Source organism: Camelina sativa, chromosome 1 (assembly GCF_000633955.1).
Source record: "Camelina sativa cultivar DH55 chromosome 1, Cs, whole genome shotgun sequence".
NCBI classification, from domain to species: domain Eukaryota; kingdom Viridiplantae; phylum Streptophyta; class Magnoliopsida; order Brassicales; family Brassicaceae; genus Camelina; species Camelina sativa.
Genome location: NC_025685.1, coordinates 11,901,166 through 11,956,218, shown reverse-complemented (window position 1 = coordinate 11,956,218; position 55,053 = coordinate 11,901,166). Strand labels below are relative to the sequence as shown.

Here is a 55,053-nt window from a genome sequence, read left to right as displayed (position 1 = left end):
GGTAACAACTTGAGTTCATAGAATAGGTCAAGCTCATGAAAACTATTTACATTTACAAGTCATAGGCTAGTATATATCAAGAGATTTGGATTTGGAGTAGTAATTTCCATAGTAGTATAGTACTAGTATTAGTATGTGAAGATAATTTATTTCAATCTATTGAGTTCGGATTTGAACATCTGTTTTTCTTGCATAAACTATTACGCCAATATCATAGTTGTAGTATTACTTTTAGAAAATTTGTTTGCCAATTTTGTATTTAAATATTGTTCCCTCTGCTGGAGAAAGAAAACCATTTTGACATGTAACACATGTAAGTGTATTACTATTTACCGTATTGGAATAATATTTTAAAGTATATAAGCTAGCTATAGTTGAGAATTGAGATATTAAGTAACGTTATCGTGTAAACAATTTTTTAATTCTTAAAAATGTTTGAAAAAATGATATATTTTTTTTTGTAAAGCTATAACACCCGCAAACCTTTTTTTTGGTATTTCGGTTTGATCGGTTCGATTTTAATCGTTCGGTTTGCGTGGTTGGTTTAGAGTTTAAAAGGGGAACTCGACATTTCTCTTCCCTTTAGCCATTTTTGACAGAGAGAGAAGAAGGAGAAAATGTTTTTGAGTGATATTTGTGAGTTTTGTTGGCTGTTCTTGAGAGATCTAAGGCTAGGAAAGTGTTAGAAGCTTGCTAGGAGGGTTGGATTCGTTGCTGTGGTTCAGAAACTTCCTGCAAAAGATGAGTGCATGACAATGGCTGATCTAAGCATGTGATTCCTTGTTCTTGCTTGTTTGTTGTTTTTTTGTATGTTTTTTTCTTGCTGGGATTAGATGTTACAGGTTCCTACAGACGTTTATGGTATGGGTTTTGAGTATTGGGTGATTTGGAGGAGGTTGGGAGCAAGATTCGACTCTCGGCTTTGAGCGGATCGCGGTTGGAGAGGGAGTGTCGATCGACACCAGCAAAGCGGCATCGATCGACACTGTGGGGTAGTGTCGATCGACATCAAGGCCAGTATCGGTCGACATTTGGCTGGTGTCGGTCGACACCTCCCTTCCAGCGAGATGATGTTTGTTTTCCTGGTTTTTATGTTTGTTTGTGTTGATTGTTTGGACATTGGAATTACAGTTGCTTGTCTGTATAGTCCAGTAGATGGGAGGATTGTCTCACTGAGTGAATACTCATAGATCTCAATTTTTGTTTGTGGTGCAGGCACTACAAGAAAACATGTCATAGCCGACTACATTTTACGACTATTATTCAGTCGCTAAATTTAGCGACTATTTGGTTACTCCGTTACGACTATTTTACGACTAAATAAAAACGATCGTACAGTAGTCGCTAAATTGCGACCAAATTCAGTAGTCGTCAATATAGTCGCCATTTAACGACTACGTTACGACTAATATATAGAATTATAAATGCAGTCGTAACCTTGTCGTTATATAGTCCCTCAGTTACGACTATCTAGGTAGACGCATACAAGTCACCAAATTAGGCGACTATATTACGACAATATCGGCGGGTCGTACAGGTTGTCGCGTAGTAGTCGTTATTTAGCGACTATTATGCGACACTTTCGGTGGGTCGTAACGTAGTCGTATAATAGTCGTAAAATATCGGTATTATAATTCACGTTTTTTCGTTTGGGGGGGGTTAGTTCGAATAAATTTTCTAGCTCAATGGAATTGCAAGGCAAGCTTGCTTCTTCTTTTTAACGTTTTTATATATTTATAAATATGAAGGGAGATGAATATAGCTTATTTAAATATAGTTAATGATTATTTTGGGACATACATTATTTTTGGCCTTTGATTATTTCAGAACTAAAGAATATGATTAACTTGGAAGTTTTGAGTCTTGCTCATAATCATTTAGACGGACCTCTCCCAATAGAAGGTACCCCTATGTATATTATTTTTTAATGTCGATAATATATATATGTGTAACTCATATTTGTGTTGATATTCCTAAACAGCCTCCCAGGCGCATCAAGTTTGCTATATTCCCTATCCATACACAAAGAAGCCAAGGAAGGAATGGCTCAATGTTTTAAACAGCATGTTACGACTACGTTACGACTACAAGCAAAATTACTGTATATCATGATTAGTCGTAAATTCGTCGTAACCGAGTCTTCAAATGTTACGACTACACTACGACTCCTTTACAACTGCCTATATAACTGCTGGTTAATCGTAACTCTGTCGTAATTATTTACGACTCTGTTACGACTATGTTTACGACTACGGAATTTGGTCGTACAGTAGTCGTTAAATAACGACTATTTTTACGACTAATTCTTTTACCGACTAAGGATTTACGACTACACGTTTTAGCCGTAACTGAGTCGTAAACAGCAAATTAGCGACTACTTAACGACTCTTACTGTAGTCGGGAATGGGCTGTTTTCTTGTAATGAGGCAAAATGTGATCGTGAAATCAAGGCGATGAAGAGGAGGATGTTCTAGGGACTCGATTGGTTGTTGTCCAGCATTGCTAGGTTGCTAGAGTTGAGTCATTAGAACATAGTTAGGATTGCTGGTTTTATGTTTCCCTATTGGTTATTGGAATTGATATACTTGATTATTGGTTATTAATTATTGGATAATTTATTGGTTAATGATATTGGTATTATTTCCGCTGTTTGGTTTAATTGTGGTTAGAAGACTAGTGTGTATGGACTATTAGTTGTAGAGTATTTATTTATATTATTTATTATTATTATTATTATTATTTAATTAAAAAAATAAACGGATCCATTAATCAAAAACACAAAACGTTCAGGCGCCAACGTACATGCTAACCGTTTACGATGACATTAATCAAGAATGAAATGCTTATTAGTTATTATATCCTAATATTGTTATTTTATGTAAAAGTAAAGTAAAGAAGACTTGCGACATGTACATCGCCAGTTAATAAAACCAGAGTGGAAAATTCCTACAAAATTTTGAGAAATCATTTGTTGTAACCATCTCAAATAAATAAAGATACAATTGAAAATCAGCCAATAATATATAGCTCAATAATATATAGCTCAATAGAGTAACTGGGTAGCTGCAAGAAGAAAAGTAAGGATAGTGGTCTTTCTTTTTGCTAGCCGCAGGCGAGAAGACAAGAGAGTAAATAAAATTTCTAATTTGGGGATCATTTTTCTAATTTGCAGCCATTTAGGAATTGTTCTCCAAAAAAATTATTAAAATCTTCAATCTTTTAGAATGATCAATATATACAACTACATCGGTAAACAATGTCATTTTATAGAATCTTCGAATAGCAGGCGATCAAAGTAAAACCTAATATGTTTTTGGCGGTGTAAACCATCACCTTGAACTAGGTAAGGTTCACTAATCAAGCATTTAAAATACTTGGTATTACTATGTCAGCAAGTCAAAAACATCTAGACATGATCTGCATGAAAATAGATTCACATGTAAGCCAACCACTTAATTTGGTCACATTCGCGCTAAAAACACGCAATTCATAACATTTAATCTCTTAAGAGGACAACACCTAAACTTGTTTTCTAAATGAGTTAGGTAAAACCGTTAGAAATACCTCTATGTCAAAGTAAAAGTAAAAGTAAGTATGTAAAAGTAAAAGCAAATTGAAAAATATAATTGGTTTAGTATGTTCATAAAGTCATTTTGTAGGTAGTATCAAAAAACATATTTTAATAGTAAAAATATGTTTAGGGTGTAAAAACACATTTTTAGTGATAAAAAGTATTGTAAAATTTTACATGGATATAAAGAAGATATGGTTTGACCGATGATATTTATGTAAAACATTTCGTAAAAAAAAATGTGAAACCATATTTTAGGTGGAGATTGTGAAATCAGGTTTTTGAGATTTGGCAATAATAATAATAATAATAATAATAATAATAATAATAATAATAATAATAATAATAATAATAATAATGGTTAATATATTTGCAAAATTTTTGGTGATAAATAATTTAACTGTAGTAGATTATTTTACTAATTGATACAATAAATTTAAAATACTATAGATACAAATTAATGTATTAGGGAAAAAACAAATAAATTATTTTCCTTGTAAAGAAAAATTTCTCTATTTACTTATAGGTTTTATAACAAAAAAAAAAGAGTTTAATACATATTTTGTTATATTTAATTTAATTAATTAATTAATTTATTTATTTTTTATTAAAAAATCATCATATTGAACCGATCCTAAATAGAGAGTAAACCGACATTGATTTAAACCAGTAAAAAGTTAAAAACCATATAATCACGATTAAACCGTATTTTAATCGAGTTCTCAGTTATTTCTTTCTTAATACCCAATCATCTCCCAAAGTCGAAATCGTAAACCCCAATTATCTATCAAAATCACAATCGGAAAGCCTAATCATCATCATCTCTCCCAAAACGACGAGTTCTCGATCTTCTTACCATGGTGGAGGCAATCAATTTACAAGAACAAGAAGGGTTACCCAACAATCTTACTAATATACATATACTAGAAAAATCCACGGAGGGGTGTTTGGGTTTCACTCAATTAACCACTCTCTACGACGGCGTTGGATTGCTTGCGCAATCGGAGTTGAGGTTGGGTCCTCAACCTCAAGAAGATGGTTTGACTACATCAACGATCCGGATTACGTTCCAGTGAGTAGGTTGAGGTTGAATTTTCTTTTAGCAGTTCAAGATTCATAGACGTTCTGATTTGTTTGATATTTTTTTTAGGGTAATGGATATCAGGCCGTGCTGAACAATTTTGAGGATGCTATTGATAAAGCGATATCAACAGCTTTGAAAGAGAGCAAGCTAGCTCCTAGTGGCTGTTAAACATTCTACATGAATCAAGAGACGATTGGTTAAGTTCACTATGAGAAATATGTACATTATTAGTGCAGAAAAATGCTACCATACACTAGATTTTAATTCGAGGTACAACGTGGCTCAATTTTTTTTATATAATAAAATTTTCACTTCTTTTTTTTGTTATATTTAGTTAATTATTATTTGGATTGTTCATTGGTAGTAGAAATAATAAAATACATAATAAGTATATTATAAGATATTATCTGATTAAGACACAATTTTGCTAATGATTAAGTTGTTTTAAAGAATTTAGTTAAATTACCTTGATTTGATATGTCTAATATTCTAATATTTGTAGTGTTGACCAAATAATTAAATGAGAATTTAACCTATATTTTAACATCAAATTAATAATATTTTCAATTTATACTAATATTAATTCAAACTCATCAAGTCTTATAACCCGTCATGCTATATAACCATATTATATAGTATTTTAAATGATTTATAAGCAATGATTGTAAGATTTTAATTGATATAGGAAAATAGCAATGAAGTAGAGAGATATTCTAAGGATAATAACCGATTCAAGATATCAGTTTAGGTATATGATGTTAAATGTAAAGATTATATAAGTATAAACAAAAATTGATTTAGGAAAATAGAAATTAATTTAGAAGAGAGATTTTAGGAATCAAATTGGTGTAACGATTTATAGACATATTAATTGAGTACTCGATTTTGAATTGCCATATTTTAGTTTTTTTTTTGTTCAATTTTGTAGGGATTAACTTTGTAAATAAGTATAACTAAAATAGTATAACACAAAATGTACTTTAAAATGTTAATATAGATATTTCATAGCGTTATCGTAAATGTTGTGATATCGATAGCCATGGTAGATAGCCCACATACCATAGCGTTTTTGACATGTTTTGATAGATTCCCACGTACGATAGTATTTTTATATTATAACATAAATGAAAATGCTATAATACATTTTTTGTAACACAAAATTAGTGCTATTTTTGCTATATAAATTTTATAATTTGTATATATGAATCCTGTTTTGCAGAAATTATTTAATTGGATATAATATGTATATATAATTTTATATATATCATAAAATCATCTACATACATCCCCTATATACAAAAATATTTGAGAATTGTACAAAATAATACAAAAACAAAAACAAGAGTCAATGTATTATTTATGTCAGCCTGAAGAGATTTCATGAAATCATTCTCCAACTTGAGTCGAAGATCATCGCAAAATTTGCCACTAAAGAATCACATAATAAACAGAGACCCAACAAATAAAAAAAATTCAAAAACTTAAACCATGAATGAAACTGTTAAATGATTAAGGATGCAAATAAACAAAGCATACATATATACGTACTTGGAATTAACTGTGAAAGCAGCAGGAAATGGCTTACGAAGAATCTCCATAAACAAATCCCACTCATCTGCTTTCACTATCCTTTGCTCCTTACACAACACAACAAGAAATAACAGTACACAATGTTGTTTAGAAGCAAGATTTATATCCTAGCATAAGGACAGTCACAAGTTCAACGTGGTTCCAACAAACTACATTTTTTCCTGGCAATGACGGTGAACACAAATAACTCGCATACCTCATTAAGGCGTGGAAGTATGCGCATCACCTCAGGCCCTCTACTATCAACACGGATGTTGGATCCAACAACATTAGATCTTTTCATCTCAAAGAAACTACCACTGTCAGATCCAAAAGCTGTAGACTGATCTTGAATGTAACGCTCCCGAACTGCCCTATGGTCAGACGAGCCAACAAACAGCCACGGTTTGCTACGTCCCGGAGATTTTAAACATTTGTTACCGACCCTACAAATCATCACATAGTCTTTCCCTGTGTTTTGTCCTCACTCTCATAGTTCCGACAATCACTTTGCGGAAGGTCACCCATCCTAAGACTACTCCAGCTTAAGCACGCTTAACTTTGGAGTTTTCTCAGGACCCTTGACCGAAAAGATAAGTGCACTTTGGTGACATAGGTAGCCAAATAAATTTTTTACCTATCCGCAAGTCTCTGAAACCGGATTGTCCCAATTCACCCCCACTAACAGATTGCAACGTCCTCTTTGCGCCCCAAAACCGTCACCCCAACCTTACCACAAAACCGTCTATGCCAGACAATAATACAAACACTTGATTAAATCACAAACCAAACGTTAATATCACAAACCCACCGTTGGATATGAACCTTATATAGCACCACGAAGCTACCTACCAAATTTCACCCAAATCAGACTCCGTTTCATCCTCCAAACGTTGCCCCGAAGTAGCCATCTCGAATTAGTCCTTGATGTGTGTTTGTAGGTGTTGGTATCGACCGACACCACAATGGTGTCGAACGACACTAACCCAAAAATCACGAACAGAGCCTCCGTTCAAGCTCTCTTTCGCAACAAACCGCTAAACCTTCACAATCATCGATTCCTTAATCAAATAAACACCAAACAACATGACTTACCTGGATAATAGCTAGGAGAGAGCCTCCTTATCTCTCTCAATCCACCACCAAGTAATCACATCCTTCTCCACACACATATAGATGATAGATCTCCCTTCTCCTTCTCTTAACCCTCCTCAAGGCTCTCTTTTCATTCAACATCAATGATACTAGGATTTTTGTATGTCCTAGAAGGTTCAATTAACCTTACGTAGTTGTAGTACTTAAGGTGTCAATCCAAATGGGATGTTGCTAGCAATCAAGATGCAATCAAGATATCACAAGTCAAGTAAATTCAAAGAGAGTGTTTATGTCTAACAATCCTAGAATGATGAAAGTACAAAAAGGAAATGGACTATAGAACTAGAAATGAAAATGCATGACAAGAAGCGAACATGAATAAGTAAAAAACGAAACGATTCTAAGCATGAACGAAATAGCAAGAATCAAAACAGTCTCAGGAATGCAATATCAATCAGAAATATAGAAGTCCTAAGGATGGAAATAATTGATATCGGCGGATTCTCCTAGTATATAGAGTGTTTAACATGCCACAAACAAACTAGNCCAACAAACAGCCACGGTTTGCTACGTCCCGGAGATTTTAAACATTTGTTACCGACCCTACAAATCATCACATAGTCTTTCCCTGTGTTTTGTCCTCACTCTCATAGTTCCGACAATCACTTTGCGGAAGGTCACCCATCCTAAGACTACTCCAGCTTAAGCACGCTTAACTTTGGAGTTTTCTCAGGACCCTTGACCGAAAAGATAAGTGCACTTTGGTGACATAGGTAGCCAAATAAATTTTTTACCTATCCGCAAGTCTCTGAAACCGGATTGTCCCAATTCACCCCCACTAACAGATTGCAACGTCCTCTTTGCGCCCCAAAACCGTCACCCCAACCTTACCACAAAACCGTCTATGCCAGACAATAATACAAACACTTGATTAAATCACAAACCAAACGTTAATATCACAAACCCACCGTTGGATATGAACCTTATATAGCACCACGAAGCTACCTACCAAATTTCACCCAAATCAGACTCCGTTTCATCCTCCAAACGTTGCCCCGAAGTAGCCATCTCGAATTAGTCCTTGATGTGTGTTTGTAGGTGTTGGTATCGACCGACACCACAATGGTGTCGAACGACACTAACCCAAAAATCACGAACAGAGCCTCCGTTCAAGCTCTCTTTCGCAACAAACCGCTAAACCTTCACAATCATCGATTCCTTAATCAAATAAACACCAAACAACATGACTTACCTGGATAATAGCTAGGAGAGAGCCTCCTTATCTCTCTCAATCCACCACCAAGTAATCACATCCTTCTCCACACACATATAGATGATAGATCTCCCTTCTCCTTCTCTTAACCCTCCTCAAGGCTCTCTTTTCATTCAACATCAATGATACTAGGATTTTTGTATGTCCTAGAAGGTTCAATTAACCTTACGTAGTTGTAGTACTTAAGGTGTCAATCCAAATGGGATGTTGCTAGCAATCAAGATGCAATCAAGATATCACAAGTCAAGTAAATTCAAAGAGAGTGTTTATGTCTAACAATCCTAGAATGATGAAAGTACAAAAAGGAAATGGACTATAGAACTAGAAATGAAAATGCATGACAAGAAGCGAACATGAATAAGTAAAAAACGAAACGATTCTAAGCATGAACGAAATAGCAAGAATCAAAACAGTCTCAGGAATGCAATATCAATCAGAAATATAGAAGTCCTAAGGATGGAAATAATTGATATCGGCGGATTCTCCTAGTATATAGAGTGTTTAACATGCCACAAACAAACTAGCCCTAGACAATGAACATCACGACTTAGCTAATCCAATCTCTTGACAGAAGCTACTCAGACTCAAACACTTCCAAACCTAGCTCTCGCTAAAGAAACATGGTTGAGCAGGCATGACGAACCATTTCATTCACGTCAACAAACACCCTAGACAACTAATCTCTTAGGCTAGGAATGTAAGTCTCTGGCACTAGTTGGTCAGACATTTCATCAAACACCTTTTTTGGTGTGGAAATGTTTAAAACCTAGTTCCAATTGATCATAGGGAATCTAGTGTTTATAACTCTAGTTCAGACTGGAATCATACAAATCTAACTTAAACACCCTACACACTAAGATCTCCACCTAATCTATCCCATCCTCAAGAACTATCACACTACTCGGATCTAGAAATCATCATCAATGATACAAAATCAGAAAGCATTGAATTAAGCATCATGAGATAGATAAAAATGAGATGAACAACTTTGTATAAAAAATCCAATGCAAAAACTCAATAAAATCAAAGCTATCTGGATTACAAGATCAGAGAATGTTTTAGGTGGCTAGTAAACCTTAAGAAAAAGCGAGATGTCTCGGGTAAAGGCTTAACAAAATGTATTTATAGTAAAACATGGAAAGCCCTAAAACATAAAACGACAAGATAGGAGGTCGGTTCAGAAACTCTTCTTGGACGCGTCTTCAGAACAAAACCAGGACATCGGTTTAATAGCGTCTATCGAGTCGTGTCATGAGAGTGTCGATCGAGTCGGGTCTAGGATGTTTGATCGAATGGCGGCTTGAGAACATCGATCGAGTGGCAGCTTGAAATGTGTCATCTGGGAGCTGCTGATCGAGTCGCGTCTTGAGGGTCCTCAGTAGGCTCAAGAGCCCTCCTGAGACGTCTTGGTCGAGTCGCTGCTAACATGTCTGATCGAGTGGGAGCTCTCCTTTGCGTGCGGGTCGAGTCGGAATTCAGAGCGTACATGCATCCATTAAAACGGTTTAACTTTTGAACCACGTCTCCGATGGGCTTGAAATCAATGGCATTGGAAAGATGACTCAATTCTCTACAACTTTGATGAAGACGTCAAGAGCTTAATCCCAAATTAAAATTTTCACTCGACTCGATCAAAGACGTAGAAGGTTGGATCAAGGACAAAGAGACTAAAAACAACACCAAACAATGAGTTAAAACAACAAAATGAATGACAAATGTATGATGAAAGAGTGTAAAATATATACATATCAATCAAACTCACCGTTTCTACTTCTCTCTAGAAGCGACGACAACTCTCCCCCCCATTAAGAAAAGAGGCTGTCGAGCCTTTAAAAGACTTAGGGTTTTCTCTCCAAATCCAAACCAAGTTAAATCGAACAATTTCAAAACAAACCGAACGACCCTAATTTAGTGGTGTCAACCGATACACTCCTTGTTGTCGATCGACACCAATCCTAAATTTGGGTTCGAGTTGGTACAGAACTTTTGATTCGGGGAGATATAAGTTGAGAGACATTGTTTTAGGGACATATGAGATGAGGTCAAAGTTCTGGCTGCAACTGAAAAGATATGATAGTTTTGGTGGGGATATATAATGTTTTCCCCAGTTCTCAGACTTGTTTGATTGGGCTGATGTGAGGGAAGTGAGAGAAAAAAATTGTAGATCAAATATGATTGAGGTGGCGAAGGAATTAATTACACGACGGCTTTAAGAGTTCTTCTTGGCGGTAACACGTTCAACTGCCGGACTCACCACCGTCCGGTAGCTAATGTCAACTTACCCTTTGTCCATGACAGAATAATCGCTGGTCAGGCAATTTCTGCTCCGGGTAATAAAGTAAAAGAAGCAAATGAAAACCGAAGGTTCGTACATATGTCAAAAGAGAATTGAATCTGAATGAGAAAAAGGCTTTTCTCAAGAGCTTTTGATTATTGTATTGGTATTAAAAGTCTCCCCAATGTGGTGATGAATAAAAACTTGATTTTCGTAGCACAAGTACCTTTTATTTTAGAACTTTTTAATTCCTATAATTTTTTTAATAATATTTATTTTCGTAATGTCAAAATATTATCAATATGTTTGACATATGTTGCGATTACAGGAATTACTAACTTTCAAAACTAAACTTTGTATAATAAAGTTTTTAAGAAAAATTTACCTTCCCATTCAAATATACTAAGACTCAGACCTCCCACGATATCGCGAAGGAAGTATTTTAGAAAAAGTTAATAAATTTGAAATTTTAAATTATACAATATGAAATCATTTGAATGTAATAGAATAGTTTGAATATATAAACATTCAACAGAAGTTACTAAAAGCACAACCATCCAAATGAAAACTTAGAAACAAAATATATTATGTAGAATAGACGTAAATTTGCAAAAAAACATTTTCTAAAGATATATAATGACAAAGTGACAAAGTGATATATAATGATATATTATAAATATATAAGATATTTTATGAAGAATTATGGTAAATAGATACAATTAAAAAAAATCATAATGACAAAGTGATCTTAACTGAGAATATTTGAACTAATGGTTGTAATGAGTAAATGTAATTTTTATCAAATAATTATAATTAAAATGTATTTAATAACAGTGAAACTATATCAAAGAAATATTGAAATTAAAATACAAAACTTTCAAAAACATGGTAAAATAAAATTTAAATAGTTAAATAGTTATTAACGATAAGTTATGATAATTAGACGCAACTGTAAATTTTATAGTAAGTTTTATTAAATTTCTATATTGCTATAATCATTTCTAAAATTTTAGTTAGATTATTGTATAACATTTAATATCTAATATTAAATGTTATATTATAGAAAGTTGCAACAAACTATGATTTGTTATTTATTGATGAAGATACAATAATATAGAAAGTTGAAAAACATGACTATTTAAATAGACACACCTATTAGAACGAAAAAATGTGATGATGAAATATGAATAAAATATAGTGCAAAAAGACACAATTCTATAATGAACAGATACAACTGTTTGAGTTAAAAAAAAACAAATACATTTTTTTTCACCAAAAAATACTAACAAAGTTGCAACTGTTGTTCTCATGTATTCAAATTGTTATTATTACTTTTAAATATTAAATACTAAAATATTGTTTTAATGAAAAGTTACGACAAATAGATGCAACTATAAATTCAAGTTGTATTAAATTTCTATATTGCTATAATCATTTCTAAAATTCTATTTTGCTATTAGATATTAATATTCAATTATCTAGATTCAACATAAAATGAAAATTTTGTTTCAACGAACTTGTTGGTTACTGATGAAAAGACAAATATAAAGAGAGTTCAGAAGACATGTCTATTTAAATAGACACACGCCAATGACGTCCTACACCTCTTAGAATGAAAGTTGTGATAAAAAAAATATCAATAAAATATAGTGAAAAGATACAACTCTATAATAAACATATACAACTGCTTGAATTTTTTAAAAAGCATATAAAAAAAATATTACGTAAAGGTACTACAAAAAATCACAATTGTCTGCACTTTATTGTACCTAATAATCCATATAAACTGCTTTTAAATAGAAGACATCTTTATTACCATATTCAAAAGATCAAATTCAAAAACTCACTATATACATCTAACTGTTGGAAAAAAACTTTAACAATTTTTATTAAATTTTTATATTTAAAATAAACTAAAAGTTGTAAATTAGATTCATCATTCCAAAAATCTTTTGTTAAATCAAGAATTGGAGGATTTTCTTTACTTTTAAAAGAATGAATGCTACAAAATAATATAGAAAGCCGTAAAAACTGTTGAGATTGAAAATTTATATTGTTTTGTGTCATTGCATGAAAATGAAAACAGTTCAAACAAACAAATATATATAGATTTCAAAAGATATGAATGTCCCAATAAACACAACTCTACAGTGAACAGTTGTAACTTTTCATAAATAATAGTTTTAATGAACCATCACGACTTTTCGGAAAATATCCAAAAGGTACGAAAACACAACTGTTGGTCGCATTTATTCAGATTGTTATTATATATAGATTTCCAATCAAACAAAGTTAAAAACAATGTTTTTGAATAAAATATTTAAATATGAAGCGATCTTTGATTAAATAGAAGTGAGTACAAAATTTAGAATTAATAAGTAAAAGTATATTTTCCTTAATCCTTTTTTTCTATTTTTTTTAATAATTAATCACTTAAAATTAAAAATCAGTAAATAATATTATAATTTCGAATTTTATGAAATATATATATGTATATATATATATATATAATCTCCTTATCATTATTTTAAAAAACTTTGTTTTCTAAATTCTGAAATTTTTTATAATTATATTTTTACTTTATTAATATTTTTAAAACAAATATTTTTTTTGTTGTAATCAAAATTTTCCTATTAAATATTTACACATGTCAAAATCTCAAATTGATAACTTGACACATGTCAAAATCTTATTAATGACTAACTTTCAAAACCCAACTTTATAGAATAAGATATATACAACTATTAAGACATTGAGAATTGTTCTTAAACCAATTCAAATATCGAGATATTATGAACCATATAGATATGTAAGTTGCAACATATTTTGAATTAAAATCAGAACTACAAATAAATTGATTTCTCATATTTGTTTATTCAATCATTTTATAAGTATTATGCATAAATACTAAATATTTGTGTACTTATTCTTGACATGATTTCATAATATATAATAAAAACATATATATATATATATATATATGTTCTTTGATTGGTGTTCTTCCAATTCATCTCATGATTTGAAACCGGTAAACATCTAACAATCGTTTTTTTGAGATTTTAATAGATCTCTTTATATTTTTCTTCAATTTGTTACCCAAATAACCTCCTCTAAAATGGATTAAACATGAATGTTTATATATACTTCCTCTAATAGATAATATTGTTGGAGAATATAAAAATCTATTTAAATAATTCATTTGATATCTATATATTATTTTCTATGATGTATAAAAATATTATATCACGAAATAGTTAATTATAGAAATAAATAATTATTGTGACAAATGTTATGATGTCTGATTAAATTTACAAAAAAAATAAGTTGAGGATAATGATAGAAGAGATTTTCAATCCTACTGGTAACCATTAGAAAAACAAAAAGAAAAGGAATAAAAAGAACAATGTGGAATGGAATAATCAGTTTTTGAGGAATGAAAAGAAAATCTGTAGAGAATGAACAAAATAGTAAATTGTAACCAAACAATAAAAATGTTTTTAAAATACATTAAATATTAAATAAATTAAATTTCAATGATATTATTTTAATGTATATCTAATCGATTTTACATTTGATTTTAAAATAAAATTTGTAAATTAAATTTTAGATATATCATATTAAATATTAATAATTAATATTAACATATAATAAACTTTTAAGAGTAATTTAAATTTGTTTTACTATTCATACAGTTTTCAAATAGAGCCTTAAGTTTAGTTTAACATAAAATTTCTATCAAAAATATTTTTTCTGTTAATACATTGCGAAAATATGAAAGTTTTCTATTAAAAATTGAAATTTTTTTAATAAACTGATTTTTTTATTTATTTTAAAGTAAAAAAAACGAATTTTTATATTTGTTCTTTTTTTTTTGTTACATTTGTTCCTTATCAATTTTGGGGAGGAACATTTTTGTTCTATTGTTCCTTATTTTTTGAAAAATGTAGAGGAATGTAGGGGAAAAAATATTACTTTCAAATGGTAAAAAAATTGAGGAATAGAGAAGAATGTGATATTCCTCCTCATTCTTTTCCTAAATTTTGGTCACCAATTGAAGCTATATCATTACAGAAAAATATGTAGTCAAAGTAAGATATCACACATGTGATTAACATAAAATGATATTCATGACTTTACTTATGTGGATGAATGTAAAAAAACATGTTTTTCAAAAGGAAAGCAATGAAGGATGGGCATGTTTGACAGATTAATAGTTTTTGTAAAATATGATATATTTTTAATACATCTAAATACATATAATGGATATTAATAGATATTTTTTTGTTAAAAAAAATAGTAAATTTATGAGACATAAAATAAGCAAGAACAAATTGTTACATAAAATTTTACTTTAAATATCCAAAGTTAAGATATATATTTTCATAAAACAAAAGATTCAACCAAGAATATGAAGGTAACTTTGTGTTTATCTCTCTGTTCAATTTTCATAGCTTTCGCAAGTCTGATGAACCCAAATCCCCACCATTTCAGGTTAACTCAGAGCAGGATGTTATGCCAATTGCAGCAAAAATAAGCTTGCACCCAGATAATCATCACATTCCGGTTAGTATGATTCATAATTTTTTGGTTGAGGTTTCTTTTATTTATGAGTTCAAGTTTGAATCTTTATGGATGTTTTGTGAATTTAAATACTTTGCTTGAATTGGTTCATAGGCTTATAAGGTTTAGTTTTTGTTTCTCCCTGATGGGATAGGTTTCATTGTTTCATAGACGTTTCTGTTGTCTGTAGTGAAATGATTATAGTCTACTCTTATGTTCTGTTTGTTTGATTTTTTTCAGGGGAATGGATATGGAGTTCCTATTGGTGTATGAGCCAACAGTCTATGTTGGGCTTTGTTATGTCGGTTATTATAAACTCTAAGATTGTTATAAATCCTAAGACCTAGTTTTATATAAACCATTGTATCATTGATTAAGAGAGACAACAAAATAGTAAAGAATTTCTCCCAAAACCCTTATGTAGTTTCTTTATGGTATCAGAGCAGACAATCCTTTTAAAACTTCTGCGTTAGTATTTTTGTGATCCCAATGATTATGGGATGTGAAGACGATGGTGGTGATGAAGACGAACCAGACGATTTCAAAGACGTAAACGTCCGTAATCTAAGTAGTGAAGATTACGTGATTTTGTTTTCTTTTCTTAATTACTTGGGTATTATTTGATTTTTTATTATAAAGAAAAAATAAAATAAAAATAGCAAATATGGTTACGTCATGGGAGAATTTGGTTATGTGTCTCGTCGTTTGTATCTCCGATCTAGCAGCTTGTTAGAGGGAGATTGTTTTGTTTTTGTTTTTGTTTTTTTTTTTTTGTTGCGATAATTCATGGGAGTTTTCTTTTATTTAAACTATTGATTATGGTTTACAGGGTTATTGGGTTAGGATTTACATGGGTTTGAGTTATGAATTTTTCTAAGTTTTTATTTGGTAATAGTTTTACCATTACGGGGGAGTTGTTTGGAACACTCATGTTTTTAGGTCAATTTCTTTTATGTCTGATTTGTGGACTGTCCGAGATTAGGACAATTATGTGTGGAGATTGCAGGATTTGCACCCACGTGATGTTGTTATTCCCTTTTACCAAAGACTAAAGAGTATTCTGCTTTTCTATTGCAAAGTTTGCGTTTTGCGCTTCACGTTTGTCGTGCGGGGGAGTATTGGTGTATGGGCCGACAGTTCATGTTGGGCTTTGTTATGTCGGTTATTATAAACCCTAATATTGTTATAAACCCTATAAATGTTTTCTTGACATTTTTACCGGCCTTTAACAAGATCACTGCAACATTGCGTTGTATTTTGTGGAGGCTTCAAAGTTTAAGTGATCTCCGTCTAACAAATATACAGGTCTGGTCAGACTGTCGGTCCATACACCAATAGTTCCTTATCGGATTTCAACTCTGTACCAAGAGAAGCTTGCAGTGCTGATGAGTAACTTGGGACTGTATAATTCCAAGCTTTTTTCTGTGTTTGAGAAAAGTCAGTTATATGTAAATTCGTACTTTTGTTTATGATTGAGTCTGTAGTTTCTGTCTCTCTAAAAACTACGTGATTCTCTTTTTCCAAAAACAGATGTGCAAGAGATGCTAAAGCTGATTCTCATACGTGGAACATGCAGCCAGCATTAGAAACTACACCAGCTGATTCACCCATTCTCCGACGTTTTTCCTCTTTCGCTCTACACGTCGCTCGTTAATTGTTTTCCTAATTGTGTGTAAAAGTTCTTCTTTTCGTCAAAGATACTAAATAAGATTTGACCTACATAAGCTTTATATATATATATATAGGTTTCCCAATATTCTAACTTTACTGATGTCACTGCACTTAACCATATTTTAGGCCTTGTTTAGTTTATTTTTTGCATCATATAGAAATGATTCTTTAGATTTTATAGCAATTTCTGTCTAAATATGCACTTATGATATTTAGAAGCATGTATTGCATACATTTGTGCATTTAGAGTATTATTAGGTGTTATGGAGCTTTAAAAGACTAAGAAAGGACTTGGTGTTATTTCTGCAGTGAAAGCTTTTTTAGTTATCTCGGATAACTAGCTATCAACCTTGAATTATTCCTTGATAAAGAGAAGAGAAACACCTCTGTAGTCTTGTCTAATGAACACACGATCACCTATTCAACTTATCTTATGCCAAACTTTAACTCTCTAAGCATGTTTGCTAACTTAAACGCAGCCTGCTCTGTTTTGCATCGGTCAGTATAATAGGACAAGGCAATTACGTAACTCAAGGCAGTGAAACGAGGGTCAAATATGGGAAACAAAAAGAAGGCTGAGAAACAAATTAATGGACTAATAAATCTTGTTCAAAGATGAAAACAAACCAGTAAATATGCAAGAAATAAATCATAAGTTATTGTAAAAAAAAAAAAAAAAGACTAATTAGTAAGTTGCACTAAACTTGGAACATAAGAGCACACAAGTGGATAACAACGTTTGTACTGAGAATCTCCAAGAGATGCTTTTTTGAGGGATCCATCCACTCCAAGGATGTAAGCTAAGTTGCGAATGGGGTTTACATAATAACCATTCTCGTCTTGAACGACTTTATCAAAAACCACAGCGACTTTCTCCTCCTCGTCAATGAAGAAACTCACAGCTGTGACCGGAAACTGAAAGCCAAAGAAAGTGAGTGGTGTCATATTGAGAGCTAAGAAACACTTGGTGCTCCAGGACACGGCGTTGGGCTCAATCTTAGTAGTTATCCATATCTCCAACATTGATGTGTCCCATCGCTGGAATAAAACCGCAAGCTGCTCCTCTCTAACACTTAATAGAGTGGCAGTATCTTCAACAAACCACTCAAAAGGAAGAGGGAAAAGCGGCCCAAATACCTCTCTTGTGAAATCAAAACAAACCAAGAAAGCCTCCTCTTCCACACCTTCTCTTCTTTCTGAAGGCTTCTCTTTAGCAAACCAGTAAGTATTTCCCTTGAGGGAGACTCCACGGTCATAATAATCTACCTTCCCGTCTGGAGAGACATCAAGTACCCTCCATGAAGCAGAGTTAAAGTCGTAGATATTGGTCTCAACAAAGGTTTTGGGGCAAAATACATTAATAAATCTCAAGATTTTGTAGCTGCGGCTCTATTGTCGTATCCAAGAGCATACGAATAAAAGTTCAATCTGGAGAAAGTATGTGTCGGAACGATCCACTGGGTTTGACCTAAATACGGGTTCCAAACCACGAGCTTAGTGTGGTCCTTGGTGATGCATAACAACAAACCGTCGCAGTGAAAGACTTGAGATACATGGACTTCATATGAATTGTCTAGGCTAATAAGTTTACCTTCATGCTCTATACATGATGATGATTCAGCCTTGTCGTCGTGAAGATTGATGCTCGTCAAATAAACCTTAAAATCCATCATCAAGACCACTATAGACTTCTTTGCGTTCTTTGCTTTCGCTACTCCAAGGTGCAACTTTCCAAATTTCCTACATTTGGATAAAGTGTTCCAACGTCCACAATGAGAGCAGATGGAAGAGCGAGACCTGATACTTGAGATTCCAATCTTCCTCCACTTTGTATCTCTGTTCGGGAAGAAGGAAGTACACTCTGTTCCGTTTGAGTCGTGAACCCCACGACCTCGTTACGCTGCTCATGAACCCGAGCAGAAGCTAAACGCTGTTCTTCCCTAATAACTCGGGAATATATTTCCCCAAGAGAAGGCAATGGATCCATTGCGACAAGATTGGTACTAAGACCTCCAAAGCGAGAATCGTCGAGACCCAAAATAAATTGATGGATCTTCTCCTCCTCTCTCTCTTTAGCAGGTTCAAGAGTAGCACCACACGTACACAAACCACACTTACAAACTGTCAAGGGTTTGTAAGTCTGTAGTTCTTCCCAAAGATGACATAGTTTGCCGTAGTAATCGATGACGGGTTGTCCAGTTTGTTGACACGCTGCAATTTGAGCCTTGATTTGATGTACTCGCACCTTGTTTCCCACTGAGAAACGTTGCTTCAAATCAAGCCATAGGGCACGAGCATCAGATATGAACGTAACGGTGGACTTCACTTTTGGTTCGATGGAAGTACGGATCCAACCAACAATCATTGAGTTCACCGTCTGCCAATTCTCAAAGTTAGGATCAGCAATGGAAGGTTTTGAGATTGTTCCATTGATAAAGCCTGTTTTGCGTTTAGCTTGTAGAGCATTAGACATCTCCGTAGCCCATTCATTATAATTTTCACCATTCAACAACACAGACGAGATCATGGAACCGGGATTGTCGGAGCTGGACAGAAGATAGGGAGACACCACCGGTGGCTCCGGCTGTTGACCAACAGCTTTTTTGGTTGCAGAAGAAACATCTTCGACTTCAGACATGGTTTCTTGTCACGCAAGAAACAAACTTAAACAAAGAAAAGAATTGAAACTATCGATTCAGAAAAAGAATTTAGAGAATTTTTGTGATCTTAGCTCTGATATCATGTAGAATTAGATATCAAACTGGCTTAACTTTATTGAATAACAATGACGTGATATTTATACAGACCGGACTCGACATAAGATAGACTCTAAGTCCTAATATATCGGGACGTAAGACATATCACAATTGGACTTTAAACACAACACATATTGATACGTTACTATCCCATAATATTCTCCGTAATACTCCTCTAACGAGACGCCCCATATTTTTTTTTGGAGTATGTTTGTTAATTTGCAGATTGCACTGCCCGATGATCAAAACTAACCAGCAAAGACAGACAGTCGATTATATAGCAACACTTAATTATCTACTTTAATCTTTGCATTAACTTACTTCAACCACTAACTACTACGTACTCTACTACTCACTGCATTCAATTCCCTAAATCCTTTTGCACATGTTTTCTAGTAACAAATCTCACTAATAATAAAATACAACCTATATTGAGGAAAAAAAATACGAAACCCACTTAATATGTATATCTAACAAGTAGGCTTGTAACCGTTTTACCCAAATTACCTTGCACTATCTGACGCATTAACGGTTTGAGGATCTCGTAACAGTCTGTAAATATGATGAGTAAAATACTCATAAGTAAATCTAAAAAAAACAAAACAATTGATCATGAGTTAAATAATACGTCAGTTTTGTTGTAAACTAGAGAATTTAGGAAGTGAAATCTCTTAGTCTTATTGATTAATGTCGAGGTTACAAGTATATATAATAGGAGTACAAGGGCTAAAGCCCATAAAGCAATAGAGTACATAACATAGGCCATGGGCCGCGAAGCAATGGCCATGGGCCGTAAAGCTATGGCCGATGGGCCGTACATGTGCGGACAGTGAATGGGCCGTAAGGCCATGTCCTAACGGACTGTGAGCGGGCCGGTCTATGGAGTCCACAAGTGTTTTACAACACTCCCCCTTGGACGAGATAACCGTGCCATGTTGGATGGGATCGCTGCAATGTGCTTAGGGGATGCTGCCTCATTAAAACCTTACCAGGAAAACCCAATGGGACAAAACCTTGGTGAAGGAAAAAGAGTACAGCACACATTGCTCCCCCTGATCCAAACATCACTCCAAGTCCTGAAGTCTCCGCATCCCAATCTTGTGCGTGAGCTTCCTGAACGTCGATGTCGGCAATGCTTTGGTGAAGAGATCGGCTGAGTTGTCGCAGGACTGTACTTGCACCACTTGAACTTCTCCGGCCTTTTGTAGTTCATGTGTGAAGAAGAACTTCGGCAGTATGTGCTTCGTCCGATCTCCCTTGATGTATCCTTCCTTGAGCTGTGCGATGCAAGCCGTATTGTCCTCGTAGATGACGGTTGCTTCCTTGCTGTCTTCTAAGCCGCTATCCGTCCGAATATGCTGAGTCATGGACCGCAACCAAACACACTCACGGCTGGCTTCATGGATGGCTAGGATCTCCGCGTGATTTGACGATGTGGCCACAAGAGTCTGCTTCATCGAACGCCAAGAGATCGCCGTACCACCGTGCGTAAACACATAACCTGTTTGTGACTTACCGTTGTGTGGATCGGATAGATAACCTGCATCAGCAAAACCAACTAGACCTTCTTGGTTATGGTTAGTATAAAATAAACCAAAATCAACCGTCCCTCGCAGGTACCGCAGGACGTGTTTAATACCATTCCAGTGCCGTATAGTCGGACAAGAACTATATCTTGCTAGGAGGTTCACAGCAAAGCATATGTCCGGCCTAGTGTGACTAGCCAGGAACATTAACGCTCCTATAGCACTGAGGTAAGGCACTTCAGGTCCAAGAATTTCTTCATTGGCCTTCTTAGGAGCAAATGGATCTTTATCCAAGTCTAAGCTTCTAACAACCATTGGGCTAGTCAATGGGTGAGCTTGCTCCATATTAAATCTCTTGAGTACTTTTTCTGTGTATGCCTTTTGATGCACAAGGATCCCATTATTTCTGTACTCAAGCTGCAATCCCAAACAGAATTTTGTTTTGCCTAGGTCTTTCATCTCAAATTCTTTCTTGAGGTATTCTACAGTTTGGGCGATTTCCCCAGAGGTACCGAGGATGTTTAAATCATCCACGTAGACTGCTATTATCACAAATCCTTTGTTTGCAAACTTCTTTATGAATATACATGGACTGATTGGGTCGTTCTTATAGCCTTTCTTAGCTAAATAATCACTTAGTCGGTTATACCACATTCGACCACTTTGTTTCAGTCCATAAAGCGATTTGTCTAGCCTTATGCAGTATTGGTCTCGAGAACCACTTTTACCTTTATGTTCTATACCCTCTGGTAATCTCATATAAATCTCATTATCCAGTGGACCATATAAATAGGCGGTTACAACATCCATTAACCGTAAATCCAAATTTTCTCTTATGGCCAGACTTATTAGATATCTAAAAGTCGTTGCATCCATCACAGGGGAGTATGTCTCCTCATAATCTATGCCGGGTCTTTGAGAGAATCCTTGTGCTACAAGCCGTGCTTTGTATCTCACTATCTCATTTTTCTCATTTCTCTTTCTTACAAAGACCCACTTGTGTCCAACTGGTTTAATGGTAGGTGTCGTCCTTAAGATCGGACCAAACACACTTCTCTTCTTTAAAGAGTTTAACTCCACATCAATGGCTTCTTTCCATTTAAGCCAATCTTTACTTTGAGTGCACTCTAATATGGATGTGGGTTCTAGATCCTCATTTATCTCAAGTGCTACCTTGTTTATAAATATTTCATCAATGTCGACATTTTTCCGGTTCCATTTTATTCCAGACATTATGTAATTGATTGATACTTCATTGTTATCAATTACTTCAGGTTCATGAGGTTCAGCATCCTGAACTTCACCTGGTACATTAACTATTTCCGCGGCCATGTCTGGTTTTTCTATAATTCCCTGAACCTCGGTCTGTTTTGCACCTTTAGACTTTCGAGGATTTTTATCTTTGGAACCTAACGGTCTACCTCGTTTCAAACGTGGTTTAGACTCTGTAGCAACTTGTTTATTGTGTTCCTTTTGAACATCAATACGTACTGGTGCATTGCAAGCTGGTATGTACGATTTTGTTACTCTCTTTGGGTCAGCAAAGGAATCTGGCAATTGATTAGCTAGCTGTTGTAAATGTATAATCTTTTGAACCTCTGCATCACATGCTAGAGTTCGAGGATCTTGCCAATTTAAGGATGTTTGATTCCATGTTAATTCCTTGACCAGCTTGCTGGTCTCACCACCTAACATAGGGAATTCGGACTCAACGAATTGACAGTCCGCGTATCTGGCCTTAAATAGATCTCCTGTCAATGGCTCAAGATACTTTATTATGGTGGGAGACTCATATCCCACATATATTCCCATCCTCCTTTGAGGTCCCATCTTAGTTCTCTGTGGTGGAGCAACGGGTGTATAAACGGCACAACCAAATGTTTTGAGATGGGATAAGTCTGGCTCTTGACCCGATAATAATTGGGATGGTGAATATATGTGTTCACTAGATGGCCTGATGCGTATGAGTTCTGCTGCATGTAAGACCGCGTGTCCCCAAGCCGACACAGGAAGCTTCGATCTCATTAACAATGGTCGAGCTATTAATTGTATACGTTTAATGAAGGATTCAGCTAATCCGTTTTGTGTATGGACATGTGCCACAGGATGTTCCACACTCACCCCCATGGACATACAATAATCATTAAACGCTTGGGATGTAAATTCACCAGCATTATCTAGACGTATCGTCTTTAGTGGAAAGTCTGGAAAGTGTGCTCTTAATCTTATGATTTGAGCCAACAGCCTAGCAAATGCTAGGTTCCTTGTGGATAACAAGCAAACGTGAGACCATCTGGTTGATGCATCGATCATAACCATAAAATATCTAAACGACCCACATGGTGGGTGTATTGGTCCACATATATCACCTTGTATCCTTTCCAGAAAATGCAAAGTCTCTTTTGTGACTTTTACTGGTGATGGTCTTGTAATGAGTTTCCCTTGTGCACATGCTACACAAGTGAGATTTTTAGGGAAAACTCTTTTCTCTTTAAGGTTGTGCCCTTTTGAACTCTTAATTACTTTACGCATCATGTTCGAACCCGGGTGGCCTAACCGGTCATGCCATAGAGTGAATTGTTCAGTGAACATTTTGTGCTTAGCCATGTTAGCTTCTATCATGTTTATCTTAGCATGGTATAAACCAGTGGCTAGTGCGGGTATAGTCTCTCGGACCTTCTTTTGGCCGTTTACATTTTCAGTAATGTATAGGAATTCTTTAGTTCCTTCACCCTTGGTTTCAACATGATAGCCATTTAATCTTATATCTTTAAAGCTCAATAAGTTTCTCTTAGAGCTGGGTGAGTATAGGGCATCACTTAGTTCAATGTGTGTGCCGTTAGGCAACAAAATGTGAGCCTGGCCGTAGCCTTCTATCATGTTGGCTATACCCGCAATTGTACTAACATTTGCACTTTTCATTTTGAGATCTATGAAATATCTTTTGTCTCTTAGTATAGTGTGGCTGGATCCACTGTCCACCACTAGTTCACTCATGTCCTTGGCCATTTCTATAAATAGGACATAATTTTGTATTTTAATAGGACAATTATAAAATAAAAGAACCATTGCAATTAAATTAAATAATCATCCAATACAATAAAGGAAAATAAAGCATAAAAGCATTGAAATTAAACCGCTTTAAAACGAAAATCAATCATCATCTTGAAGGCAATCGGAAGTCTCTAGCAAGTCGTCATTCTCATGATCGAAGTCTCCTTCATCATCGATGTACGCATAGTTGGCTTCCGGATTTTTCTTTAGAACTTCTTGGTATGCATCAATGAGGTGTTTGGGAGTTCTACAAGTCTTGGACCAGTGGTTTGACATACCACATCTGTGGCAGACCGATTTGACCTTGGTACGTGGTTTAAAGGACGTATGGCCCTTACCACCACGTCCGCGGCCTCCTCGGCCGGCCTGTCCGCCACGGCCGCCACGGCCACTACGTCCTCTGCCACCACGGCCTTGGCCGTAGTGTCTTTCTCTGTGGACATAGTTGGTCTCATGGGGCATTTTGGGCTCCTTAGGCTCCATTGTAGTTTTCTTTCCCAAATCAACCTTATTTGCTTCCGGTAATGGGGCTGTACCGGGAGGTCTCATAGCACTGTTCATCAGCAGCAACTCATCATTCTGCTCAGCTAGCAGTAAACATTCAATGAGTGCCCCATAATCGGCAAAGCCTTGGTGCCGATACTGTTGCTGAAGAACTCTATTGTTAGGGCTGAAAGTAGACAAAGTCTTTTCTATCAGCTCCCTTTCAGTCACCTCTTTTTCACATAACCTAAGGAGTGAGACAATCCTAAAAAGCTCAGAGTTATACTCCTCCACGGATTTGTAATCCTGGATCCTTAGGTTCTTCCAATCAAACTCGGCCTTTGGAAGGAGCACCGTCTTTTGGTGCCCGTAACGGCGTTTAAGCTGTGTCCAAAGGGCGAGTGGATTGTCTATAAAGAGGTACTGGCTCTTGAGACTCTCTGCAATGTGATGGTGCATATGTTGGAGACACTTATTCTTTTTCTTATCAGTGCTCTCAACTTCCTCATCAATGCAACCAGCTAGGCCATTGGACCTTAGGTGGATTTCGGTGTCTTTGACCCATTCCAAGTAGTTCTTTCCAGAAGCTTGCAAGATGGGATAGTCAAGGCTTTTGAGGTTTGCCATCTGCATATAATATAGACAACCGATAGTTAGCATGCGATATTTGAGACCGAATCATGCAACAAACATTTATTCAGGTCATGCGGTATTTGAGACCGAAACATGCCTTGGGCCATGCGGTATTTGAGACCGAACATGTCCTTGCCCATTATAGATTTTGTATGGTTTAACTTCATGCATGCAAAGACAACAAAATCAAATATGTATGCATGCAATAATTTCCTTATTTCTAGATAGGATTTCCCTTTTTTTTCTTAAATTTCCTTTTAGTCTAGGATTTAGTAAATTTGTTTTAAGAGTTTTAGATGATTAGGAACTTGTCCTAACCAATATTTAATTTCTGATTTCATGTTTTAATTTTATAGAAACTTAACAAAAGTTTTTAATTTAATCGGACATACTCTTAGAACATTAAAGTTAATTTTATTTAAGTTTTAGGATAATGATTAAAAGTTTATGGAAGTTATCCTAATAATCCTAGAACATGATTCATGCTCGATTTTTATGTTTTCATGGCCGAAAATTTGCAGGAAATTTATGTTCAAATTTATGCTTAAGGAATCCTAAGAATTAGTTCATGCAGCCGATTTTTCTAACATCCTATACATGATCCAATTTTTAGTTATGATGCATGAATGATCCAAGTTTTAAATCCTAGAACAGTTTAGCAATATTCGATTTTAACAAGTTCATGTTCTAGGCTCTTATGCAACAAACAATCCAAACAACCAAATTCGATTTCATGTTTGACAAAGTTTGGTGCAATTTACAAACAACCTAACAGCCCTATGCAATCCGATTTTAAGATTTACATGGATATAACTTTAAGGTTTGTTTGTTTATGTACTTGGAAGTATTAGGGTTTAATAGTTCATTAATGTTCATGTTCGATATTAGGGTTCTAAGAGGGTTCAGCCATGTTTTTACCTTTCACCGGTTTGGATCTGACTGGATATGGACCGGGAGCTAACAGACCTCGGTTTTAACTCTCTCTCGTTCACGGACCACGAACAGAATCACGAACCAGATCTCGGACAGAACCACGAACCAGATCTCGGACAGAACCACGAACCAGATCTCGGACAGAACCACGTACTGGATCACGTACAGCGTCCGCGGACAGAACAACGAACAGGTTCCGCGGATGATGAACAGCTTCCCACGAACCGCTTCGTACTTCTCTCGTCCGGTATCACGAACCACGAACAGACGAACTCACCCCCGAACACGGACCAAGATCCTCGATCAAGCTGTCGATAGAAGCTTGATCACGAGCTTAAGGTATGCTCGTGAACAAGGAGATCTTCGAACAGAAAAAGGTTTGATCTCGGATGGGAGCAAGAAAGAAAGATGGTTTAGGGTTTGTGGAAGAGAGAAGAAGATCGGCGGCTGCCTTAGGGTTTTAGGGTTTAGGAAGCGGCGGCTGCTTTTAGGGTTTAGGGTTAGAGACTATCGTGCTGATAACGTGTTGTAAACTAGAGAATTTAGGAAGTGAAATCTCTTAGTCTTATTGATTAATGTCGAGCATACATGTATATATAATAGGAGTACAAGGGCTAAAGCCCATAAAGCAATAGAGTACATAACATAGGCCATGGGCCGCGAAGCAATGGCCATGGGCCGTAAAGCTATGGCCGATGGGCCGTACATGTGCGGACAGTAAATGGGCCGTAAGGCCATGTCCTAACGGACTGTGAGCGGGCCGGTCTATGGAGTCCACAAGTGTTTTACAACAAGTTTCTTTTTGTTTGTCTATATATATCAAAATCTTTTCATCTCCTCTTTGACTTATAAATACTAAATCCAACAAAAAAATTTCTGCCAATTGTGCCACAAAACTCTGTTAGTTTTGATACAATGAAAACAAAAGAGGTTGGTTTCAAATTTTAATTTTCATGAAGGAAATTAATCGAATTGAAAATTCATAAATTTCATTTTCATTGCATTTGCATAATTGTAGAATATACTTTTTTTAATGATAATTAATGTGATCCCATTTTACCTTTTGTTTCACTTTAAGGAATGAATTTGCTATTTTTGGATTGGATCAATTTAAAAAAAAAACAAATAATAATAATAAAAAATTCTAAATATTTGCCCAAAAAAACTAAATAAAAATCTAGTGATAGCAAATAAAAAAATCTGGCTTTTAAAATGTTAAAACCAAAAGGACTAAGGTCCCAAATATTGGTTCAAAGGTTAAACGAGAGATAGTTTGGTCCAAAAGAAAAAGACAAGAGGCACACAACCGCACATGAGGAATCTGGATCGGGGACCAGACCCCAAAAGTTTGGTTTTGTCCATACCTTGTCATTTTCTTCTTCCAGATTTGGCCCAATCATTATTCTACGATAAGTTCAGAAAAAAATCATTTGAAATTTCCAATATATTTACCATTTACTGATTTGTTGTAAATACATAATGTATTTAGTTACCTCTAGATGTTTTATTTGCATGTATAGATGTCACGACTCTCACTTTTTTACATCAAGAAAATGAAATCACACTATGTATAAAATTGATTTAATTTCATAATTCATTTCGTAATTCGTAGTAAAGGAATGGACTATACCTAAATTATAATTTTTGAATAGTAAAAGAAAAAAAGAAAACTTAATCGGTTATGTCCAACTTCTCCACAACAAACTTGAAGTTAGCTAACTAACATACTTTATCTGACATAATAATTTCGGTTCTGCACAAGTACAAATTAAAAATCTGATATGATGAAGGAAAAAAACTTGGGGTTGTCGTGTAGTGATTTGTATAGTGTGACCAACAAGAAGAAACTGCAAAAAAGGTGTACGACTAACTTTTCTTCCACCTCTTAAAGCCCTCCCTTTACCTTCTCTGCTCACACATCTTTCTTTTTACTTCACTCAAATTAGTCCATTTTTCACACTGTTAAGTCTCAATATATGTGTATATAAAAGGAAAGAAGAAAAAGGTAGTTCAGATTTTACTGTCTGTAATTTAGGTGAGTTACACTAAATGTTGAATTTGAGAAGCTCTTTAACTTTGTCCTAAGATATGTAAAATCTTGACATATCATAAAAATTGGAAATTGATTTGAGTTAGACACATAGAAAGAGAGACAAACAAATAAAAAAGAGAGAAGGGAAGAGAGGAGACTAGAGAGAGAGAGTACAACTACAAATTGCCTTTTGCTTTTAAAAGCCGGTTCCTACTCTCTTTCGCCGACATAAATGACTGTTTGTTATCCATACAAAGCAATATATACACACACACACATGCACCACCACGTGTTTTGTTCCATTACAACTCCTACTATACCAATCTCTAGATTTTATGTTACTTCTTTTGTAAACTCTTTTAGTTTCAGAGTGGGACAGTCAGAATCAGATCAAAGATTAGTTTAACAAGAAACAAAATATTTTCATCATGGTAGTTTTGTTTTTTCTTGTTTGTTTACTACGCAACAAAAAAAAAAAAAACGGGATTAAGTTAATTTGCATGTGTTATTGGTGAAGCGATCGAGTTCTTCCGCACATGGTCCACTATCATGTGTTCGAAAGAGACCAAGATCAAAAGTTATCATCATTTAGTACGAAAATGATATCTAACTTCTCTTATAGGATTACCCAATACGTCCGACATCCACACATTTGCCTTAATATGTAAAGGCTATTGCGTTTAAGATAGCAATGCTTTTATGGTTTAGCTAATAATGAGTTATAGACAAAGCAAGTTCTATTGCAAAACATGTGGATATAATTGTACTTTATAGAAGGGAACAATGAAAGCTTACAATAACCCTTTTTGCAATTTTTCATCATTATAAGATTCATTAACCATGCTCTCAAAGTAGTTTCCTTTATATGAATGAATATACAAATTTTTGTCCTTCGAGAGAGATCATAAAGGGAAAAACTATTGTTTTTTGAGTCTCAGACTTCGACTGGAGACAATGGAGGAACATCTACTAGCCGTTCAATTGTTTCAAGCTGACCATATGGAGCAATCTGCAGAACAACCAAACCCAAGACTCTTAAAATCTTAACATCTTTTGGTATGTTAGTTTTGATTTCAAAGTTTTGTTATTTATACCTGGCTAAACCCGTCGGGCCAGGTTATTGAGACAGCGTAGTTTCCCACTGGTCGTATGTCTTCAGGTTCAATATCTTCTGCTACATCCCCAAACTGAATTTTTTTGCTCTCCAGTCCATTTCATCCTGTTTAAGGAAGATACAAAAATTAACACTTTGAATTCTTGTTTTTAAGTTTGAAGACAAAAAACAAAGGAAGCTTTAGGATGAAGTGGATTCTCGGATTGAATGTCTTCCATACCACGCTTTGGGCGGATCGATCATTTCTTCTGACAGTTGCAGGGTGCACTAAGAACTCTTCGTCTGAATTTGGTACCTTCACTCTTAACTGCCTTGAGGTACTTGTCGTATGTCACAGCCGTAACGTTCCTAAATATCATCTTCAACCTCAATTCCTAAATTTGAAAAACCATAACGTACACCATTTTTCTTTCTCTGAAGAACCAGCTGCAATTTTGCCTTTTATTTCTATTTTTATTTATTCAGATACTCCCATGGATCATCAGAAGACATCGCAGCTCCCAATCGCTTTGGCGAAAAAACGATACACAACACTCTCCTCTCTACTTTGGCGAAAACCCTAATTTCATAGATCTGTTTTCTCTTCCGCTTCTAGATCTGAGGATCTACTCTCAAGTTTGCTCCCTCAGAAACTCGCTACCATGGCTACCAAGCTCCCGCTTGAATCCAGCAACAACGCAAATGTCGCGAAACCTCGAGCCGCCGCCGCCGCCGGGAAGACGATCGAGGAAATGTATCAGACGAAATCGGAGCTGGAAGAGATCCTTCTCCGTCCTGATACCTACATCGGATCGATTGAGAAACACACCCAAAGCGATTTGGGTGTATGAGAACGAAGAGATGGTTTATCGTCCTGTTACCTACGTTCCTGGATTGTATAAGATCTTTGATGAGATTCTCGTGAACGCCGCTGATAACAAACAGAGAGATCCGTCAGATGGATTCTGTGCAAGTTGTGATCGATGTTGAGAAAAAAAAAACACTAATCAGATTCTTCTCAACATCGATCACAACTTGAACAGAATCCATCGACGGGTATAGTGTAGAGATCCAGTCAATTCATTCACTGACTATGTGGATTTATACCTAAATGTGGCTAACAAATCAAGGACTGAGCCTCTCCCAAGGTTTGTTTCTTGGAATGTATCTTTGATCTTTGGTGTTTTCTGTGATTAGGATGACTGAGAAAGTTAATGACAGATGGGAAATATGTGTTAGCTTAAGTGATGGACAGTTTCAGCAGGTGTGTATACATTTTGCTGTGTATTAGTATTACCTTTTTTTCGTATGAAGAATGAGTAAAGCCTTAACAACGTTTTCTGCTGCTATCAGGTCAGCTTCGTCAACTCCATAGCCACGATCAAGGGTGGTACTCATGTTGATTATGTGACGAGTCAGATCACAAACTATATTGTGGGTATTGTAAACAAAAAGAGTAAAACCGCTAACGTTAAGAGCCATAATGTGAAGAACCATCTGTGGGTGTTTGTCAATGCACTTATTGACAATCCTGCTTTTGATTCCCAAACAAAAGAAACTCTGACTCTTCGACAGAGCAGTTTCGGATCAGAATGTGAGCTTTCAAAAGATATTCTGAAGAACGGTATGGTGTGCTTTACCTGTCTTTATTTTTTTGGATAAGTGATCTAACTGATTTTTAGAAGAGTGACGAATCCTTTTTTCTTATATAATGTTTGTTTTAGTGGGAAAATCTGGCGTAGTGGAGAATCTGCTTTCATGGGCCGATTTCAAGCAGAGAAAAGACCTAAAGAAAAGTGATGGAGCCAAAAAAAAGAGGGTTGCAGTTGAGAAGTTAGATGATGCATACGAAGCTGGAGGGGAGAACTCTAAAGATTGTACGTTGATTTTGACTAAAGGTGACTCAGCCAAAAGTCTAGCTGTAAGTGGTTCTGATCTATAGTTTCTGCCACCTTTCATTTTTTATCACAACACTCCTAATACTCTTTATGGTCAGATGGCGGGTAGGGCTGTTGTGGGTCAAGAATATTATGGTGTGTTTCCGCTTGGAGGAAAGCTATTGAATGTTAGGGAAGCCGACCCCAGTCAGATTAGAAGCAATAAGGAAATTAAGAACTTAATGACAATTCTTGGGCTAGAGGAAGATATGCAGTACGAGAATGTTAACTCATTGAGATATGGCCATATCATAATCATGACTGATCAAGTATGTTTACAGTCTACTTCTTACTCAGTGCAGTATTCTTTAAATATGCTTTCTTGACGAATTCTCTCTCTCTCTCCACCTTGTTCAGGATCATGATGGTTCCCATACAAAGGGGCTCATAATTAATTTTTTCCACTATTACTGGCCGTCGTTACTCAAAGTTCCATCATTCATAGGTGAGATTAGAACACCCATTGTGAAGGTAAGTAGAAAGACTTTATAGAAAGACTTTATCCTCCTTCTTTCATAATTTTTTATAGCGCTTGATATAGTAGATAAAAGAATGCTTTCAGTGAAAAGAAGATTGAAGCCCGAAAAAATTGGCTTTCGAACTATGTGGTATGGAGGATTTGAGTTATCTTTTAAAATATCTGTTTTCTGCTTATTACATCTGCCTATTCTGATTTCCTCTATTCCATTCAGCCTGGCACTCTTCTTGATCCGAGAGAACCGAAAGTTACATACAGTGACTTCGTGAACAAAGAACTGATCTTGTTCTTCAGGGCCCTTCTTCAACGGTCAATTCCCTCAATGGTTGATGGGCTCAACCCTGGTCAGAGAAAGATACTTTTCTGTGCATTCAAGAAAAACTTAGTTAAAGAAATTAAGGTTGCCGAATTCGTTGGTTATGTATCGGTGCAATCACCTTATTATCATGGCGGGCAGAGTCTTTTTAGCACTATCATAGGCATGGCACAAGATTACTTGGGCAGAAACAATATCAACTTACTTCAACCAAATGGCCAATTTGGTACACGAGCTTCGGTAAGGATAGCTAATGGGCCAACTGTTCTCATTAATCTATGCTTGTGCTCATAATAGTGTACCCAATTGTAGGGCGGAAAAGATGCAGATAGTGCAAGATACATTTTCACTGAACTCTCTCCTGCAACAAGGGTCTTGTTTCCCAAGGATGATGATGTCCTACTTGATTACTTGAACGAAAATGGGCAAAAGATAGAGCCAACTTGGTAATTCTTTCCCCTCCTTAATTGTTTGTTTTTTCTCTTTTCAGACTAGGTAACTTAATATGTTAATGCTGGTTAGGTACATGCCCATAATTCCAACTGTACTTGTCAATGGCTCTGAAGGCATTGGAAGCGGGTGGAAAACGTTCATACCGAACTACAACCCTAGAGAGATTGTTGCTAACATAAGGCGTCGACTCGATGGTGAACGTGTGGTTCCTATGGATCCTTGGTATAGAGGTTTTAAAGGAACTATTGAGAAAACTGCGTCCAATGATGATGGATCTAGTACCTACACAATCAGTGGTCAAGCCCATGAAGTTGATGATACAACTATTAGAATTACCGAGCTGCCCATCGGAAGGTGGACTAACGATTATGAACAAATCTTGGATTCATTAGTAGAGACAGAAAATTTTCTCCAGGTAGAATGCATGCTTTAATTAGAAACTAAAGTAGTATTTTTTTATGCCGCTTTCTGAGTCGTTCTTTTTTTCTGCAGGACTTCAGGAGGTCTGATAGTGACGTTACATCTGGGAGTTTTGACCTTCAATTGAGTGAAAAGAACATGCTGGAGGCTCGGCAAGAGGGCTTTCTTAAGAAATTCAAACTCACCACGACAATCTCTACAAGTAGTATGTATCTCTTTGATAAAGAAGGTGTTCTAAAGAAATATGTGTCTCCAGAACAAAGTAAGAAGATTTCCAACTTGTTTTCATTCTGGTTTTTTTTTTCTCCTTTATAAGACATACTAACGTTACATCCCTATGTTGCAGTCCTTGAAGACTTTTTCAATCTACGGCTAGAATATTATGAGAAGAGAAAGGTTTGAAAGCAAAATATGATTCAGTCCTTTAGAGGTTTTAGTCATCATGATAATGTTCTAACATTAACCTTCTTAATTGTCTTCTGATGTATACAGGAAACTATGCTGAAGAATCTGGAACTTGAGCTGCTGAAACTAGAAAACAAAGTGAAGTACATTCTTGGAGTTAACAAAGGAGAAATCATACTGGCTGGAAGAATGAAAGCTGATCTTGTTGAGGACTTGAAACAGAGAAAGTTTACACCATTTCCGAGGAAGTTAATGCCTGAAGAATCTGAAGAAAGCTCAGACAACTCGGAGTATGACTACTTATTGACAATAGCTGGAGGATCGTTGAATGAAGAGAAAGTCGAGGAGTTATTGTCAGACCAAGAAAAAATAATTGAATCAGTTAAAGACTTGAAAAAACACACACCCAGATCCCTCTGGCTGAGAGACCTGGACTCTCTTGACACGGAGCTGGATGTAAGATTCAGAATGCATCCCTTATATAACGCTTAATATTTAATTTGTCACTGATATATCTTGTTCCTCATATTGCAGAAACTTGATAAGGCCCAAATAGAGAGAAAGGTAGCACTGGAAAAAATCAGTCCCAGTTCTGGAGCACCAGTAAAGGCTAAAAAACAGGCGCCAAAGAAACCCGTAGCAAAGAAGACCACAAAGAAAGCCAGTGAATCTGAAACAACAGAGGCTTCCTATTCAGCAATTGACACTGGTTAGTCTCCTCGTACTCCAGCGTTTTCATTGCGTTTTGTTTTCTTGGTTGGATCTAATATACGTTGGAAACTTTTTTTTGATTGTATAAGATAACAACGTAGCAGAAGTGGTGAAGCCAAAAGGTAGACAAGGAGGAGCCAAAAAGAAGGCCCTAGTTGCAAAGGTGATTATTGCTTATAGTTAATTGATAGGTTGAATTGAATGACAGTAGGAATCTGAAAATACTTGAGCTGTTCGGTTTTTGTTTTTGACTATTAGTTCGCGCAGAGAATTAAATGATATATTGATTCATCCTGATGAGAACTTCATCTTTTCCTTTTGTATTGCCATTTTGTATAATGTGTTTTTTTCCTTTTTCTTGCACGCGCTGCTTGCCAACATGGCTGCCATGTATGCTGCTGTTCAGGAGGATGAAATGTTGGATCTACCGCTTGCTCAATACAATTTTGGCTCAGCAGCTGCGGATTCAAGCAGTAAGCTGATACACAGTTTTGACAAAGAAGCATTGATCTAACACAACCTATTGTATGTAATTTGGGTCCTAAAGTTAAGTCTTGTCTTTCTTGTGGTTTTATCAACAGAAGCAACTGAAACATCGAAAGCAATTGACGTGGACGATGATGATGATGACGTGGTAGTTGAGGTAGCTGCACCAGCAAAGAAAGGAGGAAGAAAACCGGCGGCAAGTAAAGCCGCAAAACCACCAGCAGCTCCGAGGAAAAGAGGGAAGCAGGCGGTTGCTTCAACAGAGGTTGCGGCGATTGGTGTGTCTCCGGAGAAGAAAGTGAGGAAGATGAGATCGTCTCCGTTTAACAAGAAGAGTAGTTCAGTGATGAGCAGGTTGGCTAACAAGGAAGAGGAGAGCAGCGAGAATGTGGCTGGAAACTCATCGTCGGAGAAATCTGAAGATGTTGCTGTGAAATCGAGGCCTCAGAGAGCTAGTAGGAGGAGAATGACGTATGTGTTGATTGATTCAGAGAGTGAATCTGCGAATGATTCTGAGTTTGATGACATTGAAGACGACGAAGATGATGAGTGATTAGAGTGAGAGAACTAACTCGGTTCTTGATATGATTCAAAGTTTCTCGGTTTCTCGCTCTCGTCTTCTTTTAGATTTGGTATTATTCTAATGAAACATGAAAGACATGTATCTCTCTAACGTTTGCCACAAAACTCTAGATTGTTTAAGAGTTTGGTCTTATCAAATCATTCTCTTTTGGTTGGTTAAAGTAGATACAGTTGCATATGGATCTTTTTGTTTTAGCATATATAAGCAGGTTTGTACATATATCCAATTTTGGTCATTCTTTAGGAGCCATAGCAGAATTTGGATAATTTTAGTTACATACAACTTACAAAAGGGGTGTAGAGGCAAAAAAGTTACACAATGCGGATAAACATGTTGACATACATTAGAAGGTAAATTGGACCAGCAGAAGTTAGTTATAGGACAAAAACAAGTTTGGCATCTCTATGTCGAGTATTAAAATTTTTTATTCTTCCATAAGCAGCAGCAAGCTCCATCGACGGACTGTGGCAGAAAATGCCAAAGTAATACAACAAAGAGTTGCTGACGACAAAACCAAGAACAACATTAAGGAGATCTAAACGAAAAAACCGCAGAAACTCTCCCGGATACGTTAAGTTGTGGATGGTTCTTGGTATACTTCTGGGAGGATTCATTGGAATGGAGTTCACGGGTTCGCTGCAGCCCTGCAGCATTTTGAACCTGAAGGTAGTCGAAGTGAAAAAACTCAAATGGAGACAGGTTAAGGATGTAAAATCGGCAAGCACGTTGAAATTACCTTTTACGTAAAGACTCCAGATCTTCTTCCTATGACTCCAAAATCATCCTTTTCTCCTCCATCTGATTTTTAAAGTTCAGACAAGATATGTGTGGTAGAGCTCTAATCTTTTTCTAACAGGAATTGAACAAATCTCTGCACAATATAAAGCAGCAAGAAGACAAGCAGGGGCATGCAAAGAAAGTATCAAGGTGTAATATATGTGTCTTTAACCACTACGAAAAATTATTCAGGGAAGGGAAAACTAATTATCGAAAGTATATGGTGGTGTTTTGCCTTCGCAATTAGCATGCTCAGAAAAGTAGATTAGTGCTTTCTACCACATTATGTCTAATTAATCAGGATGAATTTTTTAGTGAGATATATTTATATGTTCATTCACACAAACTTCTTCTCCTAGAAAATAAAATCGCAAACCTTAATCTTCTCATCATCATTCGCATTCCATATTTCCACTGACCTGCTAGATGGTTGATTCTCTTTGACTTCTCCACATCCTATAAATAAGAATCACACAACTCTCAAAACAAAGCTTTTTCTATTCCAGTAAAAAGACATTTACTCAGGAATTACAAGGCAATAATAATCTATTCAATCCAGTAACCTGAGATGACATCGAATCCAGTGTCGATAAAAGACCTTCACTGTTCCTTTCCAGCGGACTAGAATCTGTCGAGTTCGTTAAAGAACACGCATGATGAGAATATGGATACAATGCTTCTCCATTAAAAAAATACAACTATTTCATTTTATGATAAACATACCTGAATTTGCATCTCCATCGTCAACTTCCCCAAGGGAAGCTCCAACTCCAGGCAAAATAGCACCACCTGAAGGACCAGAGGAAATGCCTGGAACCATTCCCAACAACCCCGGGAAAGCACCCGAAACAGAACCTGTGTAATTTGGCATGTTTGGCATGGTTTGATTTATAAGATTCGAGTATGAAGCTGGAGCAGAACCCATCAGTCCAGTGGAAGAAGACCCTGTTTCAGAATTTCACAAAGTCAAGACCTTTACCAATCAAACAAAGTTTCTATATACATAAAGAGAGTCTTGATCGTATTGATTTACCTTGGCTAAAGAAGACAGGAAAGGGACTTCCCATGATGGCACTCCCATTGCATTCAATATTAACCATATAGTTTCCTCTCTTAGGCACAACATAAGTAACAGCATAACTCCCATCTCCAACATCTTTAACCACTCCTTGTTGATCAGTACCACCAACACCAACACCAGGAGACACTTTAACTCTAATCAAAGCTCCACCATTAGGAACCTTCCTTCCATCTGAATCCTTTGTGACAACAACAAATGTACAAGGCACACAAGCCGTTCCACCACCAACCCCAGCACCAGAAGCTGTGGACTTGCTAGGATCCACAGGACCAATTGGTTTCCTCGACAAGTAATCAGATTCATCATCATCATCCGAATCACTATCAGATTCCTGATGTACCACGGAAGACGGTGCAACAGCTTCAATCAAATGTGTGGTTTGGTCTACACCTCTGAATGTAGCTTCAAAGGCTGCTTTCGCCGCAGCGTCTTTCTCACCTTCGTCTTTGATTTTCGCATCTTCCGCATGTTTCATCCAATAGGGCTTACCAGCAGCAGCGGCTGAACCACGATCTGAAGCCATCAAAACCAAAAAGTACCAATTTTTTTTTTGTTCTTCAATCTCAGATGAGAGCTAAATCCCCAATTCGGGAATTACAATCGACAAGAAGCAGAGCCTAAGATTCCATCACCGAACAACTAAAAATAGCAGCAGAACGGTGAAATCGAAGGTTGAATTTGCAGTTTTAGGGTTTCTGAGAAATCTAAGAAGACGAAGGAAGAAGAAGAAGAGAAAGGTCGAATCTTTTTTTTATCTAAACTAACATTAACTTACTTCGCTATATTTGCAACTTTGGTCCTCATATATGTCAAACTTACATATTTGATCGCATACTTTCAAAATTACACGTGAATTTAATACGTAAAAGTTCAGAATATGCTGAGGAAGTTTATGATAGATGGGAGGTTTGCATGTAACTAACAGATAAGAATTGTTTGCATGTATCTAACAGATAAGAATTGTTTGCATGTAACTAACAGATAAGATTTTTTATAATTCCAAAAGTTGCAGATTACACAAACCAAGACAACAACAATAAGCTAGGTGGTTCTTCTTGGTACTTTCACTTTTGGGAGGATTCATTGGACTGGAGTTCTTCACGGGTTTGTTGCACAAGTATTTTCTCAATAGCATCCATGAAGCCTGATAAGTTTTGCCGGGTCTGTAAATCCAACGAATTCGCTAGTTCCTGACGAGTATAACAACAGACAAAGTGTTAAACCTTAGCAAAACCAAAAGCACTTACACCTACAATGTTGCAAACTGTATTTGGTCTTAGGCCAGTGGCTTCATCATGTTATTACTATCTTAAATGTTCGATTTTGAAGAGATTAAATAAGACTGACAACAATGACCAGGGGAAGGAACTAATAACACCCCATCATTATTTTTACCAACAGAGAAGACCTTTGCTTATAATGGAACTGTAAAATCGAGAAGAAAGTGTTTGAGTTTGGAGAAACAATGTCTTACCTCAACTTTGCAGATGAGGCTCAGAGAAATTCCCTTTGACTGATTGTCCGAGCTCTTGAGAGAAGCAAGCTTCAATGGGGTATTCAGCATTGGCCAACCATCAGAGACCTTTAAAAATGCATCAATACCTCTAGCTATATGAGCCACTATTGTTTCATCTTTGTCGTAGTATTCGAAGGTGCGCCTGTCATAGGATCATAGAACATGCAGTCAATTGGCTTGCTCAGACAACTCAATGACATGATTTAGCTACGAAAGCTAAATTCAGCTCTTAAGTTACTGAAAGGGAAGGCTCACCTGATTGTTTTCGAACTCGTCACAATATATTTTCTCAAAGTGGTTGAAATAATTCTATCTTGCACTTTGGCGACAACCCACTGGACTGAAGATCTTGTGTCTAGCACTGCAGAGTGTAACCTTACCTGCCTGCAGTTTTAAGGTATGTTATGACACACTCCGTAAGATTAAACAAAATGTAACTTTGGTAATTGAGATACAGTTTCAGATTGATAAGTAATACAAATTTCAGGACATAAAGAAGCTAGAGCACAGACCTGAAAGAATCAGCAGCCTTGATGATGTCTCCTATGTATATATCATTTGGAATCATCTGAGAGAGAAAGTAGATTTCAATTTTATTCACAAAAAGGAACAGGAATCAACAAACAGATACATTTATGTAGATCCATGCAAAACTAAAACATAACAGTCAGCAGTGAAAGAACGGAGAGTGTTGTTACCTCCAATTTTGTTATCTCTGTAGTTTTATCCTTCAGGTATATTAGCAATTCATGTATCAATTCAGATGGCTCAGTAGTGTGTTCAAATTTGTGCTGTCCAGGCAAGCCGTCTAGTTCTGGAATATATGTTCGCAGTTGGAGCCTAATAAAGTTTCCATCAAACTCGAGCACCTTCAAGCCTGTCAATGCGTCCTCAACTTGTTCTGCAGCATCAAACCTGAAGGTAGAAGAAGTGAAGAACTCTAATGAAGACAGGGTAAGGATGTAAATCTGAAAGCACATTTAAATTACCTTTTACGTATAGAATCCAGATCTTCCAATGACTTAAGAATCATCTTTTTCTCCTCCATCTGATTTTCGAGTTCAAAGATCTGAAAAAACATGTGGAAAAGGGTGTATATAAACTAAGAAGATAGGATCTTTTTGCCTCAGCGTGCTCGGGAAAATTAGTTTAGTACACTCTACCACATTAGCTCTAATCGATCAGGCAAATCAAGAGTTGGAATAACTGAAAGATATAATTGTGAATAGATGAAATTTTGTTGAGATATATAAATGTTTCACACACACACAAGCTTCTTCTCCTAAAAAAACCAATAAAATACCACACCTTAAACTTGTCATCATCATTCACTTCACATACTTCCATTGAGCTGCTAGATGGTGGATTCTCTTTTGACTTGTCCACATCCTAAAATGAGAATCACATAACCCTCAAAAATAAGAATCACATAACTCTTACTGAGGAATTACAATGAAACTATGTATTCAATCCAGTAACCTGTGATGACATAGAATCCAGAGACAATAAAAGACCTTCAAGATCCCTTTCCAGCCTACTAGAATCTAACAAATCCATAAAAGAAAACTCAATATTGTAAAAAAAAACGTAGGACATAGATACCAATATGCTTTCTTAAACATGAAATAAGCAGAAGAAAACTAAAAATAATACCTTCAGCATGAGACCTAGAAAGACGTTCAATCTCTTCAGAAACTTTGGCACTTTCAGCCTCCACAGAATGAAGCTCCTTTCTCAAATACTCCAAGTAAGCATCTGTGAGATTCATATAACATTTACTAAATTAAACCTCCACTCAAGTCTTAAACCACCAGTTACTAAATTCTCACTAAGAAAGCTGTAGAAAGGGTTCAAAGCAAATAGCAAACCTGAATCTTCAACATCCAATAAATCAACATGGCCGTAATCTTCAAAAATCTCATTCACGTTCTTCTACACAAATCCCATAAACATGTGAAAAATTTAGCCATCTATTGAGATACTTAATTAGACCACAAAAATCCAAGTTTCTCGCAATTACTTGAAACTGAAGAACAAAATCTTGGACCAGAGTCTCGGAATCGGATTCTCCAGGTTCGTCTCTGCAGTTACGGTGAATGAACTCGAGCTCATTCACGCGGCTGAGAGAAAACGAAACAAAATAGATGAACAAGCAAACACAAAAACCAAGGACTCGAGAGAGACGAGAAAGACAAAAAATACCTGCGAATCGCTTGGAGATCGAGAAACCCGTCGTGGGTATCTTCTTCCATCGAAGAAAGCTTCAGCCTTGACGGTGAATTTTGGCGCTTACTGGTTCCAAGTCAAGAGTGTAGCGGTGAAGTTGAAAGCAGAGAAGACGATTTCAATTTTCAAATGGGAAAGGTTAAAGAGAAAACATAACCTTGTAAAATCACCCCTATATTTATACTTTTATTCGACATTCAACCCCAAAACTATCTTTTTAGTAAGTTAGACCCTCAGAATTGGAGCTAACTACAATTCCGGTTCAATTTATGATGGTCAAGTAGTGGGCCGGTTGGTTTGTTCTATTTAAGTCTTTAGAGATGTTCTGTTTAGAGATTTAGCTTTTGAAGTACAATATACTTTTGATTATTTTTGTACAGTACATAGTGTATATGAATCAGTTTTCCATACTCCAGAACAAATTTTTTCTTTTTTATAAACAAACTAGATAAGGCCCGCGTTATTACGCTGGTAAAATTTTTCAAAAATTATTGAGAATAATTAAATAGTAATAGATATGTTTTTAGATTTTATCTTGTAACATTTTAATATTGAATATGAACTTCTCATATTTCATTTTAATACTCTCTCAGTTCTATTATATAAGAGTTTGAAGGCTTTTTTGCATTATTTTATAATATTATCTCAAATTTCTATATACAATTTTTATTAATATAACGATTTATGACTATTTGAACTATGCAATATATTTTTCGGGAAAACGATCTATTTTCCTACAAAAAGTATCACATCAAGGTAGATAGAGCTCAATCTTTGATTAACAGGAAAAGATCATTACGTTCTTTTTTTCTTCTTTTAATTTGTTTTAATTAATTTAATTCATTTTAAATTAGGTTATATTTGTTTTATTATTTTATTTAGGGTGTTCAGTAAATAGTGAACCGAGCAAAACCGATGTTTCTGGGTAATTAGGTGAAAACTATGTTTCAAAGGAGATATAGATCTTGAATTATGAAGTCTGAGAGATATAGATTAAGAAATATTTTCTCGGAGATATATAACACATTGTAATAGATTGAGCTCTATCTGGCTTGATATGATATTCTCTTGGAGAAATATATCGTTTTCCGTATATTTTCTTATTGGTTGAAGTTTTATGGGATAATTGCATTTTGTATACCTTTATTTGGCCTTGAATGCAATAGTAGACCACATATTCGATATTTGAGAAACATAACCACTAAGGGTACTGAAATTACAGTTGTCTCCCTTATGACCAAACAAAAAACACAAGCTGAAATGACAGATGTAACCTGGAGGAAGTCTGCAGTAGATTTATTTAAGGAAGATTACAAATTGAGTATATGTGAAGACATAACGGTAGGTCTACTCCTTAATTATAGTTTAAATTTTAATTAAAAATTTTATAAAAAATAATTTGATAAACCTATTGACCAAATATTAACCACATAGACTTCATGCATTGTAATAAAATAAATTTACCTATAAACGATTCAAATTAAGGGAAGAAAGGCTGATTAGGTTAAAATTATATGATTTAGGGTTTTGCTTAAGTAGACTTCTCTGTGGAATTTTCGTGGTCGACTTTGTTATGCCATCAATTATTAATATTATATTAACACCGATAATTTAACCAAACCGTTAGCTGAACCTAACCGAATTTGTATTGATTCCTTGTTTTTAACCTAACCGGATAATTTAAAGATATATATACTTCTTTCTGCAGGTCAAACCTAGTTTCTTACGTGATCTCTCTCTCTCCAAAATTTCTCTCTCCAAAATTTCTCTCTCAAACATTTCTGAAATTGTGTTCTCGGAAATTTAGATTCTCAGACTTCTCTTTTCGAATCTCAAGAACATCTCAGATAAGTATTTCTTGGTTTATCGTCAGCGATTTGCTTTTGTGACGCTGTAGATATTTTTGTTCGTAAATATATATGTTCTCATCGTTTTTTGTTCATTTTGCACACAGATATGGGGTTGCACAGCTACACTCAACCATCTTTTAGTTCTTTGCAAGTATGGAGTGAAGGTCCACCAAAAGTAAACTTTCTTGGCCTAACAGTTGGAATTCCTGACAAATGTTTCTGCGGAAGGGAAACCGTTATGAAATGTTCCACCACAGCCGACAATCCTGGAAGAATTTTCATTGGATGCAATAACCATGAGGTTGTTAGATTGTCTGGTGGTTTATTTGTTGTTATTATTTGAGTATATAATATTCTCATGGTTTATTTATTTCTATTGTATAAGATGGATAGGACCATATTATGAAATGGTGGGATGAGGCTATTATGCAGGAACTTCAGGCAATGAGAGGTGGACTTGCTGACCAAAGGGATTCTATAACAGCCATCCTGGAAAATGATGAAATGTTGTGGGTTCAGCAGGAGCTAGACAAGGTGAAAGACCAGATGAAAGAATTACGTCTGTCAGTTCGGAGTGTAAGGGGGGGTGGTCGAGAATGTCTTAATCGCCGGTATAATATACATCGTGGTATTAATCTCTTTGGTTTCGTAGATTTTTCAATTAAGTTCTAAAATCTGTGAACCTTTCTTCATCGTGTCTGTTTGTTTGAATGGCGTATTTATGTCTGTAATCTGTGAACTTGCTTCAGTTTTTGTAATAGTTGGATGATTTCTTTGATTTCAATTCAGTTGATAACTGTTTACATATTGTCGGAAAATTAAGATTATGAAGTCTACTACTTAATATGTGTAAAGAAGTCAGGCTTTGAAGTCTGTATATTGGTTTTATTCGAGGCGATGGTTTGTCTTACTAATTAATTATTTATATGTAACTGTTCATTGCAACCGCTTCGTCTCGTATATATAACCCAAATAGTGGGTCTTGAGATTATTTTAAAACTGCAACCAAAAAAAGTATTCATCCTCTATCATCTCTTTTCTCTTAAAAAATAGTACTTCATCCTCACAACAGATAATTTGGTGACTGTTCACGGACCGTACCAACAAAGTGATATTGATCTTTCAGTTTCATTGGAACGGTCAATATAAATCATCACAGCCACGAGGAATTGGAGACTGTTCACAAATTGGGTAATAGTAGAAACTTTCTCTATATCACGTCGTTTTAAATATAATTATAAGTGTAGAATTCTAACATTCACGGTTGGGTAATTATTAGAAAAATTATATTGAACTTCATCAAAGTTAACGATGTATCAATTTAGTTGATTAGATAGATTTGCAAATAAACGGGTTCATCACAGTTAAGTGAACATATATCATAGAAACGGGTTCATCGAAGTCTACGATGTATTAATTTGGTTGATTAGATAGATTTGCAGGTTAAAGTATGTTTCAGTTCCCAGGAAGAAGTCTCCTTGAGAGGTCTACTAGATCGTACATGTATTAATTTGGTTGATTAGATAGATTTGCAGGTTAAAGTATGTTTCAGTTTCCCAGGAAGAAGTCTCCTTGAGAAGTCTACTAGATCGTACATGAGTTTAGTTTGGTTGATTAGATAGATTTGCAGGTTAAAGTATGTTTCATTTTCCCAGGAAGAAGTCTCCTTGAGAAGTCTACTAGATCGTACATGTATTAATTTGATTTGATGGGCTTGTAGACGGTTCAGTTTCTCGTGGAGAAGTCTGCCAGAGAAGTCGTAAACATAATTATTACAAGGTATAAATTGATTTGACGTTAGTTGGCGGTAATATTATATTTGTTTAAGAAACCGATAAGCGGGAATTGGTTTACCGATAAACGGGATCCGGTTTTAAACGGGTTCTTTACAATTTTCTGATATTGTTTCGAGTAAAACGGTTTTGGTTTTATAAAACCGGGATTATTATAATTTTATACAACCTAAAAACTCAGATAACAATATTGTTATCTCTAATTATGTCTTCATTTTCTTGTTAATTTTCCTCTTCCGCTTATCTATTTCGCTTATCACTAACAGTTGATTTTCTCTTTACTTTTGTGTTAAACTTGAATCTTTATCTTTCATATTGTTTTTTGGACTTCCTATGCTTAACGTTTTTGTACCAGATCTCGCCGAACTCTGTATTATCCAACCCCGCCTCTTCATCTTAACATCTTCGTCGTCGTTTCATATTCGATTAAACAGAAGGTTAGCTTCTTTCAAATCGATTGTATACTTCCTTTTCAATTCAATTGTAGACTAATTATTTTTGTCTTTCTGATATCTCAAAACCCCGCCAAACATAATCTTATTTTGCCTTATTTTGCAGAATGGAGGAGGCGAACAATCTAAAATTTCCTCGGAGGTTTTTCACGAAAGGAGAGGAGCTGTTGCCGTGTAAAAGCATCGGATATTACAGCAACGATACGAAGCTGTTAAATGAACTGTACGAAGCTCTCGCAGAAGATGAATGGGATGAGATTCGAGAGTCTCGACTGGGTGTCTTCTTACAGTTCAACCATCTCAATTCGAATGGGCTTCCAGACTATTTCACTATATGCTCAGCTTTCAGCTAGTCTGTAACAAAAAGTACGAAAAATGGAGTCTGGTTGGGTCTAACCCATTAAGATTTTCTTTAAATGAGTTTGAAGCCATCACTAGACTTAACTGTGAAGATGTCGACTCCTTGGAGCAACCACAGGTTGATGTTACAGACGAGATGGAAGATTTTTGGGAGAAGCTTGGAGTCAGTTTAGACATCGGTTCGAGTATTGATCAACTCGTCGCAACATGTAAGAATGCTGCTGAGTGGGATAGAGTTGATCGTATTAGGTTGGGTTATCTAGCCATCTATCCTGGGTTTATAGAAGCTAGAAAATCCTCAATGCCCACCCGTCTAAATATGGCTAGGCTAGTAATGGATTTAGATGCATTTAAAGATTATCCATGGGGAAGAGTTGCTTTCAAGAACCTCATCCATTCTGTGAAGAAGGTGGACATTAACAAGAGTTACCAATTAGACGGGTTTGTCGAACCTCTGCAGATTTGGGTATATGAATCTATGCCGGATTTTGGTAAGGAATATGGCGATCCGTTGCCTAAGAAACCTATTCCACCGTTGCTTGCTTACCGCGGTTCCCGCAGTAGAAAATATGTCAAAGAGGGCATTCTAAGATAGGTACGCATAGCAGTAGATTCATATATTATATTTGTTTGATGTTGATGTTGGATTTGAACATTTATACTGTTTTTATATCAATTGTAGACTCGTTTCAACCACTTCAAGACCATTGGTGGCATGAGTACCCCTGTTTGGGAAGATGATGAAGCAGATGAAAATATTGCTAACATTATGAAAGCATTGACTGGGGATTTTGGTCGATAGAAGTGGGGGAAAGGCTTGTGGGAGACAGACGGTATTTATGCATCCAACAATTCGAAGATGAAGGTGGAGGATAAGGGTGAGAAGAAGAGAGCTGGTACATTTGATGAACCAAGTGGGAAGAGGCTCTGTCCAGATACTTCAACTACCTTGGATATCAATATCTTGGAATCCATGAAAGATGAGCTCGGCATCTGGGGAGCAGCTCTGACTCATGAGATGAAGGAGGGATTCAGAAGTTGTGAATTGAGGTTTGACATGCTGAATAAGAAGGTGGAAAGCCTTGCTTCGTATCTTTCCAAAGTGAAGGGAAATGTAACTGGTGCATCAAATGTCGACACCAACACAAAGGAACAGAATGCTCCTGAAGCTACTGCTGAAGAGGATGAACCTAACACTTAAGAAACCACAGATATGGTTAGTTCTGAACACTTGAAAATTCCTACTATGATTCCTCACAAACATAATACCAGGTACAAGGCGAAGAAAAAATAGACTTATAGAGGTTGTCAACTTCTCAGACTTCTAATCAAGTGTATTTGTTTGACTTCATTATGTGAAGTCGACTTCAACTTTATGTTGTCTTTGTTTTGTCAAATTCGAGACTCTTAAACATATGTCAGATATGTTTGATTTAATTTTATTTGTTCACATCAATGATCATGTAGTCTTTATATCGAATTTGCTTGACTTCTTAAAGGAAGATCCGTAAGTCTACTACATTTTATGTTATGTTGCATCAATATACGTTTAGAATATATTGGGTCATATATGTTTCCAAACCATTCTTCATCCACAGGACATACAGGAAAAAAGTTCCAGACAAATCCCGATGTTGTCTTTGGTGGTACTAGTAAACTTCTTGAACTCGTTTATGTTGACAGTCTTCAATACTATTTAACTGTGTTTTAAAATCCATGTAATTATCCAGCACATGGATGCGGGTTTGAATCTACTGAGACAACGATATCACATCCTGAGAGGTTTAGATCGGATAGAATTGCCTTCCTAGATGCTATGTTTCATATGTGGTCGACGAAGTATTTTGACTTTGAAAAATCTGAGCCGAATCCTGTCGGGCGGTGCCTCCAGTTACCACGCAGGTGAGTATCCACCGTATGCCCAGTCTAACAAACAATGGGGTCTAGAAGTGGACGAGCTGTACGCGCTGTTAAACATTAAATCTGAGCATTGGGTTGCCTTGTGGATATCGATTCCAATGAGACACATCGTTATCTCGGACAGCATTCCTAGATGTTCTTCCGATGATGAGCTTGCGGCTGCAGTTCACCCGATAGCTGTGATGGTTCCGTATGTGCTGCGGGAGTTAGCCAGTCATGACCACAAACCGATGTACCCATACGAGAAGTTCACCCACGAGCGAATCACAGCGGCAGTGCCTCTGAATAAGAAGCCAGGTGACTGTGGTGTTTTCACATTAAAGTACATAGAATGTCATGCACTAGGACTGTCGTTTCCTTCTACATTGTGCGACGCAAACATCCCATGGATAAGGGAAAAGCTGGCTTGTGACTTATTTCACGAGATTGAGTGTCGTGGACCAAATGAGTCAAATTACATCGAGGATTTTGGGCTATATGATCCTCCCCCAATTTGAGACTAACTAAGAACTTGTTCTTTCTAAATTTGTATGACTTATGTATGACTTATTAGGATGATGTTTTGTTTCTGTTGGGGGATCTTGTTATTTTGTGCGTTGGATATATTATTAATTAACTCGGATGATGGGCGGTATCCATATATTTTTTGTGGGATCCTCCTTATTAACTTCTATGTAAACGAAATTACCATTCTTCTATTCGTAATTATCTATTTTCACTAAAACAGTGGTTCATCCTTATGTACACAATTAAAGCCAAGGCTGCTACAGAGTTTCAACAATGCCAGCAAAGTGTCTATTTAATTGTACATTTGTCTGTTCCTCATTAGTTAGTTATTAAAATATTAATTATTTATAGTCTCTGTGAAACAATATCGTATCATAATAGACATCTTTATTAAGTTAACTTATAGACTTCGAAGGAATATTGTTGTTCAATCGAATTAGAATTTCATTTTGGTAGTTAAATTTTTTGGTTAACTCTGATGATAGGCTGCTATCTATATTGTGGGATCTTTTTATTAATATAATGTAAAACAGTGCTTCATCCTTATGCTGTCGGACCTAATGCCGAGGCATCTACAGAGTTTCAATAAATGCTAGCAAAGTGCTTTTTTACCTGCTATCCCTACGATACTCACTCTACACTGTTGTCGAAACCGAGAAGCAACGTAAAATAATATAAAATGTGACAGCTTTCTAAACTTTATAGGAGAAAATAAAAAATTAAATACAAATAGGAGTTTGGGAGATGCAACTAATCGTCGAGACGGACATCAAGTTTGCCCCAATCAATAGGAGGAGGCACCTTACACTGTTTGACATCGGCTTCTGCAACCTCTCTCATCTCCTCTAACCTCTTGTGCTCTGCCTCGAAGTCGACAAGTTGTTGACCCAATATTTGATTCAGTTGAGATAGTTGAGCGTCGATCAGATCCACTTGATGCACAAGGGCGGTGGCCTCTTCCTTCTTCTTCATGTGATCTCTCATCATACGAAGAATTGCTTTGAAGCGATCCTTCGTCTCTTCTTCAACAATGACTCTCGTCCTCTCAAACGCTTCTTTCATGGCATCGATTACTTCCTCTTCCCACTCGAAATCGGAACTGCTTCTCTTACGCTTACTCGAACTCTCTCCGGTCATAGCTCGTGAACCAACTTATTATCTTGTTATCGAAGAAGGAGATGTAATAGCTTGAGTGGATATTGAGAGGATATTTATAGATCCAATGATCGAAGAAGAAGATGAAGAGACGAAAAAAATGATACAATGAATGTAGATAAATCGAAAGGGTACAACGAATGTATAGATAGCGAAAGGGTACAACGAATTTAGAGATATCGAAAGGGTAGAACGAATGTAGACTTAAAACAATAGCATACATCGAAAGCTTAATAGACATCTGATTGAAGTTAAATTAGAGATGGTGTACACATCCCAAGACACATTGCGATGAAAACAATGAAACCTATCCAAGAGATAACCATGAATTGTCGGTGCATTTTTTCCCTTGCTTTGGATGTCATAGCCTCACACTTAAACTATTTCTTATCTTCCTCATATTTTTTAACCAAATCAGAGTTCACCAAACCATTAACAACTTGTTTATTCATTGCTCTTATAGATTCTTTAAGTACCTTGATTTCTTCTTTCTGCCGACGAATCTCGTCTCTCGACTCCAATAAGCTCTGCTTTTGCCATCCACGCGATGGTTCTTTGTCTGACCAACGAGTAAAGCCATGAATTGTGCACCTGAAGATATTTCTTCCCGGATTTGCATCTGTCCATGATTTCGCAAGTACCGTAGATCTACCACAGTGGTTGCAGATTGGACCAAGATTTTGTATTTTCGAATTTGTATCAGAATCTGACCCCGAAATTTGACTCATTATTATCTATCTGATGCTATTTGATGAAGAAGAGAACAAAGTGGAATCCCCTTAAGAGAAATGATTGTCTGTAATAGATAGATAATGTCGACTTGAACAAGTGGAATATATCCAAAATATTACAAAATACACATAAATAGTAACTTCTACCCTCTGTCTTCTAGTTGACTTCATGATGAAGGTAACTTATACTCGCCGTCTTCAGCAACCTGAACAAGATCTAACAGTATAACCACCAAAAACAGCCACACAACATCATAAATAATATGATTGAATGTTACTCACGCAATGAGGTCGAGTATGTCCAGGCTGCCTGCATTTTGAACAAGCATATGACTTTTGTGTCTTCCGCGGCTTGATACCCTTTTTACGTGACAGCTCTAGCCATGTAAGCCAACGAGACTTCTTTTGCCTACCAGGCTTCTGCTTCGGTATTGGAGGTATACATCGGATATCTGGCCCAATCGGAGCGTGCTCGACATTGGGCATAATGTTAGCCGTGTACGACGCATAGACATAATCTTTTCTATAGTAATCTTCCACCACGGTATACATNACTTATTATCTTGTTATCGAAGAAGGAGATGTAATAGCTTGAGTGGATATTGAGAGGATATTTATAGATCCAATGATCGAAGAAGAAGATGAAGAGACGAAAAAAATGATACAATGAATGTAGATAAATCGAAAGGGTACAACGAATGTATAGATAGCGAAAGGGTACAACGAATTTAGAGATATCGAAAGGGTAGAACGAATGTAGACTTAAAACAATAGCATACATCGAAAGCTTAATAGACATCTGATTGAAGTTAAATTAGAGATGGTGTACACATCCCAAGACACATTGCGATGAAAACAATGAAACCTATCCAAGAGATAACCATGAATTGTCGGTGCATTTTTTCCCTTGCTTTGGATGTCATAGCCTCACACTTAAACTATTTCTTATCTTCCTCATATTTTTTAACCAAATCAGAGTTCACCAAACCATTAACAACTTGTTTATTCATTGCTCTTATAGATTCTTTAAGTACCTTGATTTCTTCTTTCTGCCGACGAATCTCGTCTCTCGACTCCAATAAGCTCTGCTTTTGCCATCCACGCGATGGTTCTTTGTCTGACCAACGAGTAAAGCCATGAATTGTGCACCTGAAGATATTTCTTCCCGGATTTGCATCTGTCCATGATTTCGCAAGTACCGTAGATCTACCACAGTGGTTGCAGATTGGACCAAGATTTTGTATTTTCGAATTTGTATCAGAATCTGACCCCGAAATTTGACTCATTATTATCTATCTGATGCTATTTGATGAAGAAGAGAACAAAGTGGAATCCCCTTAAGAGAAATGATTGTCTGTAATAGATAGATAATGTCGACTTGAACAAGTGGAATATATCCAAAATATTACAAAATACACATAAATAGTAACTTCTACCCTCTGTCTTCTAGTTGACTTCATGATGAAGGTAACTTATACTCGCCGTCTTCAGCAACCTGAACAAGATCTAACAGTATAACCACCAAAAACAGCCACACAACATCATAAATAATATGATTGAATGTTACTCACGCAATGAGGTCGAGTATGTCCAGGCTGCCTGCATTTTGAACAAGCATATGACTTTTGTGTCTTCCGCGGCTTGATACCCTTTTTACGTGACAGCTCTAGCCATGTAAGCCAACGAGACTTCTTTTGCCTACCAGGCTTCTGCTTCGGTATTGGAGGTATACATCGGATATCTGGCCCAATCGGAGCGTGCTCGACATTGGGCATAATGTTAGCCGTGTACGACGCATAGACATAATCTTTTCTATAGTAATCTTCCACCACGGTATACATATGCCATCCAGCGGACTTGACAGCCTTAATTGCATGTGAAAATGGTATTTTCTCAACACCAAACACCCCGCATGAACAAGATTTTTCTAAGTCAACCAAACAGTCATGTTGCCCACCACGAACGTGGAAACGCCAACCATCAATGCGTTCGACTGTCATCATATATGCGTAATGTTCCCTTACAGCCAATAAGTATTCAACACCCCGACTAAAAGTGGTGGTCAGACTTAGTGCATCCTCCCGTCTTTTCTAATACCACCTACCTAACTTTTTCGTAATAAACTCGATGAGATATGTGATGGGATAACCTTTGGCTTTCTTTAGCATGGAGTTGATAGATTCCGCAATGTTGCTAGTCTTGATGTTGTATCTATCTCCTGGACAGTAAACTCGAGACCATAAAGCTGGATATGCCTCATTCAAATACGCTGCAAGAGCCGGATTTACGTTAGTGAGCGAAGCCATGTAGCAGTTGTAATCATCATGCGTATGCGCATATGCTTCCCCTTTCACCAAGTTCATCAGTTGCTTTCCATTGAAATTAGAAATTATGTTTTGTTGAAGATGGTAATAACATATCCCTCGTGCTGCCCATGGGATAACATTGCGACATGCCTTAGCTATTGAACTGTGCCTATCCGAAACTACCACCAAAGGATATTCATCAGAGATACACTCACTTAATTTGGTGAAAAACCAATCCCATGAAGCATCACACTCCGAGTCGACAATTCCAAAAGCCAACGGAAATATCTGGAAGTTACCATCCTGTGCACAAGCGATTAACAATACACCTTCATACTTGCCAGTGAGATGGGTCCCATCAACCACAATAACTCGCCTAACGTAATTGAAACCACGGATTGAAGCATCGAAAGATATGAAAAGATACTTAAACCTATGCTCGTCATCAACAACAAGGTCAACGACACTGCCCGGGTTTGACTGCTCTATTTTCCGAAGACAGTAAGGCAACTTCGAATATCCATCTTCCGCGCTTCCTCTCATATATTCTTGCGCATATTGTAAAGCCCTGTACGAAGTGGTATAATCCAACGTCATGCCAAACATTGTCCTCATTGAATCTTCGATATGTTGTGGAACAACACCTCCACTATTCCTACACGGTGGATGAAAAGCGTCCCAATATATTTTGAGGTGCAATGCTTACGGTTAGCTACGCGGTCCACAATAGAACATATATGCACGTTCAGATATTTGGTTGGTCTATCCAAGGATTATTTAACTGTCCATGAATACCACCAAAAAACAGTTTTCCTTCTTCAGCATCTAGTCCAAGGTCATCTCCATCTCTTTCGTCATCTTCATCTTTAAATTTCCCGTACTCACTGTAATCGAAATCCATGTCATCAACATCTTTCGGCTTCTCATCTGTATGATCAGTTTCATGACATTCTTCTGCACATTCATCTGCACACTCATCGGCACCTGGATCTACATCGTTACCAAATTCAGCTGTTGGCTCTCCATTGTCAACAAAACGAGAGTTGAGCGGCATAACCGGATGTCCATCCATGCACTACGTAGAGACGCAAAGGCGAACAACATTCCTACTACTAAAATCTATCAAGTTCTGAACTTATCTATCATTTGTGACATAGACATGAGGGGTATCTTGAGGCAATTGCTGAAGCATCATCTCTGTTAAGGGATACGATAGCTGAACCATATTTGTTTCTTTGTCAATAAGATAATCTTCTACAACCATTTCAACAAGCTCAGCGTATGTACAACCATGCCGCAAAAAAAACATTCTCCCACCTTTGCGTCCATCCATGTCAAAATGCCAAGACCCATTTCTCGTCAGCCATACTCCGAAAACAACAGGTATTTGCGCCATTTACATGAAAGAATAAGCAGCAAGTTAAAATACCATAAACCCTAAACCCTAAACCCTAACCCCTAAACCCTAATAACCTAAGGAAAGCAAAAAGTATAAAAATTTTACCATCGTCAAAATATACATAGGCAATTACATAACCGATATAACACGTACGAACTAAAAAATCAAAAAAAATCTTTATAAATTTCCAATTAAAGACCATTTCAGTTGTACAGACTTTAGAGATAAATCCAACAGTTTGACTTCCTAAATAAGTATAATTTAATAACCTAACTGCCTATGAAAACCACAAACTTGATTTCTCCATATGTATAATACATACTCATTTCAAAAACATACAGAAGCAAGTACATACCATATGTCAAAGCGTACAACAAGAATATCTTTAAAATTATTCACCAACTTGTTGCAAATTGGTTTTCAAATTCTGAGGACTTCATGTTGATGTCAACATTGTATACATGAACAAGTCTCTATAGAGAGACTACTTGTGAAGTCTATTACTTGTGGTCTATTTTTGCAATTAGAATTTAATAAAGCAGACACCTTTTGAAGTCTACTATTATGGTGACTTCTTTTGTTGTCTTCCTTTGTTAATTTTTGGGTCAGTTATGCAATTCAAAACATAAAAAAAGAGTAGACTTCTTTGAAAGTTTCAAAAAGTTAACTTCGAATGCAGTCTACACTGGTTATTTTGTGCAATTGACCAAACCATTGACTTTGTAGTAGACTTCTATCTAACAAGTAGACTTCGTAAATCCGTCAACTATAAAAGTTAGACTTCGTTGTGGTTAGTTTTGCAATTGACCAAATTTGACTTTTCACAATTAGACTACTTACGAAGTCTCCATAAATAGTGACTTCGTTTGCAGTCTGCCCTGGTCATTTTTGGAGTTGACCAACATTTTAATTTTTTCACTAGTAGACTTCTTTTGCAGTCAATTTGGTAATTTTTTAGAAATAATATTATGGTCAATACTTTTATATTTTGGTCAATTGCAAAACTAACCACTATAGAAGTCTACTACCTTTTTTCATGTGAAGACTTCGTTTGACAGTCTGGACTAAAAATTCAATAATTTGGTCAACTGCAAAAATACACTTTAGTAGACTGTAAAGGAAGTATCCGTTAGAAATATTATAATGCAGTCTAAGACATATTTTTTTGTTTCCAAATGAAATTAAGGAGACTGACATTTTAGTATACGGGCTCGAAACTCGATAAACTTTAAATTGCAAAACTGACCAAATAATATACTTTACATTATATTATGATGGTTCGACTAACAAATGAAGTCTAATTTCAACAAAAACACAAGAAAAATCACGAAATCTACCAGAAAATAACCTGACGGTGGTTGTTCGCAATGTCAAACACCAAGGACGTCGTCTTAAGTCACCACGGAAGAAACCCAGCGCTAACTTAATCACTATCCAAGAATCATGATATATAGCAAGATAAATGTTTTCTAGGATTAAAATGGAGAGGAGATGGAAGAAAATGAAGTTCTCTTAGCATTGACTGTTATTTAAGCTTACAAATTCAGGTTGTTGAAGCATTAAGAGCTTCAAATTTGGTTGTT

The 55,053-nt window shown here is 36.1% G+C and overlaps 2 protein-coding genes and 2 pseudogenes across 10 annotated transcripts; 1 reads left to right on the top strand and 3 right to left on the bottom strand.

Annotated features, from left to right (window-relative positions):
* Positions 17,795-19,736, bottom strand: LOC109125886 (annotated as a pseudogene).
* On the top strand, positions 29,305-35,580 carry LOC109125880 (annotated as a pseudogene).
* Positions 35,695-38,006, bottom strand: LOC104788458. Of its 8 annotated transcripts, none has more exons than XR_002032752.1 (6): positions 37,208-38,006; positions 36,898-37,119; positions 36,738-36,802; positions 36,551-36,630; positions 36,134-36,268; positions 35,695-36,057 (listed from the first exon to the last, which is right to left on the bottom strand). XR_002032752.1 is itself a non-coding variant. In XM_019227698.1 (6 exons), exons 1-5 carry the CDS (start codon positions 37,776-37,778, stop codon positions 36,177-36,179), a joined length of 957 nt encoding a protein of 318 aa, XP_019083243.1. In that variant the 5' UTR covers positions 37,779-38,006; the 3' UTR covers positions 35,695-36,057; positions 36,134-36,176. The 8 variants fall into 8 exon arrangements, 5 of the variants coding, with proteins under 5 accessions (XP_019083243.1, XP_019083245.1, XP_019083246.1 ...); XR_002032758.1 differs by having other exon boundaries at positions 36,594-36,630; XR_002032759.1 differs by having other exon boundaries at positions 35,695-36,041; positions 36,594-36,630.
* On the bottom strand, positions 38,133-41,116 carry LOC104788480. Of its 2 annotated transcripts, none has more exons than XM_010514250.2 (12): positions 40,974-41,116; positions 40,792-40,891; positions 40,640-40,703; positions 40,425-40,526; positions 40,251-40,315; positions 40,080-40,160; positions 39,761-39,840; positions 39,470-39,686; positions 39,284-39,339; positions 39,027-39,155; positions 38,730-38,913; positions 38,133-38,445 (listed from the first exon to the last, which is right to left on the bottom strand). In XM_010514250.2, exons 1-12 carry the CDS (start codon positions 41,021-41,023, stop codon positions 38,320-38,322), a joined length of 1,254 nt encoding a protein of 417 aa, XP_010512552.1. In that variant the 5' UTR covers positions 41,024-41,116; the 3' UTR covers positions 38,133-38,319. The 2 variants fall into 2 exon arrangements, with proteins under 2 accessions (XP_010512552.1, XP_010512561.1); XM_010514259.2 differs by having other exon boundaries at positions 40,640-40,700.

What these genes read in the sequence shown, in the direction of transcription:
- LOC104788458 (XM_010514215.2), bottom strand. Translation starts at nt 37,778, where the DNA reads ATGGCTTCAGATCGTGGTTCAGCCGCTGCTGCTGGTAAGCCCTATTGG. An exon ending in TCCTGTCTTCTTTAGCCAAG is followed by an intron (nt 37,120 to 37,207) that starts GTAAATCAATAC and finishes ATTCTGAAACAG; the next exon opens with GGTCTTCTTCCACTGGACTG. An exon ending in CGATGGAGATGCAAATTCAG is followed by an intron (nt 36,803 to 36,897) that starts GTATGTTTATCA and finishes CGAACTCGACAG; the next exon opens with ATTCTAGTCCGCTGGAAAGG.
- LOC104788480 (XM_010514250.2), bottom strand. Translation starts at nt 41,023, where the DNA reads ATGGAAGAAGATACCCACGACGGGTTTCTCGATCTCCAAGCGATTCGC. An exon ending in ATGATGATGACAAGTTTAAG is followed by an intron (nt 39,841 to 40,079) that starts GTGTGGTATTTT and finishes ATGTTTTTTCAG; the next exon opens with ATCTTTGAACTCGAAAATCA. An exon ending in AAGGCTGCTGATTCTTTCAG is followed by an intron (nt 39,156 to 39,283) that starts GTCTGTGCTCTA and finishes TTAAAACTGCAG; the next exon opens with GCAGGTAAGGTTACACTCTG.